Genomic DNA, 62,099 nt, shown 5'->3' on the forward strand with positions numbered 1-62,099 from the left:
TATTTCCAGTCTAGAGGTCACTTTGACTCTAAAAACAAAAGGGTACTTCTCATAGACACTCATCCTATTAATTGTGATGAAGCGAGACCAAGCATTCTCTGACAATTGACCGGAAACCAAATGGTCTACCTACAGACGATGTGCAAAACAGTATACCCCCTCTTCTATGAAGTGTGTGGGGGGGGGGGGGGGGGCATAAAAATATTTTCAATAAATGCCTAAGATAATAATTTCAATAAATACCTGACTAATGTAAAATTACTTGTGTTGTAATATTCAATGATTGCAAAAAAAAAAAATATGTTGTAACAGTTAATGATTGCAAAACTTATGTTGTAACAGTTAATGATTGCAAAAAATAATGAATCAAAATCACTCAAATATATTTCAAATCTATCAAACATTCATGTTTGTTTATATGTGAACATAAGCAATTAAATATATCGTGCCGAATTTACGGTATATTCCAAAGACGGGCCATAGATTCTTTTAACAAAATGAGCATTCTACAAAGCAGAACAATATTTACCCAAACTTTTAAATCCGACTAGAGTGCTGAAGCCCGAATGGCAACAATGTCGAGCCCATTTATTTGTTGACACACCACCTGAATGACTCGAATGCAAGTGTAAGAAAAAGTCCAGATTTTCTTGGTACAAAAAGGGCCATAATTTTAACAAAATGCAGGTTAGTGTTATGGTTCTTGACCTACGTAGTGCCCTAATGATAAACAAGTTTCAAAGCTGTAGCATTTATAGTTTTTGAGAAAAGGTGGACATAAACAAAAATTTAAACAAGAAACACAAATGTTCTAAGTACAAAAAGGGCCATAATTTTAACAAAATGCATACCAGGGTTATGGTTCCTGGCCTACGAAGTCAACTAATGATGATAAGCAAGTGTGCAAAGTTTCAAAGCTGTAGCTTTTGTGGTGTTTGAGAAAAGGTGGACCTAAACAAAAAGTATAAAAAAAGTCCAGAATTCTGACAAAATGCGTATCAGAGTTATGGTTCTTTGCCTACACAGTCGCCTAATGATGGTTAACAAGTGTGCAAAGTTTCAAAGCTGTAGCTCTTACAGTGGACCTAAACAAAAAATTTAACCAATGCCGACACAAACGATCAAGTTACAATACCTTGTAGATTTTTTTCAAAAACCAGACGAGCTAAAAATGGCTGCAATTGAAAAATGACATATCATACAGGAAAGGAAAAGTTGCACATTTTGAACAATATTTCATCAAATCTGGCAAAATTTATGTCCACCAATATTAATCAGGCAAAAATCACAAATTTTCTTCCACAGTTATGAGTGGTGACAGATAATATCCAACAAGAGGGCCAACATGGCCCTATATCGCTCACCTGTTATCATTGCACTTGACAAGAAGGTCCTCAGAAAAAATATCTAAGTCCAAAGGAAAGGAACAACAAAGGGAAGAAATTAAACCAAAAAGAAAAAAAAAATTTTACAAGGTACAGATATGTCAAAATACACCTAAAACTTGGAGGTACCATCCATGTTGTACCACAGAAAAGTTTAAAGTGGTCTCGGTTTTTCCCTACGGCCAATAATAAAAAAGTTACTAAAAACAAGCCATTATAGTAACGTAAAAGGGAAGTAATTAAAAAAAAAAAAAATGATTGTAAGTTAACAAAAGAAGGATCTGCCAAATAAATCTGTTGACATAAATGAAATTTCAGATCAGTATCTTCATTAGTTACGGAGATATACCCATTTTAATTTGAAATAAAGGGAGGTAATTTGACATAAAATCAGTCCATAGTTATCTACCCTCATTGGCTCAGTCCAACTAATGACAATAATGAAATTTCAAATAAGTCCTTTAAGTACTTACTGATATAAATCCATTTTGATTACAATCAGGGGAGGTAATCAGATATAAAATAACTCTGGAACCTACGAATGGATCTGATTTGTCATGGAATCCAAGATTTATTGTTGTTGAAGATATTTTGGAAGTTTGTATCAAATAAAACCATAAATGAAGTCTCTATATGGCTGCAAAAGCCAAAATAGCCAATTTTGGACCTTTAAGGGGCCATAACTCTGGAACCCATCGAGGAATCTGGCCAGTTCAAAAAAGGAACCAAGATCTTGTGGTGATACAAGTTTTGTGCAAGTTTGGTTAAAATCAAATCATAAATGAAGCTGCTATTGTGCAGACAATGTCAAAATAGCTAATTTTGGCCCTTTCAGCGGCCGTAACTCTGGAATCCATTATGGGATCTGGCCGGTTCAAGAAAGGATCCGAGATCTTGTGGTGACACAAGTTTTGTGCAAGTTTGATTAAATTCAAATCATAAATGAAGCTGCTATTGTGCAGACAAGGTCAAAATAGCTAATTCTGGCCCTTTCAGGGGCCATCACTCTGGAACCCATAAAGGAATCTGGCCAGTTCAAGAAAGGAACCAAGATCATATGGTGATACAAGTTGTGTGCAAGTTTGGTTAAAATAAAATCATAAATGAAGCTGCTATTGTGCAGACAAGGACAAAGTAGCTAATTCTGGCCCTTTCAGGGGCCATAACTCTGGAACCCATAATGGAATCTGACCAGTTCAAGAAAGGAACCGAGATCTTATGGTGATACAAGTTGTGTGCCAGTTTGGTAAAAATCAAATTATAAATAAAGCTGCTATTGTGCTGACAAGGTCAAAATAGCTAATTTTGGCCCTTTCAGGGGCCATAACTCTGGAACCTGTAATGGGATCTGGCCAGTTCAAGAAAGGAACGGAGATCTTATGGTGATACAAGTTGTGTGCAAGTTTGGTTAAAATAAAATCATAAATGAAACCACTATCGTGCAGACAAGAAATTGTTGACGCACGAGACGGACTGACCGGACGAAGGGCGATCACAAAAGCTCACCTTGTCACTATGTGACAGGTGTGCTAATAAAACATACTGGTAATGATGCCCTCATGAAAAATGCGGTGATCTGATACATGCACTAAAACCATGGCTCTACAAAACACAATTTTATTTACTTGTTATTGCATAGTTTTATATCTTAGACCAATACTGATACTGTAAATAGTCCATAACAAAATATGAAACTTGTATAAAGCCAAAAGAAGCGTTCTTAGCAATATGCACCTTTGTAACATTCATGCTGTTTTAAATCATTAAATGATATAAAAAGCAGCACTGCTCTCAATTTAGATGGGGCATGAACTTCCATGAATGATACCTACCTAATTTTTACAACTTACCAGGAGGAAGGTACCCTAGTATGTACATTCCGAATATATAGACTTTACATATTTTATACTTTGTAACAACTCGACAACAATTAACAATCTGACAGCGGGGCTTCAGATAACAGCTGAAATAACTAAAGCAACACACATTGAAAACAGCACAAGCATTATTAACATAGACACAGAACAACTCTACGAATAATTAATCCCACTTCTCTCAACTTCCCTCAACTTGTTCCCATACACCAACAAAACTGACTCGTCCACAACACTTGAGTGTTCCACAAAATGTCTGCTCCCTCCTACTGATGCATTTTCTTAATATTTCTTACTATAAGGCTTTGGTGCCTTATTCAAATTCACCAATATTTTACAATTCTGAATATCTTTTAACACTGGACTCTTGACCCCCGGTCTTAATTTTGTTAGTTTTCCCATCCAGTAGCTAAAACATCCAAGCACCTTGGACACGGTGATTTTGCCGACTCGGATGTAAACCTTCTGCATCGTTCACAGATGAAACGATCTGTATCCTTCAAGATGATAACATACTTCTCTGGATGTTTGAACCCATCTGAAAAATTCATGTATTATATTTCAGCTACAGTGATACAAGTTGTGTCTCTAATATATTGTATTGATATTGAATCTTTACCATTGGCTAGAAATTAATAGTGTCAACACAACATGATTTTCCTCCCAACATGTACAAGTTTTTAATAAAATTCGCTTGCTATAGGTCTACAGACAAAGTTCAGGCATGTGCAGACACCTGCATAGAACCAGCAACCTTGCATAAGTCAGCTGAATGCAGTAAAGCTCCAGTTCACAGTGGTGGGAATCTCCCAGCTGCAGAGGCCCCTTTTTGATCGTGATTTTTTAATTTATACGAAACATTTGGGCAGACTTGTATCAAATTAATTTCTCCTCTACACACTGATTTATGTTTTTATTGGTAATTCATCATATACCTATAGTTGGAACAGAGCAATAACCTTGAGAACTATATATGCTTAAACAAACTTCAAAATAAACTCATAAATTTTTTAAATCTTAAAAAGTTTGGAAAATGGATCCATAAACATTCCAACCTTTCATATGGACATTACAGATGCCACTAACTGCCTGAACTTCGTCTGGTATCACAGTAAGGGCCTCATCTGTCAGTGTAGTGCTGGCAGTCTGTAGTATCTCACAGAGAGCTGATTCACTCGATGTATGTTCACTCTGTAGCTCCTGGTCAAATACAGTATAGCATTATATACCACTTAATAATGCATAACTAATCCTCCAGTACATCAGCTCTGTATCATGTGTTCCAGAACTGGATACTTTAAGCGATAAATATGACAATGTAGTTACCTTGTCTACCTGACATGCATCTTATATCAGTTCATGCTTGATCTGTAATCTTGTAAGTAGCTTGTGCCACATTTTCTAGCTTTAATCAAGTTCTAAGCATCAAGAGGTAATGGTTGTTTTTTTTTTTATTATTTAATAGCTGAACCTGTTTTTTTCCATCACAAATTAATCTAGATATAAAAAATGTATTTCAGACAGCAATTACATCAACATAAAAGTCTTACTTGTAATTTGTTATACAGAAGACTGCTTGTATATATCATGACATCAAACTCAATGGAAGGTTCCGACTGGATAATATCTTGCAGGTGTTCTTTGATATCAATAACTGGCTCGAAAGTATGTACTATATTTATGTTATTCCACTCCTCCGGAAGACTAAACCAACCAGTTTTGAATATACTGTCCACATCTAAAATAGAGAAATAACATGCTGTGTCTCCTATTAAATTTAGGGTACTTTTGTATGGAATATTAACAACAGATGTTGACATGGCTTTTCCTGACCTCACTAACAGATGAAATACTACCTAATACCCCAGTCACACATACGGCGCGGATAGCTACGACTAGGACAGAAACGTAGTAATACATATTGATCCGTACCTGAGCCATACCTTAAAGGAGTAATCCGCATCAATCTGTACCACTCAGGTACCGAACGATACGGATTACTACGTTTCTATCCATGGTTAGACATAGCTATCTGCACCGTATGTGTGACTGGGGTATTACCAAAATTACTCACAGTGAATTGACTACAGTTACAATGTCTTTTCATTTTTGTCAAATCGGGTATGAATATACAATTGCTACTAACACTTGGCACATAAACAGTGTTTAGTCTCTAACCCAAGGAATTTTGCAAGTCTTAGAATGAAAATAGATCTAATTCTTCCATAACAAAAACATGCATACCTTTTTTCCGTCTACTAGGAGGATAATGGTAATACAGATCTTCGGCAAGATGAGGTAAAATTGGTGCAAGTGATCTCATTAGAACATCTAGGATATAGTACTGGGTTGTCAAACTGGCCTGACGAGGTAAACTCTCCTTCTCACCACAATAACACCTGCAAATAATTACTGTATCTCAAGAATTATCACGTCAACTGCACATCAATTCTTTGGCTGTGATAAGCCTATCTTAAAAGACAAATGAATCACTTTCAACTCTGCTTTCCAACTACAAATGTCTGATCATAATCTGTTTCTAAAACATAAGGTAGTGTTTGAGATATACAAGTGTTTCTGAGATATAAGGGTTTTTTTTAAAGATCTTTGGATATTTCTCATAAGAGTGTGTTTCTGAGATAATAGTGCGTTTCTGGGGGATAAGTGTTTCTGATATATGAGCGTTTCTGAGATATGATGGTGTTTCTGAGACATGAGGGTGTTTTTGAGAAGTGAGGGTTTCTGCAACATGTGAGTGTTTCTGAGAAGTGAGGGTTTCTGCAACATGTGGGTGTTCCTGAGGTATGAGGGTGTTTCTGAGACACGAGGGTGTTTTTGAGAAGTGAGGGTTTCTGCAACATATGAGTGTTTCTGAGGTATGTGGGTGTTTGTGATGAGGGTTTCTGCAACATGTAAGTGTTTCTGCAACATGAGGGTGTTTCTAAGAAGTGAGGGTTTCTGTAACATTGTGGGTGTTTCTGAGGTATGAGGGTGTTTCTGAGAAGTGAGGGTTTCTGCAACATGTGAGTGTTTCTGAGGTAGGTGGGTGTTTCTGATAAGTGAGGGTTTCTGCAACAAGTGTTTCTGCAACATGAGGGTGTTTCTAAGAAGTGAGGGTTTCTGTAACATTGTGGGTGTTTCTGAGGTATAAGGGTGTTTCTGAGAATTGAGGGTTTCTGCAACATGCGGTTGTTTCTGAGAAGTGAGGGTTTCTGCAACATGTGGGTGTTTCTGAGGTATTTGAGTGTTTATGACATAATTTTTTTCTGTTTTTTTTTCCCTGAAATGTGAGGGTTTCTGTGACGTGTGGGTGTTTCTGAGGTATGTGTTTCTGCAATATTTTGAGAAGTAAGGGTGTTTCTAAGTGTGTACCTGAGATGTAGGGTGTTTCTAAACAAGAGCTGTCGAATGACAGCGCACTCGACTATTCGAAAAATTGATTGAAGAATGGGGTCAAAATATTACCACAGATTTTCAGAAAAAAGAAATAATGGCTTAAACACAAAAATGTTCCTGTACTTGTGAATTTTGATTAGTCTTGCACTAAATGGCAATGTATGACCATGATGGCAAATATGTTATGTTATATGTCAGGCAAAATATGGACTTGTATGAAAAATTTAACCAATTTCTAAGTCTGAAAAGGGCCATAATTCAGTCAAAAAAGTTGACAGAGTTATGTACTCTCGCCTACATATGGAAATCATGTTGATAAACTAGTGTTAAAAGTTTCAAAGCCACAGTTCAAATAGTTTTGACAAAACGCGGACTTGTAAGAAACCCTGAACAAATTTCAAAGTTCAAAAAGGGCCATAATTCAGCCAAAATAGTTGTCAGAGTTATGTACTCTTGCCTACAGATGGAAATCATGATGATAAACAAGTGTTTAAAGTTTAAAAGCCATATGTCAAATAATTTTGACAAAATGTGGACATGTACAAAAACAGAACCAATTTCCAAATCTAAAAAGGGCCATAATTCAGCCAAAATTGATGACAGAGTTATGTACTCTTGTCTAGTGAAAGAGACTATTATAATGAACAAGTTATAAAAGTTCAAAGCCATATGTCAAACACTTTACACAAAATATGAACTGGTACAAAAAATTTAACCAAGATTTCTAAGTCAAAAGGGGCCATAATTCAATCAAAATCCTTGAGGGAGTTATGTACTCTTGCCTATAACTGAACATGGTAATGGTTAACAAGTGTTGAAAGTTTCAAAGCTTTATCTGAAAAGACTTTGTCAAAATGTGGACTGGTACGAAAAACTTAACCAAGATTTCTAAGTCAAAAAAGGGCCATAATTCAGCCAAAATCCTAGATGGAGTTACGTAGTCTTGCCTATAACTGGACATGGTGATAGTTAACAAGTGTTGAAAGTTTCAAAGCTTCATCTCAAAAGACTTTGTCAAAATATGAACTGGTACGAAAAACTTAACCAAGATTTCTAAGTCAAAAGGGGCCATAATTCAGTCAAAATCCTTGATGGAGTTATGTACTCTTGCCTACAACTGGACATGGTGATGGTAAACAAGTGTTGAAAGTTTCAAAGCTTTATCTCAAAAGACTTTGTCAAAATGTGGACTGGTACGAAAAAGTTAACCAAGATTTCTAAGTCAAAAAGGGGCCATAATTCAGCCAAAATCCTAGATGGAGTTATGTACTCTTGCCTATAACTGGACATGGTGATGGTAAACAAGTGTTGAAAGTTTCAAAGCTTTATCTCAAAAGATTTTGTCAAAGTATGAACTGGTATGAAAAACTTAACCAAGATTTCTAAACCAAAAGGGGCCATAATTCAGTCAAAATGCTTGACAGAGTTATGTACTCTTGCCTACAACTGGACATGGTGATGGTAAACAAGTGTTGAAAGTTTCAAAGTTTTATCTCAAAAGACTTTGTCAAAAAGTGGACTGGTACAAAAAACTTAACCAGGCTGTGACGCCGACACCGACGCTGACGCCGTGGTGAGTAGGATAGCTCTACTTGTTCTTCGAATAATCAAGCTAAAAATGAGTATGTTTCTTAGATATAATGATGCTTCAGAGAGAAGAGTGTATTTCTGAGAAATGAGGTGTTTCTGTGGTAACTGATTTGTTTTGTTTACACTTTGTATAAATTATAAACTTGTAATTATAACAATAATCACATAGTTTAGGAAATAATTGTTGTTTGGATCACACACTTGCACATACGATGTGAAAGCTACATACCTGTCTTTCACCATTACTGAATAAAACTTGGAAACATCATCTTTACAGAACTTGTCTACTGTTCGCAGCAGCTTCACATAGTCATAATTTTCATAAAATTCTGCTACCTGTGTAAAAAAATATAATGTTTAAAAGTAATGTCTTTGTCATGTTCAATTTTGAAAAATTATGTATTGTAACTTTTTTAACAAGAGCACCGCAATGCCGAGCAATATACACCCGAAGGTATGACCTTTGACGCCTAGGTGTGACCTTGAAGCGAGCTATCCAAAACATGCATCCTGCACGTCCTCTCAATGTGGTGAACATTTGTGCCAAGTTTCTTTAAAATCCTTTCATCACTTCAAGAGTTACAGAGCAGACACGAAATTGTTAACGAACGGACAGACAGAAAGATGGACACCAGAGTCATAACATAATACGTCCCTTAGGCCTATAAAAATTAACAAATACTTTTGTGTTAATATCAAATTACTTTACTCACAACAGAATAACATGTACAAGCTATTCTTTATACACATTTTCATTTGTCCTACCTGTGTAAAACAAGAAAAGGGTTTCATCCAGTTTGAACTTTCAGCAGCTGAGGTTTTGTATGCTTTGAAGTATTTGTGAGACTGTTTTTGTTCTGCCTGTTAAAGCAGCAGGAGGAATTTGTCTGCTTCATAAAAAAATGAGAGAATTTTACTGGGAATGGTTTTAGTTTTGTCTGGCTGAAATGCCCCTTTCAAATTCTATTTTCTACATATGTAAGAATCAATTCTGCAAAATCAAAACTTAAGATTTAAGACACAATGTAACTATGGACAAAGCAAATCTAAAATACTAGACCGACTTCAAGGATACAACAATAAGAAAACCTACAAAACTGAGCAAATACCTTACTGCCGAGATGGTAGAGCTGATACAACATGTACTTGTCTTGGGGCCACAGTAAGTTGTAGTCTACATGTTCCTGAAGAATTCCTGTGCTGATGTTTCCTAGAAGGAACCTTAACATCTTTCTCAACTGTAAATAAAAGATATTTTTGTAAATAACAAGAGCTGTCACTAATGGTGACAAATGCCCCCGCAGCACCTTGACCTTTGACCTGGTGACCTTGACCTTTTACCTGGTGACCTGTACTCAGTAAGTACTATCAGCATGTGAAGTTTGAAGGTCCTGGGTGAAGTGGCTCGTGAGTAAAGTGCCTTCATGCAAAAGGTTAACATTGGCCCCTGTGACTGTGACCTTTGACCTGGTGACCCCAAAGTCAGTAGGGGTGGTGTACTCATTAAGTACTATCAGCATGTGAAGTTTAAAGGTCCTGGAGTAAGTGGTTCGCGAGTAAAGTGCCTTCATGCAAAAAGTTAACGTTAGCCCCTGTGACCGTGATCTTTGACCTGGTGACCCCAATATCAGTAGGAGTGGTGTACTCATTAAGTACTATCAGCATGCGAAGTTTAAAGGTTCTGGGTGAAGTGGTTCGTGAGTAAAGTGCCTTCATGCAAAAAGTAAACAGTGGCCCCTGTGACCTTGACCTTTGACCTGGTGACCCCAAAGTCAGTAGGGGTGGTGTACTCATTAAGTACTATCAGCAAGTGAAGTTTAAAGGTCCTGGGTGAAGTGGTTCGCGAGTAAAGTGCCTTCATGCAAAAAGTTAACGTTAGCCCCTGTGACCGTGATCTTTGACCTGGTGACCCCAAAGTCAGTAGGGGTGGTGTACTCATTAAGTACTATCAGCATGTGAAGTTTAGGAGTCCTGGGTGAAGTGGTTCACGAGTAAAGCGCCTTCATGCAAAAAGTTAACGTTAGCCCCTGTGACCGTGACCTTTGACCTGGTGATCCCAAAGTCAGTAGTGGTGGTGTCCTCATTAAGTATTATCAGCATGTGAAGTTTAGGGGTCCTTGGTGAAGTGGTTCGCGAGTAAAGTGCCTTTATGTAAAAAGTTAACGTTGGCCCCTGTGACCTTGACCTTTGACCTGGTGACCTCAAAGTCAGTAGGGGTGGTGTACTCAATAAGTACTATCAGCCTGTGAAGTTTGAAGGTCCTGGGTGCAGTGGTCGCGAGTAAAGTGCCTTCCTGCTAAAAGTTAACGTTGGCCCCTGTGACCTTGACCTTTGACCTGGTGACCCCAAAGTCAGTAGTGGTGGTGTACTCAATAAGTACTATCAGCATGTGAAGTTTGAAGGTCCTGGGTGCAGTGGTTCGCGAGTAAAGTGCCTTCATGCAAAAAAGTTAACGTTGGTCCCTGTGACCTTGACCTTTGACCTAGTGACCCCAAAGTCAGTAGGGGTGGTGTACTCAATAAGTACTATCAGCATGTGAAGTTTGAAGGTCCTGGGTGCAGTGGTTCGCGAGTAAAGTGTCTTCATGCAAAAGTTAACGTTGTGACGAACGAACGAACTAACGAATGTAGAATTTGACCTGGTGACCCCAAGGTCAGTAGGGGTGGTGTACTCAATAAGTACTATCAGCTTGTGAAGTTTAAAGGTCCTGGGTGCAGTGGTTTGCGAGTAAAGTGTCTTCATGCAAAAAGTTAACGTTGTGACGAACGAACGTACTAACAAACCAACGAACGGACTGACAGTTGGAAACTAATATGCCCCCCGAAAAATCATGACAGTGCACACATCATGTTTGAATATGACAAATAGTAATTATATCATCTGTAGAATACAAAATGCAATAACAATCATCTATAACTGGCATCAGATTCTGGTGAGGATTCACCCATACTATTCCGGCCAAAACTTGACAATGTCTGGTTACTACTTCAAACCAGATATTCCTGCAGTAACAACCAGTAGAAGATTCTTAAAATCTGTCATAATTCATATTCTGATATGACTAGCAATGCTTATATTATGCTGACATCACATCACATGATATTTACCACCAGACATGCATCGAGAAATAGGGCTAACAAATTTGATAAAATATTTTATTTAATAGCATGTTTAAAACGAAATGTCATATAGCACAACTGTTTTAATATATACACACACACCAAGTTGGTTATTCACCGTGCAAAGTAACTGGCCATCATTTGCACCCCAATGGAACTTCGGCAAGACAAATTACCATTTCTGGTCCTGGCATGTATTAAACAAAGGAGCATGACGACCTACCATTTGGTGCCACATACGTGTAAAGAAACAGATCTATCATATTTGATCTAAATTTCACAATAAAAGAGATATTAGATTTGAAATAACTTACAGCAAGACCGTGTTTGAACACTATTTATACACACCAGCTATTATCCGTATAACCGCCCATTGTAAATAAATAGTTTTAAAACACAGTTTTGCTATAAATTATTTGTTCACTTAACAATTTGCCTTGTAACTGCTTAACACAAAGAAATTGTCCAAGAATTCAGTAAACTACCTCATAGAGATCTCCTAACATTTGATCAAGTTTAGCTTTCCCAATAGTTGAGTGTGTCTGTAAGTTAGAAACAGCTGCCCACCATCTCAATACATCAGCTCCATAAGCTGGCTCTTTCTCTTTGTTCTAGAATATAGAATAGGAAGTGATTAAATAAGTTAGAAACAGCGGCCCACCATCTCAACACATCAGCTCCATATGCTGGCTCTTTCTCTTTGTTCTAGAATAGGAAGTGATTAAATAAGTTAGAAACAGCTGCCCACCATCTCAATACATCAGCTCCATATGCTCGCTCTTTCTCTTTGTTCTAGAATAGGAAGTGATTAAATAAGTTAGAAACAGCTGCCCACCATCTCAATACATCAGCTCCATATGCTCAATCTTTCTCTTTGTTCTAGAATAGGAAGTGATTAAATAAGTTAGAAACAGCTGCCCACCATCTTAATACATCAGCTCCATATGTTTGCTCTTTCTCTTTGTTCTAGATTATAGAACACAAAATGTACAAGAGAAATTGCAACAGCAGCCCACCATCTCAATATACTGGTTCTGCATGCAGGCTTTTATTTCTGTTCTGAAATATAGACAAGAGGACCATGATGGTCCTGAATCGCTCACCTATCTCCACATGACCCAGTGTTCAACTGAGTATGACATCGTTATTTCTTTTATTTGACATAGTGACCTAGTTTTTGAGCACATGTGACCTAGATATCATCAAGATAAAAAATTCTGACCAATTTTCATGAAGATCCATTGAAAAATATGGCCTCTAGAGAGGTCACAAGGTTTTTCTATTATTTGACCTAATGACCTAGTTTTTGAACGCACGTGACCCACTTTTAAACTTGACCTAGATATCATCAAGGTGAACATTCTCACCAATTTTCATGAAGATCTCGTTAAAAATATGGCCTCTAGAGAGGTCACAAGGTTTTTCTATTTTTCGACCTACTGACCTAGTTTTTGACCGCACATGACCCAGTTACGAACCTGACCTAGATATCATCAAGCTGAACATTCTCACCAATTTTCATGAAGATCCATTGAGAAATATGGCCTCTAGAGAGGTCACAAGGTTTTTTCTATTTTTAGACCTACTGACCTAGTTTTTGACCCCACGTGACCCAGTTTCGAACTTGACCTAGATATCATCAAGGTGAACATTCTGACCAATATTCATGAAGATCTCATGGAAAATATGGCCTCTAGAGAGGTCACAAGGTTTTTCTATTTTTAGATCTACTGACCTAGTTTTTAACCCCACGTGACCCAGTTTCGAACCTGACCTAGATATATTGAAGGTAAACATTCTGACCAATTTTCATGAAGATCCATTGAAAATATCGCCTCTAGAGAGGTCACAAGGTTTTCTATTTTTAGACCTACTGACCTAGTTTTTGACCGCACATGACCCAGTTTCGAACTTGACCTAGATATCGTCAAGACAAACATTCTGACCAATTTTCATGAAGATCCATTGAGAAATATGACCACTAGAGAGGTCACAAGGTTTTTCTATTTTTAGATCTACTGACCTAGTTTTTGACCCCACATGACCCAGTTTCGAACTTGACCTAGATATCATCAAGGTGAACATTCTGACCAATATTCATGAAGATCTCATTAAAATTATGGCCTCTAGAGAGGTCACAAGGTTTTTCTATTTTTAGATCTACTGACCTAGTTTTTAACCCCACGTGACCCAGTTTCGAACTTGACCTAGATATCATCAAGATGAACATTCTGACCTATTTTCATGAAGATGCATTGAGAAATATGGCCTCTAGAGAGGTCACAAGGTTTTTCTATTTTTAGACCTAATGACCTAGTTTTTGACCCTACGTGACCCAGTTTCGAACTTGACCTAGATATCATCAAGATAAACATTCTGACCAATATTCATGAAGATCTCATGAAAAATATGGCCTCTAGAGAGGTCACAAGGTTTTTCTATTTTTAGACCTACTGACCTAGTTTTTGACCCCACGTGACCCAGTTTCGAACTTGACCTAGATATCATCAAGGTAAACATTCTGACCAATTTTCATGAAGATCTTGTGAAATATATGGCCTCTAGAGAGGTCACAAGGTTTTTCTATTTTTAGACCTACTGACCTAGTTTTTGATGTCACGTGACCCAGTTTCGAACTTGACCTAGATATCATCAAGATGAACATTCTGACCAACTTTCATAAAGATCCCATGAAAAATGTGTGACCTCTAGAGTGGTCACAAGCAAAAGTTTACGGACGGACGCACGCACGCACGGACGGACGACGGACACCGGGCGATCACAAAAGCTCACCTTGTCACTTTGTGACAGGTGAGCTAAAAAGGAAATGAATAAGACAGCAACAGCAGCCCACCATCTCAATACATCAACTCCTTATATTTGCTCTTTCTCGTTGTTCTATAATTAAGAAAAAAAGTATAAGAAAACTGTGTTTTAACATTATTAATATACGAAAAGAGGTTACCGGTATATGCCGCAGAATAATTTCATGAGTGTGTAGCCCGAGTTAATTTTTCTGGCGTCGTATAACTGATTTTGAGTTTATCAATTTAAGTAAAACACAATTTTGCTAATGCATTATATTGATTCTAATATGCCCTTAATCTAAAACAGTGATTAAATGTAGCACTCTTTCTTAGTCCCAACAGCATTTGACGTCCCTGCATGTTAAAGCAACATGATTTTAGCGTAAGCGTATTTTAACAGAAACAAGCATATTATAATATAGAACACAAAATGATTAAGCAAGTTAGCAGCAGCTGCCAAAAATCTCAAAACATCAGCTCTGTATCCTGGCTCTTTCTCTTTGTTCTAGAATATAGAAAAGATAGAGATTAATTAAGTTAGCAACAGCAGCCACCATCTCAATACATCAGCTCCATATTAAGGCTCTTTCTCTTTGTTCTAGACTACAGAACTGTTAAAAGGAAATGTAAAAAAGTTAACAGCAGCCCATCATCTCAATACATAAGCTCTGTATGTTGGCTCTATTTGGTTGTTATAGAATACAAAATAGGACATGAATAAGTTTAACATAAGCAGTCACCATCCCAATACATCAGCTTCATATGCTTGCTCTTTCTTTTTGTTCTAAAATATACAGTTTGCTTTTAAGAAACAGTAACTGAATAGCAGAACATAAAAATGTTTCAGTAAAAGACCGATTTGAAAAAACAAATATACTTTTCCTTTTCATTTGAAAGACCTCTGTATTATTCAAAATAGAATAGGATAACAAGATATCAGAATGATCTGTTAATTACATGTATTATCAAACTGCATATCATGAGGCCAGCAATAAACATACCTTGCCTCCATGGATAACAACATCTGGATCTACCACATTACCAACAGACTTTGACATCTTTCTACCATCTTCATCCATAGTAAATCCATGAACTACCAAACTCCTACATTAGTGAAGTATTCTGTTACATTATATACTTAAAACAAGACAAAATGTCCTTTTTTAACACCAGAAACCAAAACGAAAAGCAAAGATCATGTTACACTACAAAGAATTTATATTGCGGAGGAAGGAAACAGTCTTCTATGGAATAGATCTATAAGGAAGAAAGTCTTGTAAATATATTACATTTAATTTCATATCGAAGACAGTTTTCTCAACTTTGCACTAACTGACCTAAATGACTGCTTGAAAATTTTACAGTCTGTATCAATACATCTGTAACATAGTGCTGGAGATCAACAATTCGAATCCCCATCTGAAATGCTTGACACTTGAACCACTCAGCCAATCATAAACTTTGAAAAATTACATCTGTAGGAGGTAACCTTACTTGTAGGGAGCTTTATCTTGTACAGCCACTGATGTGAGAAGTGAGGACTGAAACCAACCTCTGAACTGATCAGTTCCTTCCATATACACATCTGCTTGCTTGTCTGGTTCTAAACATTTTAAAACTAGAAGATGCTTTTGTAAAAAAGCGCATGTCTCCCCAAATGCATAGTCGTATAGGCAAGAAGTCAATAAGGGAGAGGAGCGAAGGTCAAGGAGAAACTGATGGTTGGCTGCAATATGGGTCATCTACTTGGCATGTCCATTCATCCCACTAAGTTTCAACATTCTGGGCCTAGTGGTTCTCAAGCTATTGTTCAGGCTCCTGTGACCTTGACCTTTGATGAAGCGACCCCAAAATCATTAGGGGTCATCTACTCTGCATGTCCAATCATCCTATAAAGTTTCAACATTCTGAGTCAAGTGGTTCTCAAATTACAGTACTGTCCTGAAATGATTTTACATGACCATGTGACCTTGACCTTTGATCAAGTGACCCCAAAATCAATAGGGGTCATCTACTCTGCATGTTCAATCAACCTATAAAGTTTCAACATTTTGGGTCAAGACGTTCTCAAGTTATTGATTGGAAATGGTTTTCCATGTTCAGGCCCCTGTGACCTTGACCTTTAACAGATTGACCCCAAAATCAATAGGGGTCATCTACTCTGCATGACCAATCATCGTATGAAGTTTCAACATTCTGGGTCAAGTGGTTCTCCTGTTATTGATCAGAAATGGTTTTCCATGTTCAGGGCCCCTGTGACCTTGACCTTTGCAGAGTGACCCAAAAAACAATAGGGGTCATCTACTCTGCATGTCCAAATCATCCTCTGAAGTATCAACATTCTGGGTCAAGTGGTTCTCAAGTCATTGATTGAAAATGGTTTTCCATGTTCAGGCCCCTGTGACCTTGACCTTTATTAGAGTGACCCCAAAATCAATAGGGGTCATCTACTCTGCATGACCAAATCATCGTATGAAGTTTCAACATTCTGGGTCAAGTGGTTCTCCAATTATTGATCGGAAATGGTTTTCCATGTTTGCGCCCCTGTGACCTTGACCTTTGACGGAGTGACCCGAAAAACAATACAGGTCGTCTACTCCATAAGCCCTGCCATCCTATGAAGTTTGAAGGTTCTAGGTCAAATGGTTCCCCAGTTATTGATAGTAATTGAAGTGTGACATACGGAAGGACAGACGGACGGACATGGCAAAAACAATATGTTGAATCAAAAAGTTGCACTCGAGGAAAACAACTGACTTAGGTCTGTGACCATCATGTTCAGTTAAGCACAGATATATAAAATATTACACCATCAATACATACTTACTAAAGGCCCTGCTACTAAAAAAAGTACAACTGTGTATTTTTAAAGTTTTGACCATTTAGTCAAGTTAATAATTATGTGTTGGATATAGGAGTCATAGCACAAACCATAGAATGGCAATTTATATAAGGATTAAGAAGTCATGCAATAATAACAGATTTCATTAGTTATTTGTGCTGTTAACATTGTTACACATCAAACATCACACGTTTTGAACCAAACGTATTTTGGAATCATTTGCCAAAAATGTATTTAGTCTTACACAAGACAAATTTGTTCCCAACTCATATTTTCAAACTAAGCAAGCCACTCCAGATTTAACAAATTTTCATTTATATAAGCACACTGTATTTACCTCAAGGACCAAGACAGAATCATAAAAGATTAGCCATAATATTACCTGTAATCAAAGTTTACCTAAAACTGCTGCCCAGGAGGAGCCACTGTCAAACCAGATATCTAAAATATCTTGTCCTCTTGTATAGTCTTCACTACTTGATCCAAGTCCATTCTGAATATAAGATCATAATACAATGTTAAAATAAATCTAGTTTCTACAGTACATCTTCTACAGCAGCTGTTTGTAAAACATGTATGACTGAAAGATGGCTTGCCCCATTGTCAGTCTTGGAATTACTATCCCTTTGACCTACTGATTCTGAACAAAATAAGGGTCACCTACTGACCACCAATGATCAACTGATGAAGTTTGTGGACTGTAGACAAAAACATTCTGTAGTTATTGACCTGAAACTGTTTTCACTGTCAAAGTCACAGTGACCTTGACCTCTGACCAACTGTACTGACCACAGGAAATCATCAATAGTTCAAACCATGTTTACATATCATTTTAACAGTGTTATGCACTCTAATGTATTCTAGGCACAAACAAAACCTCATATCATCCTGTATAAGTACACACTTGTTGCAGCAGTTGAGCGGGAAGTAGTTCCTCATCTGACAATAACTATCAACAGAGCTTTATATCATACTGTGTTCTTACTCACTTGTTGCTAGCCTGAGATTGATAATTTGTGCTTTATTGGAGTAAGTCTTACCTAATATATCAAGGCATTAAAAATCTCAGTAAATTTGAGTTTCAGATATTATCATTACCTGGTGAAATCTGACAAAATTTCCATGTTACCACTGAATAGATTAATAATTTTCTATTAAAATTTAACATACTAATTTAACATGTGATCATATTGCACCTGTTTGAAATGAAAACGAGGCAATGCTGGCAAATGTTTGTCAATATTTCTTGTTCACTTTTATGTATCTTTCAATCTGAAAACTATAAAGCAAATTTAAGTTCATGCTGACAAATTTAAGAATCATAACCACTTGCGATGGATTGTACAAACTGGTATTTGTTTATGGACCAGAAATGTTCAGAAACCTTTGTAAGTAGACAATCCTTATTCGTGTTTTCTTTGAGAATTCCATTTTTAGTGATAGACTATTGATTTCTGAAGTTATCATTCTTTATCAACAGTATATTTCCAGTGCAAAAAACAGGTGGTGCTAAGGTTTCACCAGGTTGTCAATTTGCAGAAAAAAAATAGTCAGACTGGATTCCCAGGCCAACTTGTTGCAGTAGTTGTAAAGGAAGTAGTCCTTCATCTGTTCATCTGACAATTACTATCAAGTAAGTCTTTCATCATAATGTATCATTACTCACTTGTTGCAGTAATTGTGAAGGAAGTAGTACCTCATCTGACAATAATTACTATCAAATGAGTCTTATATCATAATGTATTATTACTCACTTGTTGCAGTAGTTGTGAAGGAAGTAGTTCCTCATCTGACAACGACCACCAACAGTCTGACCCATGTTTACCTACCAGCTCTTTAATGTGCTCCACTGTCACTCTGAAAACAGTAAATGCTGCTGATTCAATACTGTTTTTATGCACTATTACTTATAATTATAAGATCAGCAAGTATGAAGTTAAACCTTCATGTTTATCAATAATTATTATACACTCTATATAGCATCAAAAAAAAGGATAAATAAACAGCCTCTTCAGAAAAGGTTTCAATTCTGAAAAACATAAATCCCAAACCCATGTATCTATATCCAGAAATCCACCCAGCATAAAGAACTTTCAAGCTTTACAGTTCAAAGCATTAAATGTTTAAAAGTATGCCATTTTGAATCACCTTGTCCACATGGTATGTATCATATGGTTATTTTTAGGTTATAGTGAGACACTGCTTACTCCAGCATTGGTGATTCAGGCACAAGGTCTTACTCCGGCATCTCATGAGGTCCCTGGCTTTAGAATTTCTAAGTTTGCATTGTTCAAAACTCTCAAATACTCAAGCATTTTGCTCATTGCTTTGCATCCGCAAGTGACCAATGTTTTACTGTATTTATTTTAGCACTGGAGTACCTGTTAATAAGAGGTTTCTCAGTCTGTTTGTGATAGAAGACTGGTATTGGAAGTCCCCACACCCTCTGTCTAGAGATACACCAGTATGTTCTTGAGTCCAGCTGTTGTTCCATACCATGCTGTAGGTTGTTGGGATACACTGTTACTTCATCCAAACATTCCTGAAAGTATAACATGTATATACTGTTACTTCACTCAAACATTCCTGAAAGTGTAACATGTCATACTAAAGTAAACCCTGGGATAGAGCTACTATCACTATGATACTGTTACTTCATTCAAACATTCCTGAAAGATTAACATGTCTATACTGTTTCTTCATTCAAACATTCTTTAAGTGTAAAATATGTATACACCACTAGTTTATTCAAACATTCCTTCAAGTGTAACACGTATACAACACTACTCCATTTAAATATTCCTAACAGTGTAACAGGTTTACACCATTCTTCATTCAAACATTCCTTGAAGTGTTACATGTATACAACATCACTTTGTTCAAACAATTCTTAAAGCAGAACTTGCAACAATCAATGTTCTCAGCTTGTATCACATCTCCATTTATTATCATCTATTTTAAGCAAGACATAACAGGTGTATGATATCTGTAAGTAAATTCCACATACCAGAGCTCTAGACTTTAAAGCTTGTGTATCTATAAACCACTGTCTACTGGTACGTATAATCACCGGCTTTTTAGTCCGCCAGTCATAGGGGTAACTATGAACAAAATCTTCTTTATGTATCACACTTGTTCCCAGTAAATCTAGCACTGAAATAATATAACATACTCGAAATGATACTTACAGACTAGTTTCCTAGAATAGTTGTTTTTAAGAATACATCAGTTACAAAATCTTAGATAAAAGCAGGATTTACTAGAACTTCATCTTGACATTATACCGATACAGAGTGCACTTGAGTCTAGAGATTATTGTCAACATTGTTATAATTATGACTTGTGTGTCAAGTTTTTGATACTGTACAAATATTTCTGTATACATGACATTTTATCCTGTTATTGCACTGATCTAGACCCATTTAAGGGAGATATACGTGTAGGTATTTGCTGATGATCAGAAACAGATCCATAGTATGTTCATCATTTACAACTTCAATACATCTACTGAAGGAAACAGAAATATTAAGTCAATCTGTTTAACAAAACCTTGTTTTATATGCTAGTTAATCTGACAAGTCAAGAAAATTTGTGACAAAATGTGCAATAAAAAATCTTGCCATCTAGCAGTAATTAATTCATTTAGTTAGTTATAAAATTATTTATTCCAATCTACAGCCTTTTATTACATCTTTACAACAATGCAAAAAAAAATGTTTAGAGGCATCAGTCTAGTCCATATAATGCAGATGAGCCATTCAATCCAGTTTTATGCAACAACCAAACAGAGACCCCTACCTGCCTGCTCAGCATCATGACCAACTGCCTTTCCATGTAACTGTGGTCCTATATCCCCAGTGTAACGACAGTCGTCATCTAGTACATTTCTCTGAAAGAATGGAAGAAAAAAACACATGTAATAATTTAGCACACATTTGTGTGTTTTAATTACACCAGCAGTTGAGTCTGTAGGGTTAAATTCCACTTAAACTAATGTGTAAGACCTCAGTTGAGCCTCTTCGGGCAAGTGATGAAGGTCTCAAGACTTCAAATGAGCTGCGCTATGAGAAAATCAACATAGTGCATTTGCGACCAGCATGGATCCAGACCAGCCTGTGATTCTGCATGTTTCCCTAATTGCGATAGGCTTTAAATGCAAACAGCATGGAAACTGACCAGACTGAGCGGATGTGAAGGCTGGTCTGGATCCATTCTGGTTGCAAATGCACTATGTTGGTTTTCTCATGGCACGGCTCAAATCACTTATGTGTTTTCAAAACCCTGCAAGAGATACAAAATCTGTTTCATGTGAATAAGCTAGCCAGCTGGCTTTTGCAAGGTTGGTGGTTCTATTCTGGTGCAACAGTATCAGGAGGGACATCTACGGTCTTTCCCCACCATATACAACTTATTGCCAAAAACTTAAACTGTGTTGGTGTGCCTTGAAAAAAATCACCTCTTAGGCATTATTTAAGTCACACAGAAGTAGAATAAAACAAGAGCGCTGCCAAGCGGGGGAATATACGCCCAAAGGGTTACGTCAGAGGATGGGAGCAAAATTCAAAGAATTGACTGTTGAAGCCCAAAGGACAGGAACAACAAAAAGAAGAAATTCCCCCAAAAAATATTTCAAAGTCCACAAAAAAATTCTTACCAGGTAAAGTTATGTCAAAATACATCTAAAAATTGGATGTACCATCCATGTTGTACCACAGAAAAGCGGTCTCGGTTTTTCCCTATGCCAATAATAAAAAAATTTCAAAATAAGCTATTTATAGTGACAAAAAAGGGAAGTAATTCAAAAAAAAATTTATTGTAAGAGAAAAAAAAAGGGATCTGCCAAATAAAAACAAGAACACTGCAATGCATAGCAATATACACAAAGCAAAGTCATATATCACCTTTGGCCCCTAAGTGTGACCTTGACCTTGACCTTGAAGTGAGTCATCCAAAACATGCGCTCTGCACGTCACCTCAGTGTGGTGAACATTTGTGCCAAGTTTTTTTGATATCCTTCAGGCAGTTCAAGAGTTACAGAGCAGACACAGCAAAGTCATATATGACCTTTCACTCCTGTGACCTTGAACTTGAAGCTAGTCATCCGAAACAAGCACTCTGCAAGTTGTCTCAGTGTGGTGAACATTTGTGTCAAGTTTCTTTGAAATCCTTCAAGCAGGTCAAGAGTTACAGAGCGGACACGAAACACACTCATATGACCTTTGACCCCTAAGTGTGACCTTGACCTTGAAATGAGACATCCAAAACATGCGCTCTGCACATCGTCTCAGTGTGGTGAACATTTGTGTCAAGTTTCTTTGAAATCCTTCAAGGGGTTCAAGAGTTACAGAGCGGACACGAAATTGCTAACGGACAGACGGAAACCGGGACCTTAACATAATACGTCCCTTCGAGCGTATTAAACTTCTGTTATCAAGCAAGAGGACTTCCATATGCTAGAGCTTTATCTTAAAGAAATCATACACAGTATTAATGCTGGTCAAGAGATTTGAAAAATCACAATATATACAAGGAACAGAAAACTGATTACATTACACTGACTACAAATTGTGCCCTAGTTATCCTCTGATGATGCACAACAGAATGGAACTGACAAGCAACATAACACAACACAACTCCGTATTCAAAATGCCTTTTACAGGTAGAGCAATAAAAATATAAAAACAAAGCCTTAACTTATTTATCTAAAATGATATATAGGGATACTAACTATTTGTATTCCAAGTTTTTTGGCTAGTTGAAAGTCATCATGGCCATGTGCTGGAGCAGTATGAACTAATCCAGTGCCTTTATCTGATGTCACATGACTTCCTGGGAGAAATGGAAGCTCCTCATTGGTCAAGGGATGCCTGTATTTTATACCTTTGAGGTTTGTTCCTTAAAGAATTTAAGAAATTACTCAATGTTGGGAAAAACAATCATTTATGCAAATCACACTAAAATTGATTAAAACAATTTTAAACTAGTATATGTTACAGTCCTTTTATGAGGAATCTTGAAATAAATATTCTGAAAGATGTGAAGTATATTCAAATAAACAATCTGAAATATTCTTGTAACTTACTTTATAAACAATGTAGAAATTGAAAAATAAAACAGAACTTGAGCTGCTTTTGAGAAAAGTGCATGTCTCCCACAACTGCCTAATCACCTGAATAGTAGGATATGAGTCAACCATGCACCAAGACCTCAACTGCCTTATCAGACTTTCAGTACTTTGATTATCACTCAACTGCCTTATCAGACTTGTAGTGCTTTGATTATCACTCAACTGCCTTATCAGACTTTCAGTGCTTTGATTACCACTCAACTGCCTTATCAGACTTTCAGTGCTTTGATTATCACTCAACTGCCTTATCAGACTTTCAGTGCTTTGATTACCACTCAACTGCCTTATCAGACTTTCAGTGCTTTGATTATCACTCAACTGCCCAATCAAACTTTCAGTGCTTTGATACCACTCGACTGCTTTATCAGACTTTCAGTGCTTTGATTATCAAGTTTCAAGGGCCACAATTCCGAAGTGCCTGGGTCGATTTGGGCTAGTTATCGAACTTGGACGAGGACTTATTGGCAAACACATTTTGTTTAAGTTTGATGAAGATTGGATGAGAAATGTTCGACTTAGAGTGTGGACAAGATAAACAGACTAACAGACACACACACAGACAGGAGTAAATCAATATGTCTCCCACACCACTGTGTGGTGGGAGACATAACAAGGAATTGCCTTTTAAAAACGCAAAATCATGTCCCCGGGTGTATGACTAAAGATGTTGTTTTTAGAGGATTTAAGTTTAAAGGTGAAGATCATATGGTCAAGGTCATCTATATATAGGTCAGTTGGTAGGTCTTACAACAATGCTTGCTGAGTGTGAGTATGAACTAAATTGGGTCATGTATGTGGGCTGTAGGACCAAAAAAGTGGTTTATTAAAATTTTAAGTTCGAAGGTGAAGGTCACATGAGGGTCAAGGTCATTTATACACTATCCAGTTTGTAGGTCTTGCCACAAGAATTGTTGAATGAGAGTATGAACTCAATTTGGTCATTTATGTGGGCTGTAGGCAATCTGGTTTATACAGACGGAGAACAAATAACAAGAGGGCCTTAGGTCGCTCACCTAAGAAACACACCATAACAGTGTAAAACATGTTTGACCTTGTGATTTCATGGAAACAAATATTCTGACCAATTTTCATTAAGATTGAACCCAAAAATTGGTCTCTTGTGATAAAACAAGCATTTTCTTAGATATGACCTAGTTTTTGACCCTAGATAACCCATTTTCGAACTCGGCCTAGATTTTATCAAGGTAATCATTCTGGCTAAATTTCATGAAGATCAGTTGAAAAATACAGCCTCTATCGCATACACAAGGTTTTTCTTTGATTTGACCTAGTGACCTAGTTTTTGACCCCATATGACCCATTTACGAACTTGGTCTAAATTTCATCAAGGTAATCATTATGACCAAAATTCATGAAGATCAATTGAAAAATACAGCCTCTATCGCATACGCAAGGTTTTTCTTTGATTTGATCTAGTGACCTAGTTTTTGACCCCAGATGACCCATTTTCGAACTCGGCCTAGATTTCATCAAGGTAATCATTCTGACCAATATTCATGAAGATCAATTGAAAAATACAGCCTCTATCGCATACACAAGGTTTTTCTTTGATTTGACCTAGTGACCTAGTTTTTGACCTGAGATGATCCATTTTCGAACTCGGCCTAGATTTCATCAAGGTTATCATTCTGACCAATACTCATGAAGAATAATTGAAAAATACAGCCTCTATCGCATACACAAGGTTTTTCTTTGATTTGACCTAGTGACCTAGTTTTTGACCCGAGATGACCCATTTTCGAACTCGGCTTAGATTTCATCAAGGTTATCATTCTGACCAGTATTCATGAAGATCAATTGAAAAATACAGCCTCTATCGCATACACAAGGTTTTTCTTTGATTTGACTTAGTGACCTAGTTTTTGACCCGAGATGACCCATTTTCGAACTTGGCCTAGATTTCATCAAGGCAATCATTCTGACCAATATTCATGAAGATCAATTGAAAAATACAGCCTCTATCGCATACACAAGGTTTTTCCTTGATTTGACCTAGTGACCTAGTTTTTGACCCGAGATGACCCATTTTCGAACTCGGCCTAGATTTCATCAAGGTTATCATTCTGACGAATATTCATGAAGATTAATTGAAAAATACAGCCTCTATCGCATACGCAAGGTTTTTCTTTGATTTGACCTAGTGACCTAGTTTTTGAAACGAGATGACCCATTTTCGAACTCGGCCTAGATTTCATCAAGGTTATCATTCTGACCAATATTCATGAAGATTAATTGAAAAATACAGCCTCTATCGCATACACAAGCTAAATGTTGACAGACAGACGACAGACGATGGACGCTGGACGCCGGACATCGAGCGATCAGAAAAACTCACCTGAGCATTGCTCAGGTGAGCTAAAAACAGATAAATGGACAGTTCAATCGCTATATACCCTGAGGCATAAAAATCACTGGAGAGTAAACAAATGTATGCTGAGAAAGTACCTAAAATTGTGCCAATACATATCAATGGCTTTCCAACAATGTTGGTCAGTTTTTCTGTAAAACTCTCTTCACACATATATACATCTCTAGACATTTCATCTTCCATCAGAAAATAGCTGCAAAATAAGCAAAAATTTGAAAAGCTTTCAAATATGAATAAATAACAAAATTCATCATTAAAATGTTAAAATAAAGACATCTAATGATGAGCAATACTTTATCGCACAAGGTCTAATATCTTCCTACACAGTGAGAAAATACAGTTTCTATCTCATTTTAAAGTCTGAGTATTTCTTTCATGAAGTGAGTTTTATAAATGTCAGTTTTTATCCAATGCCCAAAGCAGACATAAAAGCATTTGCTAACTGAATGTGTCAATTCTGTTTTTAAACAACAAATCATTGCGCAAAATATTTTTAACTTCAATAGCAAATCTTGCAAGGAAAATTACTGCTGAAGTTTGGACTCTTGGAGCTTTTTAACTTGCTACATGTATATGTTATTATCATATGTCATTTAGTAGCATCATAACCAAATAACATATATTGTTACTGAACATTTAAGTAATTACTTGGACAAGACACCCAAATAGGCTAAAGTTTTTCACCTGTAGAAAACCTTTGGTGGACACTAATTAAGTCGTCCATTAAAAATTATTTTATGTGTTTTTATGTTTCATGTGACGGCCCCAAAATATAGTCATTCATTGTAAGTTGAACAAACATGAGAGTGGTCCAATAAAGGGTGCTACAGATAAAGTCTGATTAAGATCCATCAAGCTGTTCAAGAGAAGAAGTTGTTTGTAAAATTCCTATCTTTAGCTCTGGTGGCCCATACCTGCAGTCAAGTGGAGACTTTGGATCAAACTGAAAAAAAAAGTCTATCTGAGGATGCTACAGGCCAAATTTGGTACAAATTAAACAAGTGGTTATAAGAAGTTGTTTAAAGGTATTTCTATTTTTAGCTTAGGTGGCCACTAAATATGGCCAAGTTGAACCATTTGGAAAAAAAACATGAGAAAGCTCTTTATGAGAAGATATTGTTTAAAGGTTTTTGAAATTATAGCTCTTTGGGTCGCTAAAGGGGTCAAGCTGAACCATTTGAATAAGCTTGAGAGAGATCCATAGAAGTAAATGGGTACTTCTGACATGAAAATGTTCCACCAAGCTGTTCATGCAGTGTGGGGAGGGTGTTTGTGGCAAATAATGTCCCAACAAAACTAAACTTCCATGACTGTAGGTTGAATACTTGTGGGCTCTTGATGCATATTTTTTGATATATCAAGAGCAATAACTCTGGGCTTGAAGAGTGAAATCCCAAACAAAACCCCAGATGCACAAATTCATATGCTGATAAACAATCTTTTGAGGTAACAATTCCAGATCAATTCTGAGACATATGTATGATGCATGTCTAGACAAACATATGGCCAATGGCAAATCTATGTGCTACACCTGAAGAAATTTTTGGAGGGGCACATTATATCAGTTTCAACTTCAGTTCCAAAAAAACCCAGCTAATTATTATTACAAAATTTCTAAACATGGGTAGATGCAGGATTTGGGTACAGATGGGTGCCTTTTCTTCCAGTGAGGACTACCTGTATACCGAATATAATTGAAATTATCTATGCCAGATCATCTTGCCTCTCACTTGTCACAATGTTGACCTTTTTATTTTTGTAATACCCAAATGTATTTTGTAAAACAATGAAATGGAGTTTCCAGAGGATAAGCAATACGCTCAAGTTACCCAGGGCTTCAAGTGATTCAAACACTGAAGATATATGAAAAAACACACAAGGCCTACATGCCTTGCTGGAGCACAGGAACTTTACAATAATTTGAAAATAAAAACAGAACCATATATAATCCGAAAAATGACCCCTCTATTTTTTACACACAGGTCATTGTTCCAAAGATACATGATTCTATTTTATTTTCTGAATATCAAGTTCCTAAGGCTTACGGCAGCCCTGGTGCTTGAACAATTTATGCTCAAGCACATGGTGTTACTATACATACTTGATATCCTCACCATAACATACAGCTTGATTGGCAGGTATGGTCCAGGGTGTAGTTGTCCATATCACAGCATGTAATGTATGTGTATTTTCTGAAAGTATAATGTAATCTTATTTAAAACAAGAGGGATAAGATGGCCCTATATATCGCTCACCAGAGTTGATCTGGCCTACTGACCTAGTTTTTGACCCCACATGACCAAGAGTTGAACTTGACCTAAAGATCATCAAGAAAAACATTCTGACTAAATTTCATAAAGATTTGGTTACAACTATAGCCTCTAGAGTGTTCACAAGCTTTTCCTTTGATTTGACCGTTGACCTAGTTTTTGACCCCACATGACCCAGACTCGAACTTGACCTATAGATTATCAAAAAAAAACATTCTGACTAATTCTCATGAGTTTCAAACTTAAATTGTGGTCTCTAGAGTGTTGGAAAAATTTTCCTTTCATCTGGCCTAGTGACCTAGTTTTTGACCCTACATGACCCAGATTCAAACTTGACCTAGAAACGATTAAGACAAACATTCTGACCCAGTTTCATAAAGAATGAGTCACAAATGTGGCCTCTAAAGTGTTCACAAGCTTTTCCTTTGATCTGACCAGATGACCTAGTTTTTGACCCCACATGACCCAGATTCAAACTTGACCTAGAAATCATCAAGCCAAACTTTCTGACTAAGTTTCATAAATATTGGGTCACAACTGTGGCCTCTAGAGTGTTCACAAGCTTTTCCTTTGATTTGACCAGGTGACCTAGTTTTTAATCCAACATGACCCAGTTTGAAACTTGACCTAGAGATCATCAAGACTAACATTCTGACCAAGTTACAAAAAGATTGGGTAAAAAATGTGGTCTATAAAATGTTCACAAGCTTTTCGTTTGATCTGACCTACTGACCTAATTTTTGACCCCACATGACCCAGTTTCAAACTTGACCTAGAGATCATCAAGACAAACATTCTGACCAAGTTTCATAAAGATTGGGTCAAAAATGTGGTCTCTAGAGTGTTCACAAGCTTTTCCTTTGATCTGACTTACTGACCTAGTTTTTGAACCAACATGACCCAGTTTCAAATTTGACCTAGAGATCATCAAGACTAACATTCTGACCAAGTTTCATAAAGATTGGGTCACAAATGTGGTCTCTAGAGTGTTCACAAGCTTTTCCTTTGATCTGATCTACTGACCTAGTTTTTGATCCAACATGACCCAGTTTCGAATTTGACCTAGAGATCATTAAGACTAACATTCTGACCAAGTTTCATAAAGACTGGTCATAAATGTGGCCTCTAAGAGTGTTCACAAGGCAAATGTTGACGCACGACGCACAACTGACAACGGACGACTGACGCTGACGGACGCCAGACAGTGACCAGACACAATAGCTCACCTTGAGCACTTTGTGCTCTGGTGAGCTAAAAAAAAAAGAAGTTTATAATCATAACATAGTTCATTGTTATGTTGCAATTTACATCAATTTCTAAACAAAATTTCAGTAATACATACTGTGAAATCATTAATATTCTTGGGAGACTAATTTTTGTGGATTTCGTGGTTAAGTCAATCCACGAAATTTAATTCTAACAAACAAGTAAAATTCCCATTTAGTTTATGTTCAAAAGTTAAAATCCACAAATTCATATCTCCACAAATTGCCATGTTAACCAAAACCACAAAATTTCATGCCCACGATTTTACAGTGTGCTGCTATGTACCATATGCTGTTTGGATTTTATATAAAAAACTAATCTGTCACTAGAAATAACTAACAATTTTCCTGCATGACAAGGAGTTATAGTATGAATGATTGTAGACAAGAACTGTACAATCATCACAGCGAACCTTTTGCTTCAGCAGGAAATCAAACTTTTGACCTCCAGATTGGCATTCATCTTCTCTCAATGTCTACCTACAATGTAACTGGGTGGTGCCTTCATAAAACTCTTATAAAATTCTTTGAAAATGATATTTGACTAAATGTATATTATGGCTTTTATAATAACACGGATATATTTAATATAATGAAGATATGGTATAAAGATATCAGGCACACTTTTTCTATGTGGTAGGACAATGTCATTGTATTTATCCATCCTTTCTAGAGCAATGGTATGAAAAACTTAAATTTTGAGAAGAACTACACAATACAGACGGTACACAACTAAGAGAATCTAAAAGACTTCAAAGCAAAAAAATAATCTAAAAACACAGACTTACCTACTAAATTCTGTAAATGACTAGATTTCTTTGTAATTGGGAATTTAACAAAGATTGAGGTGCTCACATGGTCTGCCTTATACTCCAACTCTGATTCTGCTAAAGCTGTTCTGGAATATGAAACATTTGATCAGCACCTATATTCTTCAATTTCCTAAGTATGAAATTTGGAGTATAAAGTCTCCCCTACTTAGTGGGGAAAGTTGTCCAACAGGCAAGAAGAATGATTTAACATGCCTGCCTGCATGTAAGACAGGTGTTTTTTTTAACCTACAGGACAGCATGGATACGAGACCTCATTAATACTCAATTTCTCATTCCCTGCTGTCGCTGGGTTTGGGAAAATCCTGTCCTACACAGACAGGCATGTAGGATACTTTTAATGCTATATTTTCAATTCACTATTTTGGAATGTAAGAACAGATTTACAAGTCAAATTTAGATCATATACAGTTATAAAAGGCTCTGATTAACATCAACATCATCTTGACAAGTTTATCATAAATAAAGTAATGGCAAACAAAAATACTTCAGACTCAGTATTAAAATACAGGCCTAAAAATTTTTTAACATATGTAGTCTTACTTTACACCAGTTTTTATGGTTCTTGTTCACATCAAAGTAGCATTAATTTCTAGAAGTCATGCTGAAGGCAAGCAATTTAAATTCAGTGACCTTAGAGGTACAAGAATGTCATGACAATAATTTCATTATAAATTCCACATTGCAAAGTATGAAAATTGTTTATTAAGTGTAAATTTCATTTCGTTTAAGTTATTGAATCCAAAGTCACAATGAAAACTGAATTTTATTTATCTGTTAATAAACTAAATAGCATAAAAAAGAAAATGCATTTATATATGTAACTTTATTTTACCTTGATGAAGGAGACCAATATACCGGCATCACATCTTGGTAGATGTAGCCCTGTAAGTACAACATGTATGTGAACTGACATGTTTACAGGAGTACTTTCAAAATGAAATATTTCTACAATTTAAGAAGCCAGATGATTTTTCAAACATATAATACATAGGCTGCTACCTATGATTTACCTACTGACACTGACTACAGGCAAATATGTAATACACAGCTCACTACCTATGTTTACCTACTGACACTGACTACAGGCAAATATGTAATACACAGCTCACTACCTATGTTTACCTACTGACACTGACTACAGGCAAATACATAATACACAGCTTACTACCTATGTTTACCTACTTACACTGACTACAGGCAAATACTTAATACACAGCTCACTACCTATGTTTACCTACTTACACTGATTACAGGCAAATACGTAATACACAGCTTACTACCTATGTTTACCTACTTACACTGATTACAGGCAAATACTTAATACACAGCTCACTACCTATGTTTACCTACTGACACTGACTACAGGCAAATACTTAATACACAGCTCACTACCTATGTTTACCTACTGACACTGACTACTGGCAAATACGTAATACACAGCTCACTACCTATGTTTACCTACTTACACTGACTACAGGCAAATACTTAATACACAGCTCACTACCTATGTTTACCTACTGACACTGACTACTGGCAAATACGTAATACACAGCTCACTACCTATGTTTACCTACTTACACTGACTACAGGCAAATACGTACTACACAGCCCACTACCTATGTTTACCTACTTACACTGACTACAGGCAAATACGTAATACAGCCCACTACCTATGTTTACCTACTTACACTGACTACTGGCAAATACATAATACACAGCCCACTACCTATGTTTACCTACTTACACTGACTACGGGCAAATACATAATACACAGCCCACTACCTATGTTTACCTACTGACACTGACTACGGGCAAATACATAATACACAGCTCACTACCTATGTTTACCTACTGACACTGACTACGGGCAAATACATAATACACAGCTCACTACCTATGTTTACCTACTGACACTGACTACAGGCAAATACATAATACACAGCTCACTACCTATGTTTACCTACTGACACTGACTACAGGCAAATACATAATACACAGCTCACTACCTATGTTTACCTACTGACACTGACTACAGGCAAATATATAATACACAGCTCACTACCTATGTTTACCTACTGACACTGACTACAGGCAAATATGTAATACACAGCTCACTACCTATTTTTACCTACTGACACTGACTACAGGCAATTATATAATACACAGCTCACTATCTATGTTTACCTACTGACACTGACTACAGCCAAATATATAATACACAGCTCACTACCTATGTTTACCTACTGACACTGACTACAGGCAAATATGTAATACACAGCTCACTACCTATGTTTACCTACTGACACTGACTACAGGCAATTATATAATACACAGCTCACTATCTATGTTTACCTACTGACACTGACTACAGGCAAATATGTAATACACAGCTCACTACCTATGTTTACCTACTGACACTGACTACAGGCAAATATGTAATACACAGCTCACTACCTATGTTCCTATGATTTCCTACTGACACTAACTAGAGGCAAATATGTAATACACAGCTCACTACCTATGTTTTCCTACTGACACTGACTACAAGCAAATACATAATACACAGCTCATTACCTATGTTTACCTAATGACACTAACTACAGGCAAATAAGTAATACACAGCCCACTACCTTTGTTTACCTACTGACACTGACTACAGGCAAATATATAATACACAGCTCACTACCTATGTTTAACTACTGACACTAACTACAGGCAAATATGTAATACACAACTAATCACCTATGTTTACTTACACTGACTACAGGCAAATATATAATACACAGCTCATTATCTATGTTTACATTCAAACAATGACTACAGGCAAATATGTAATACACAGTTCATTACCTATGTTTAACTAATGACACTGGCTACAAGCAAATATGTAATACACAGTCAACAACCTATGGTTTATCTTCTCACACTGAATACACGCAAATACAGTCGAGTCCACTTAATACGAACTCGCTTGATATGAATTTTCGGATAAAACAAACAAAGTCAGGATTCCCCGGCCGAGTCCTTCTATTTCCTTTGTAAAATTATTTCAGTAATAGCGAACTCGCTTCATACGAATAATCGGTAGATACGAACACATTTTGAAAGTCCCAATTAGCTTTAATGTTATAATTTTCCATCTTTTAATACGAATTAATTTTAAAATTCGGCGGCCATTTCGCCCTTGTTACGATTGACTTTTTAATAGTTCGAACTGTACAGTGCTGATATTTAATCGAAGTAAAAATAATAGTATTGTCAACATTGTAACGGGTGGTAATTAGAAAATTCAGTAGTTCCCAATTATTCAAAAATAAAAACTCGGTCCTTTGTGTATCATGTCAATATAAAACAATTCAATTAATTGACAGGTCAAGATTTAAAGGGTTGTAAATAATTTTAAACACATTACTGACCATCTATTGTTGATACTGGTAGGTCGTGTCTTACAAAAGATTACATAGTACAAGCTTCATAATAGAAATAATGTTGGCAGTGGATATAATTTGGCGCTCTGGACCTCGACCGCACATTGCAATTTAAATGCACACAGTTTTACATGTTTAAGTATGACTTTTGTTGAGTAATTTCAATGTTATCTGAATAAATTAACTTAGTAAGTTCAAAACTGTTAACTACTTCCATATATCGGAATCTTTTCAATGATGATATCGGTGATACTGCACAACTTGCTCAGACAAATTTTCCGGTAAGTCATATATTCATTAATACGACTTTCATTAGATACGAACACATTTCCCAAGTCCGGATGAGTTCATATAAAGCGAGTTTGACTGTATATATTATACATAGTCTGCTACCTATAGTCATCTACTGATACTGACTTTGTACAGGCAAATATAAAAGAACCCTCTAAACCTATTACTGATTTTTACATGAAAATGAAAACAGTAACAGTTAACATTAAGTGAATTCAACTGTGAAAGAATACATTGAGCATGTTACCTTTTCATACATGTGAAGAAAGACTTCTAGCTGTTTAGCCTCATACTGCGGATTGTATGTGTAATAGGGGTTATCCCAATCTCCCATCACACCCCAGCGCTTGAAACTTTCCATCTGAGACCTAACAGCTCCATCTGCAAACTGCCTTGCTGAAAAATTGAAAAAAACGTAACTTAAAATCTAACCAACAAATCTGAGAATGATGCTGAAATTGTTGCTGTAAGGTTGCGGATCTATACTGAGATTCAGTAATTTGTCATATGCAATTCTCCACATGCATTTTTGGCTTTCTAAACTCAGCTGGTATGGAGCTACAAGACTGATCGGATAATGTCATATTCACATAAAGGAATATGTTATCTTAATGTTGTTCTTTACAGTTTAAATTAACTTATTTTAGCTTCACTGTGATGAAAGCTTCAAGCTTATTTGAACCACTCTCAAGAGCACTTCCTGGAAAAACCAGTAATGGTGTCATTTAAGGTGATGGTAATGACCCCAATTTGGCTCAAATCAATGACTCTTCTAGCACGAATATGGTTCAGCAGCTGAGGCCTTAACCACTAGATCACTGCTCCCTTTTAGAGCTATTCTGTGGAATATTGATTGGATTACAAATACCTAGATCTCTGATCTGAAGTGGAGTAAGTTTGAGATGTCCTTTATTCTTCATTGCCTTCAGTTCAATAGGAAGTCCATGGCAGTCCCAACCAGGTACATAGTGGACACGACTCCCTCTCAGTACATGGTAACGGCACACAATATCCTTTAATATCTGAAATTGTGAGGTGTATGTCTTATAATATTTTGTCATACTAAACCTAAGCACAAGTAAAGCAAGTTTTGATGACTTTCTACCATTGGACTTTAAGCAACATTATATAGTTATAGCATATCAGCATACATGTATCTTGGTGAAATAAATAAGGCATAAAAAACCTGTTTGTTTCTGGTAACATGCCCAAAAAAATTAGGGTAGGTAGGTTGGCAACTTCTTTTTTTTTATTAAGTCATAATAAGTGGGACTTTTCGGAAATTATTTTTGTGTAAAAAATTAATAGAAATAAGGGGGTAATGCCTTTAGACAGGGCTCGACACTAACAGTGTCCCGGGATCCCGAGGATCCAAAATTCTAGCAAGGGACACCCATTATTCAAAGCTAGGTGTTCCTCCAGGATACCTGTTTTCAACAATGACAATGTAACAGCAACATTAAATACCGAGTTACATTCAAAGATTTCTTAATTCTAACAGAATTTTCAACCAAAAAAATATGAAACCAATGTTGTTTTCATCTCAAAATAACTGCTAAATCCTATATCAGTTGATACAAAATAAAGCATTTAGACTGTTGCAGAATTTAATTCGAAACAAGAGCTGTCAGTTGACAGCACACTCGACTATTCTCAGTGCTTGATAGTATAATATAAGCTATGAGTATTACTTTAACATTACAATAAGCATATTCTAAGTCAAAAAGGAGCCATAATTCAGTAAAAATGCTTGATAGAGTTGCCTCCTCCTTTTTACAGACTGGGGTCATGATGGTAAACAAGTATGCAAAATATGAAAGCAATATCTCAATGGACTTTGAAATATTTGGGGTGGTAGGCAAACTTTAACATTTATTCTAAGTCGAAAAGGGGCCATAATTCAGTCAAAATGCTTGATAGAGTTGCCTCCTCCTTTTTACAGACTGGGGTCATGATGGTAAACAAGTATGCAAAATATGAAAGAAATATCTCAATGGACTTTGAAAATACTTGGGGTGGTATGCAAACTTTAACATTTATTCTAAGTCGAAAAGGGGCCATAATTCAGTCAAAATGCTTGATAGAGTTGCCTCATCCTTTTTACAGACTGGGGTCATAATGGTAAACAAGTATGCAAAATATAAAAGCAATATCTCAATGGACTTTGAAAATATTTGTGGTGGTACGCAAACTTTAACATTTATTCTAAGTCGAAAAGGGGCCATAATTCAGTCAAAATGCTTGATAGAGTTGCCTCCTCCTGTTTACAGATTGGGGTCATGATTGTAAACAAGTATGCAAAATATGAAAGCAATATCTCAATGGACTTTGAAAATATTTGGGGTGATACGAAAACTTTAACATTTGTGTGGCGCTAACGCTCACGCTGACGCCGGGTTGAGTAGGATAGCTCCCCTATTCTTCTAATAGTCAAGCTAAAAATGAATATGATTTAAGATTTAGTAGTTTTGGTTGAGTACATTTTCATCTTTTTAAACCTGAGGGATCCCTTGTATTGGTGAGGGATACAAAATTCTACAGGTAGGGGCCCCTCTGGGACACCATTGAAAAAAGTTAGTGTCAAGGCCTGTTAGAGCAGCAGTAAGTTGATTTCTAACATCACTGACAATGTTTTAAGCATAAAAACAGGCATGGGATTCAGTAAAATACCAAAAGCCTGAAAATCAACATTCTCAAGCCTGAAATCTCCTTTTTCAATATAGTTACATAGGGAAATTCTGGCAGTCTAAAGCCTGAAATCAGGACCAGTCCTGAAAAATCCCAGGCCTGTAAAAAGTGCAGTTTTGTAACTATTTGCTAAAAAGTTGAAATAAATTCTCCAAGGCCATAAAAACATTTAGAGTTGGGCCAAAAATTTAGGGTAGGTTGGGATAACAGAAACGAACAATTTTTTTTTACGTCTAACTTCCTGGTGCTATAAATACTTTCCTGGTGTTAAAAGTACTCTACTGGTGTTATAAATACTTTCTTGGTGTTACAAATACCATCTTGGTGTTATACATACCTTATTTATAGCATGGCCAACATGAGTCTTTCCATTGGCATATGGGGGACCATCATGTAATATAAATTCTTCTCCTGTGTTATTCTCCCTCTGCCATTTATACAAGTCTTGAAACCCACATATCTGAAACAAATACATAATTTTTTGTTTGTTTTTGTTACATTTAACATCACCAACATAAAAATAAGTCGTATGGCAACTTTTCAGTTTCTAAAAGTGGGAGGAAAAAACTAGATTCCTCTCCAGCGATTATTTCATCATGCGCATGCAACTTGGTTTAACCATGCCCCTTTCTTCCATGAGCCAGCTGGATAGCTTCCTTACATGAAAGAATCTTACATCAAAATCAAGCATTTGTTGTCAAAACCATTATAAAGACGACAATAATTATAAAACATGTGCGGTAATATCAAAATTATCTTCAAACTCATGAACATTGCATTATCATTTTGGTGCTACAGTGATACAACTGACAAAAATATTATGTATATAAAATGACCTTTACTTGGTATATTCTGAAAGGTAACCGTGTTTTGCACTATTTTGCAATTTTTAAACAACTTTTAAACAACAGCTACAGATATTTTGCATCAATTCAGACCTGACATTTTATTTCTAACACAATGACCAAATGCGATTAGGACTATATATATGTATACATATCGTTTCCGAAATCGGTTGAAAATATATCAGTTAAATGACCTTAGTATAATGTATTGTAATACAAAACTGCTGTAGGAATACTGTGGGGTTTTCACTATTTTTATGGGAGAGCCATAAGAATAGCCTGCGAGGCTATTCCTACAGGACCGTAAGAATAACCACTTCCTAAAATTATGAATAAGTGTCAAAGACGTTCGACTACCAAACATAAAATGGAGAGACCAACTTATGAGGAAGAGCCAAATTTACCATACATGATTGGCCAATCCCATTGAATAGGCTGTGGCTAATTTCATATTAGTCACACTTAACAACATTTTGCAACAAACTGCTGTTTCTATTGAAACTGAATAAAAACCAGTAACAGACTAATAAAATGAACATGCATTTTAAATATTCTTTAAATAATTTGCTGAACTTCAACCTACATTTTGAATATCTTTTTCACGCAATGAGGAATCTCGCATAGAAATGGGAAACTGTGTCTGCGGTAAGTTCAGTGTACTACTGTATTTCTTGCTTTTCTTTGACCCGGACTTTTTACCACTAAAGAAATATCGGCGACAAGATTCTGAGAATCTCGGTGACATCCCCTTCAAAACAATCAGAAACCTCATATCTGGTTGATTTGTGTTGCAAATTTATTACATTTTAAAAATTAGCAACAAATCTTGCAGTTTTGTAGACAACACAGAAATTACTCCATGGGCGCAGACATATTGGGTGTAGTATAAACTTTAGCTCCTATGTCAAATATCGTTATCGGACTCCTCTTTTCTTACATTACAAACTTAGGAAACACTTATTTAAAATAAAACCGTATCTGAATGAATATTTTTTGCAAAACGTTATTTTCTGTAACTGTTTATTGAACAAGTTTTCTTGAAAAGCATCAATATCAAAATTTTAGACATTTTGAGTTATCCGTGTACTTTGATTTTTCAATGTCAAATTAGGTCCCTTGGAAAACTCTCTTTAAAGGAGTATTCAATTCCCAATGGAGAAACCGATAAACAAAAATGAAAAGTCTGGAAAATAGAGATATAGCTTAAATTTACACCATATAAGCTCAATATAAAGTTATGTTCTATTGTTTGATGACCAGGTAAGCATTATTTACCTCAACATTTAGGAGGCCTTAACCCACAGTTTACAAAAATTGTCACTGATTGTTGGAACTTCTAAGTCTTCAGTTTTTTAACACTGGTCACTTATCTCAGATATATTACAGGATTACTGGTTTGACACTTACTAGATTATCTATTCATTTTGTCAGATTTATCATGCTTATTTTATTGCCATCAGGGGCATAGGGACGATTTTAGCATTGGGGCAGCGGAGGGGTGGGTTTTGTGAGGGAGATACCTCCTCCCATCAACGGGGTGCAGGGAGGCCCTGGGAAAATTTTGCTTATAGCTAGAGTAAATGGTGCAATCTGGCGACTTCTTGGACTGTTCAGTAGCTGTTTTTTAGTATGAATGGATTCCGTAATAAAAACACTTAACACATAATAACACATTACATATAAGCATCCTGATAGATCCCAAATGCACAGGAGACCTAACATAATCGTATATTTTAAAATAAATATTCACCTCATAATAGTGAATCCATGGAAATACGCAGAACCATTGAGGGTTAACGAAGTTAAGGGTTCTTTTTACCGAATGGTCGCTTTGGAAATGCGAAATTGCGAGGCTGATTGGGCTTTTCCATTTTTATGTAGAAGCTGTAATACTTGATTAATGTTATTAATATGTTACTAGATCTGAAAAATCTACGAGGATTTTTCTACATTTGATGCGTTGAATTTAATCATTATGATTGGTTTCTTTGATATTTCAAACAATATGTTTAAGTGTCAAAAATATTTAATTGAAAATACATCTAAAGACGCTGATTTGCTTTTGTGTTTTACTTTGTCAGCAGAATTTGAGACACAACATTAATTGCAAGTGTCTATAATCTTTTCGGTTGTAAGCAATTAAATACGATTAACTTTCATTAATTAATGTATCGCCTATAATCCGAGTCTGCGGGGCGTGAAAATACAGCGACATTGGTCGTTGCGGATTATCGATTTTGTACAATACCCTGTCACCTAGGTGATCTAGCAAGGTGTCAGCAATATGACAAGATTCTGTGTACATATCAGTCGCCTATGCACTTCATGATAAATTGATAATTGGCAAGGGAAGACCGCTGTATTTATTCTCAATTATATTTTCAGGGATCATCCTACAAGGTGATTTGAGCGATATCGTCGCTTTAAAGTCGACCACTTCGCCTAATTATTGCCACCGGGCGAAATCCGAATCGCCGAGTTTTTCAGCGAGTTATTATCTGTTTACTTAAAGTTGTAAAACTTGATGCATATTCTAGATTAAATTATCGATAAATCCAGTCAATCCCGCCTACTCGCCTGTCAAACTTCAGCCAGTCGTAGTGTTAATATCCCAGTGTCAATCAAGCCGCCGCCATTTTGAAAATTTTCAATCGGCGTGTAAAAAGCCGATAAACTTAATGAGAGCATGATCTTATGCAACAATTGTATATTATTCTTTCATTTTATTAAAGATTACTTCAAAAATTATTTCAATTACCATGATTACGGTCAATTTCAGTAAATGAATTATTCGGGTACTGTGGATAAAAAATGATTTCGCGGACGTCAGAACTGCCGTACAAAATATTGTAAAAAGATTGCCATTATCTACGAGTTTGGTATTATTTCCGAAAAAATCAATAGATAAATTAATTAAATGTATAAATCTGAACAAGTTGATGCAAAAATCAGGCATTATAAAAGCACGAGAATCGAAACATGAATGGAAATTTTCACAGCGTTTTGATCGTGCACCTGTTAAATTTACGAGTTTCGGACATGTAAATTTCGGATAAAAATTTAAAGGTGACTTTTTCATAGCTAAGTGTATACTTTATTTAGAAATTCATGAAAATGATAATGCAAGAATCAATTTCCTTAAATAATTACTGTTTATAAGTTACAGCTACACCCATAGAAAGTGGATATATATAGGCAGGAAACTGAATGCTATGCCGATTCTTCTCCTTAAATTCCTCAACTTCTCCCTAAATTCTGTGGAGGGAGAAGTCACGTCTCCCTAAAATTTTGACCTAGGATGATCCCTGATTTTCTAGCCTTTTTTAAAAATTTACGAGTTCGACAATTCGCTGCTCCTCGAAATGCCGCCCCAGCTCCTACGCCTTTGGCCATAATTGGCAACCTCTTAGGCTCAACAGAACTTTGCAAAAGATTGCACCCGCCTGCTTAGCTCAGTAGGGAGAGTGTTGGTCTACGGATTGTGGGGTCGTGAGTTTGGTAACCGGGTGGGGCGTATGTTCCCCGTGACGATTTGATGAAAGACATTGTGTCTAAAATCATTTATCCTTCACCCCTGATAATTCATGTGGGAAAGTTGGCATTTACTTGCAGAGAACAGGTTTGTACTGGTACAGGATCCAGGAACACTGGTTAGGTTAACTGCCTGCCGTTACATGACTGAAATACTGTTGAAAAATGATGTTAATAAACCCAATACAAACAAGCAAATGCAGAAGATTTCTTGTTTTTTTAAGATACAGCCTTGAAATTTGGATGACCATGTGACCATGAATATGACATACTGACCTACCTTCTTAATATTTTAGCATCAGTATGACATTTGAAACATGTAGCTCATATTACTCAGGTGAGCGATCCAGGGTCATCATATTCCTCTTGTTGTATTTTGTTATTGTTAAGTTATTTCCTAACTCTGCCTTGTAAACCTATAAAATGGCAACAAAACACACCTGAATCTGACAATATACATGTTTTTGAGCTATCAGAAGAAAGATCATTTCTTCATAAATAAATGAATAATTTATTGAATTAATAGAAACATTAATGAAGTATTGTAATTATGAATTAGAATTATAACATTATATATATTTATTTCAGATTGTAAATCAGGATGTCATCCCTATCAGATGATATGGATGATGTATCAGTGTGCTCTCCCCCACTGTTTACACCACCCCCTGTTGCTCCACTTCCACCACTCCCTCCGTTTTCAAGATCTGCAGTCAACTCCAACAGCAATGGTTTACAGACAGAAGTTGCATTTTCAAGTTTTAACAACGATCCCGAAAGTGATGGCCAACGTGCATACAGATATGCTTGTAGTGCCATTCCGTAAGTGATACAGAAATAGAAGTATAATTTGTATACAGTAAACCTAAGTCATAAATACAAGTAATGTACTGGTAGTCTTCTTTGATCTACAAATAGGTACTGATGCAATATATATTATTAAATAATACTCTTTTTGTATTGAAATACATGTCTTATAAAATTCCATGACTTTTTGAATATTTAATTAGGAGTTTTTATGTCGTTATGAAGCTTTGATTTTGTTATAATTTCTCAACTGTTCTGTACTGTAAAATCTAAAGTTTTATGAAGGATTTATTTTCACATTATTTTGCAAACCATGCGGATTCCAGAAAATACTGATATCAATAATAATGTTAAAAAGCTTGCCATATATCACATGTATTCTACCCAGGTAATCGTTTTCAGTTATAAATATAGTGAATGTTTAGTTTCACAAAGTTATCAGATTTTTCTATAGGTCATGATGTAGTTTGAAGATTATACACAATTTTAGTACAGGTATTTTATGAACTCAAATATTGGTTTATGTTTTTTTGCAGGGACAGTCTAGAAAGCTATGTTTGTGTTTCATATCAAAGAAAGGTAGAACCTATTATACAGTCAGGTCCTCAGTAAGTTATACTTTATTATATACCAGTTATTAATTCAATTTGATATATAGTCACTTTTAGAAATTATCAAATGTTACAAAAGTTAAATTCTGAAATGACAATATTAGGCCATAGGTGGCAGATGTTTCATTACTTAATAAATACACTATACATAAATTTGGTTTATCCTAAAAACCTTGAAAAATCTTGTGTTTATAAATAAAATGCATAAAGAGGTGGCAGATGTTTCATTACTTAATAAATACACTATACATAAATTTGGTTTATCCTAAAAACCTTGAAAAATCTTGTGTTTATAAATAAAATGCATAAAGAGGTCCTTTTCAGGCGGATAGGGGTAATACAACCAGACAAAATAATTGCAGGCTTCAGTTTGACTTTGTTGATGAGAAATAAAGCAATTTAACATCCCTCATGCCCTGTAGCAGCAACTTGAGTGGAATTATATTATACAGATGCATTTATAAATTGATTCTATTATCCGAAAGGATCTGAAAGTAACTCTGTGTCAAAGTATTGGTAGACTTTTTACAACTACCACATGGTAAAAGACTACTGTTTTGATTGTAAATAAGTCTTTTATTCCTTGGATTTTTTATATGTATGAAAAGGGAAGTAAGTGATATAGGTAAAATAAGCAATGGTCTGTGAGACAGACTACCTCTAGCGCATGAATTGTGGTAAGATTTGTTTCAAGGCTGCTGGCCTATATCCCCATAGAACTACTTTAGAAAAAGCAAAAGCAATATTATAAAGCCATGTAGGAAAGACAAATAAATGTAGATTAAAAATGTGTAATATGTGTCTATTTTACAGATGTGGTTTGGTTGCAGCGGCAATGGCAGATTCTATATTACATAAAGATGTAACTGTTGAACAATTATCTGAGGCCAGTCAAAGTCAGGGATTCTCTAAACAAGGAGAAATATTTTCCTGTAAGTTCCCATCCAGGTTCTTCGTTAATAAATATGTTTATAATTCAAACAACTGTGAATAGTGTATCAGATTTTGTAAATTTTGTCATTCCATATACAAAATTGATTTTTATTTGATTAGACAAAAAACTTACACCATGATAAATTAATTCTCTATCTTCCCCGCCTGCCTCTGATTTCTCATGTTGTAAGAAAAATTTAGATGATAATGTTGCAATCAATTTATGATATCCTTATTCAGAAGTTGTGAGCATTAAGTTACTTGCAGAAGCGTGTTTTTAACTGGTGTGAAATCTATGACCTAGGAATCAAAGATAGTTGGCAGAGAGAGGTAATTTAATATTAAAAGAAAATTTTATTCACTCATATCACTAATTGTGATTGTAGATAATAGACAAACAAATACTCAATTTGTATTAATATGTTGTAAACATAAATCCTTATTTCAGCATTGTATTTAGAAAAGATAACCTCACAGGCTTATGGTTGTAAGACCAGTGTTTTGGACATCAGGGATGTAGGTGGCAAGTGGGAGTTCCTCAACTGTCTGGCCAGGGGCGATGTTCTTCTTGTTCCATATGATCCTGATAAAAATTTTGTGCCAGTTTTGAAAAAGGGCCATAAGGCTCATTGGGCTCTAGTCACAGGTACGAACATAATATAGTCATTGTGTAGATATAGAAAACAATGGGAGTTCAGGTTGTCTTGTTTCCATGCAATTTTATCCTTTATTCAACATCTTTTAGGTACACTTTATTCATGAGCAGATCTCTCAGAAATAAGCACACTGACCTAAACATTTTATTTCACCATATTATGGATAATATGTTTATTTACAACTGTGAATAGTTTCATTGAAATTTACTTTGTACAAAAGATTTTATTAGCGAAAATGTTATTCCCATAGACTCCCATTATGAAAACTTGTATGAAGTCCAAATTTTTCAAATCAGTGTAGCAAAATATCAAGCAGATGTCCCTATCTATTTAATATGTTGAATTTTCTTAGTATATTCTCGCTTATTGAACAGTCAAGGTTTAATCAGATTTTGTATTGTAGAATTTTTTTTTTATCTGAACATGCAGAACTACCTTAAAACATTTTTGGATACAGTACTGATTGAAATCTCCTGCTCACAGGATAACTGTTGAGACAGGCAATAGGCTGTGCTGAACCAGGTATTCACTCTTTCATCTACAACCAGTGATGGTTTAATAGTTTTTTTACATAGTCTATTCTACAAATAAGAGGAATGGAAATAAACAAATTACTCTTTTTTTAGCTCATTTGATTTTTGGAAAATAGATGATGTGTTATTGTCATCACTTGATCTGCGTTGGCATTGCCTGATTTAGGTCAGCTTTTCTCCTAAACTATCAAAGATATTGCTTTAAAACTTGCAACCATGTTCACCATCAAAAGCTGACTCTGTACAGCAAGAAAAATAACTCCATCCTGCTTTTTGCAAGAATTATGGCCCCTTTTGGACTTATCAGATATATATCAGATTTCTTGGTTAAGTTTTGCGTTAAGGTCAACTTTTCCTATTAATGGTCAAAGCTATTGCTTTAAAACTTGGAGCAGTTATTCGCCATTAAAATCTGACTTTTCACAGCAAGTACGGTAACTCTATATTGCTTTTTGCAAGAATTTTGGCCCCTTTTGGACTTAGAAAATATCAGATTTCTTGGTTAAGTTTTGTGTTTAGGTCAGCTTTTCTCCTAAACTATCAAAGCTGTTGCTTTAAAACTTGCAACACCTGTTTACTATCAAAAGCTGACTCTGTACAGCAGGAAACATAACTCCATCCTGCTTTTTGCAAGAATTATGGCCCTTTTTGGACTTAGAAAATATTATACAGAGACAAAAAAATCAGATGAGCATCTGCACCAGCAAGGCGGTGGTCTTGTTTAAATATCTTTTATTTAGTCTTACTCCTTAATGTTTTAGAGACAGTTTTTAATTAGATATGATTGTAATGTTTAATCTTACTGTGTTTCAGGTTTCTTTGCAGCAATAAATGATGAAACAGTGCTAAAAAAGTTCCAGGAAGAAAGTATAAAGAAAGACTCAGAATTTTCCAATCTATACCATTGTAATTCAGCCCCTGTACCTGCCACAACACACAGGGTACTTCCAGCTGAGCCAAATGTCACTCCACGGGCGTTGTCAGCAAATGTTCCAACTAGACCTCAGGGTGCGATATCTAACAGAGCAATATCAGCACGGACTCTTCCAGCAGAACCAGGACATCCTCCAGCTGTAGAAAGTACAAAATTAACCCATGATGTTGGAAATTTATCACATGATAAAGTATCTAAAGCAGGTACATGTAGGAATCCCCTTGAGGCCGCTTCATATATTTTAGTGTATGCGAAACAAGGAAAAAGCAAACATACTGGTATTTGGAATGCGAAAACTCTAGTTGAAAGTTGTTGTAATTTGATAGAGATTGCTCCAGATAGGTTAGAGGATGGTGAAAGCTACACATTTCCAGAGAAAGGAATAGAGGAAGAACTTTGTGGGAAAGTTGTGGTGATACACGTTAAGAAGTGAATTATTTCATTTAGTTCGTTAAGGTTGATAACACCAGGACCTTCTTGCTCTAAATTTTTCCACTGGGTAATCTGCCCAGTGAATAACTTGGTTCTTTATTTTTGCATCATATATTAAAGAAAATTCAGGTTACAACAGAATACTGTAGGCGTCATTTATTAGCGCCCCAAAAATTTAGCGCAAACGCAATTTTTGGTAAAATATCTAATTATTGCATGGACGTGAATTAGCGCTCTCGCGAGACCGCTAATTTCTACTTTTAGCGCTGTCCGAGATGAGGCTCTCGGAGATTTCCGGAGATTCACGAAGATTTTCGGAAATAAACTTAACCGTCGGCAATTTTTCTTTAATGTGTATCTGCTGTAATTATACGTCATACAAGATTATAAAAATATTGACCTAAACTTAAAATGAGTAGATTTAAACCTATCCATGCTGCCTGGCTTGTCGATGCACACAGAAATGTGAAAAAGAATCAGTCATGACAGGGTGGCGCCTTACAGGTTTATTGGACACAATCGAAAAAATCCGTTAGCTAAAAACTTTAAAACATGTACCAAGTATGACTTTAAGATAGTGTGTCGTGATGATACTTGTATTTTTTCAATGATACTTTCAACGGTGATGTAGCTTTATGTTTACGTACACTATATAAAGTATAATATAACCTACATAACTGTATTGTGTTCTTGTATTAATTATAATAACCTGCTTGTTTTATTTTCTGTATACTAGTTATAATTGCTGAAATCAAACGAGATTGTCACACATTTTAATCATTGAATCCCCTTTGTCCTAAAGCATTGTGTCTTAACGCAGACGTTCACACCTTTCCGTAAACAAGCGACTGCAACAACGGACATGCCCGAAGGTGATACGGAAATCAATAACAACTTGATCAAATGAGAAAAAAACACAAACTACAAGCTTAAATATTTTATTTTGCATGCTCATATATTTAAAATAATAATATGAACAATAAACAGGAATATCATACGAACCTTAAAATATTAGCAAGCAGTGTAACTAGTGCAAACTCTCAAGAGTATTTATTTGCAAAACTTCGAAGAAAACATCATCAAATGAAAATGTACATGAAAATGCTTGGACAAATTAATGCGCGGACATGAATTAGCGCACGTGCGATAGCGCTAAAAGCGCTGTTATTAGTACACCGCTAAAATAAGTAAGCCTACAGTACTGTATGCTGACTATCCAGTGTTTGTCCATTTCTTTCAGATTCAGTTATGTGTAGTTGTAGCTTAAACAGCTTAACTTGCAGATGAAATTTAGAGCAATTAGGTCCTGATGTCTTTTATAAACAGCATTACATAATTATCCAGATTCACAGTATGACAGAATAAATTAGGGCTCAAGGTCATAAAACTAAGTTTGAAGACCAGTCTTATAACACCAGCAACTGATTGGTTGTTTCTGAACACAAAATTTGAAATTGACAAATGGCAAGACTGAATTGGTGTGACTGGTCTCAATCCTCAGTTTTTAACCTTGGACATTGGTCTAAATGCAACATGAACTTGTACAAGGTCTTATGAGATGTTGTTAGACTAATAAAATCAAATCTATGTTGCTTGATTATTACATGAATTTTCAAAGTAATTGTGTTTCTGGATTTGAAATCAGTCAAGTGCTTTAGATATTTAACAACGTATTTTTAGTTGATTCTGTTATGTTAAGCAGGATTGTTATTGTATAAGTGATGTATATTTATGTATTGCAAATTGACAGGACTGAGGTTTTTAGCTCGACTATTGAAAGAATAGGTATAGCTATTGGACTTACCCATGTGTCTGCGTCTGCATCGGCATTGGCATCAGTGTCCCCATTTGGTTAAGTTTTTGTATGTAAACTAGTATCTCAGAAATACTTGTTTTAATGGATTGAAACTTCACACACTTATTCCCCGTGATAAATTGACTTGCATTGCATAGGTTCCATAACTCTATTTTGCTTTTTTACAAAATTATGCCCCTTTCTCGACTTAGAAATTTTTGGTTAAGGTTTTGTATGTAAGCTGGTATCTCAGAACCCACTTATGGGAACTTCACACACTTGTTCACTGTCATGATCTGACATGCAGTGCACAGGTTTCATAACTCTACTTTGCAATTTTACTAAATTATGGCCCTTTCTTTGGTTAAGGTTTTGTATGTATCGAAACTACACACACTTGTTCACTGTCATGATCTGACCTGCTGTGCACAGGTTCCATAACTCTACTTTGCATTTTTACAAAGTTATGCCCCTTTTCGATTAAGCAGGTTTAGTTTTTGTGTGTAAGCTGATATCTCAGTACCCACTAATGGGAATAGATTAAAAGTTCACACACTTGTCCACTGTCATGAGCTGATATGCACTGTACAGGTTCAACAACCCTGTTTTGCATTTTTAGCTCACCTGTCACAAAGTGACAAGGTGAGCTATTGTGACCGCTTGGATCCTTGGGTGGTCCCCTTTCAAAGTTGTTCAAAGTATTGAATTCCATGCAGAAATCTGATTGCCATGGCAACCGAAAGAAAAAACTTTAAAAATCTTCTTGTCCAAAACCACAGGGCCTAGGGCTTTGATATCTGGTGTGTAGCATCATCTAGTGATCCTCTACCAAAATTGTTCAAATTATCCCCCTAGAGTCAAATATGGCCCCGCCCCGGGGGTTACATGGTTTATATAGGCTTTTATAGGGAAAACTTTGAAAATCTTCTTGTACAAAACCACATGGCCTAGGGCTTTGATATTTGGTATGTAGCATCATCTAGTGGTTCTCTACCAATATTATTCAAATTATCCCCCTAGGGTCAGATATGGCCCGGCCGCGGGGTCCCAAGTTTTACATAGACTTATATAAGAAAAAAAGTTTAAAAATCTTCTTGTCTGAAACCACAACACTTAGACCTTTGATATTTGGTTTGTAGCATTGTCTTATGGTCCTCAACCAAAATTGTTCAAATTGTACCCCTTGGGTGAAAAGAGACCCTGCCCTGGGGGTCCCAAGTTTTATATAGACTTATCTAGAAAAAAGCTTTAAAAATCTTCTTGTCTGAAACCATACATCCTAGGCTTTTGATATTTGGTATGATGCATTGTCTAGTAGTACTCTACCAAAATTGGTCAAATTATGCCCCTGTGGTTAAAAGAGGCCCCGCCCTGGGGTCACTTAGTTATTATGTGAGTTATGTAGGAAAAATACTTAAAAAATCATCTGATCCTATTTCCAAGACTGTTTGATTATAATTACCTGATGACCCCAAGTAATATGATGTCACTTGACTGTGACCTTGACTTACTGACCTACTTTCTTGTTTTTTAAGATACAGTCTTGAAATTTTGATGACATACACAGTTATGCACACAAATCATAAAACTGAATTTCATTGACCATGAATGTGACCTACTGACTTTCTAAATATTTTATCATCATTTTGACATCTGAAACATGTAGCTCATGTTACTCAGGTGAGCAATCCAGGGTCATCATGACCCTCTTGTTACAAAATTATGCCCCTTTTTCGACTTTTTTATTCATTCAATTGCCAAGGCTGTTGAATACCAGTAGTCGAGCGTTTAAGTTATACTTGGGTATTTTTTCGAGACATAGATCCAAGAATTATCTTTACATAATTACTCAGCTAGTTAAAGGAAACAGAAAGAGACTGATTAACGAATTAAATCTTGTCATGTTAGTCACTGAAATTATTCCTATATTTGAAGTCACAAAAATGTGAAAAATTGTCCAGTCAATAATCTGAATATGAAACTCTAATTAAATAGAATTCCTTGTAAAAAGAAATGTGAAGTGACATTTCATAGCAGTTTTCATGAGCTTTCCTAGCCTGTCATATGTAGGGAAGCACATTAGAAATAACTGATCTACTTTGATTAAGCAAGTCAATAAAATATAAGAAACATTAATACCTCAATAGTGAAAGCATTTTCATTTTTTATTCACAATTCTAACACGATCCGCAGCAATTGCTATATAAACATATAGCGAAATCGCCTATACATGAATCTACGATAAAATATGGATGGCTGTTACATTTCACTCCCCTATGATTGTGACATAAGAGAATCAACTTCAGTTCCAGTACATACGAATTATTTCAGGGCCAAACGGTTGAAAACAGCATTTCAGAAGACATAAATATGATAAAAAGTCATACTGACTTATGTTAGAACCGTAAAACACGTTTTGATCTCTACGAGCGAATTCAATTAGCTCAGTTATGATTCAGCGGTGACGTCATAAATGTATGACATAAAGTATGACGTCATATTGATGTGACGTCATATAAATGTTAAGCTTGTAACTCGTAACACAGTGTCAACTCGCCTAATTTGATGATTTTGTTCATAATTAGTTTGCGAGTTGTTAGATTACTAATTTATAAATACTTCTCAAAATTCTGATAAAAAAGAAACAAATATCTCTACGTTCCATTGGCTATGCAACACTTTCTAACCATAGGGGGTAAATTGTAACAGCATATGACCCGAATGACGTATTACGCTGAAAATGTAGTACTGTAAAATGCGAATTATTTGCGTTGTTAGAATCGAAATAATAAATATGTTCCAATAATTTTATCAATTAATAAAACATGGGCCGTCGTTTGGATGCGAATAATTAAATCACTCGTGCTACGCACTCGTGATTTAATTATTACGCATCCAAACTCCTGCCCATATTTTATTAACTGATAAAATATAGGAACAGATTTATTATTTCTTAAATCTACCTGTGTATCCCTTTAATTTAGAAAAAAATGTCAAGAAGAAAAGGTCCATTGAGTCGGAAGAACAGAATTTCATGCTTAGGGAATTATTTAACAGTAATTGCTATTTTGTGCATGAAGAAAGCAGTATTTCAAAAACTGTTCTTGTTTTCTGCTCTTTTGATTATATTTTTTTTTCCAGTTGTATATGAAATTGGCATTATGAGGTTGGTAGAATTAGATAGAATTTTACAGGTTATTTGTACCGTTACATTTTGTACCTACTGGATGTTGTATAGAACTCTTTTTTTCACAGTTTATTTCAGGAAGAGAATGTTGAATTCACTTAATTCTTTTTTTGTAAGTCAAGTCAGTGTTGGGCCTAAGAGGTAAACTTGTGGGTAAGGTCGCTGGCCTCAAATCACCGGCCCTTCACTGCTGTGGGTTTGAAACTGTTAGGGGTTATAAAATTCTTCATGGGAGGAAGCTGTGTGATGGGCTTATGGAAGGTGGAATGTTCTACCGAGTTTGCTGCATTTGCCTGAAATAATGCATGGAGAGGTACCTTTGGTCCTTCTTCACCGTTATAAATGGTAGAGTTGCCATATGACCTACATTGTAGTGTTGTGACACAAAACCAAACAAAAGAAAATGAACAGCAGTGTGTTGGAAAATTGGGTGTTCTTTATAACAAATTCTGTACAGGAAAATTTACCCCTTTTGTTTGTGGAATTTACTGTTAATGTGTAATTTTATGTAATAAACAGAAATTCAGCTTTCATTTATCTAAAGACTGTGTTTGACTCACAAATAAAATTAATGGTGCTTGGTAAACATTATTCATTAATGATTATAGTTATAATTGTCCCAGATTATTTGAATTAATGTGATTTTATTTGTTCTGTAATTACTGTTCAATGTTACTCGATTTAACTTGATTTTATTTGTCCTGTGGTGGTGTATTTTTATGCCCCCGTAGGGAGGCATATTAGTTTTCAACTGTCCGTCCGTTCGTTCGTTAGTTCATTAGTTAGTTCGTTCGTTCGTTCGTCACAACGTTAACTTTTTGCATGAAGGCACTTTACTCGCGAACCATTGCACGCAGGACCTTCAAACTTCACATGCTGATAGTACTTACTGAGTACACGACCCCTACTGCTTTTGGGGTCACCAGGTCAAAGGTCAAGGTGCTGCGGGGGGCATTTGTCACCATTAGTGACAGCTCTTGTTTGTGTTATAAAAGGCACATGTACTTTTGTGTAGAACATGTTCAGTGTGCTTTAATGGAAATCAAACTGTCTGCTTTAATGGAGATCAAACTGTCTGCAACATATTTGCTGTTTTTCAGTAGTTACCTTCATTATTTACCTTCATTTTATCATTTGAGTCATGTATTTACTGTTATTTTAGAAACGGACACTACTAGTTCTTGTTATATATTAACATACTATATATCAGCACAATATATATTAACTTACAAAATATAAAACATACATTCTCTGTCACAACAGGATTATCATCTACATATATTTCAAATTCAGGTAACTCTGCATGTTTGAAAAAACACAGGTGATGGTCTAACATCATGTAAAGTAGGACAAAACATGAATGGCAACAATTGTATATAATTGGTAAAAAAAACTGGTAAAATGTCAATTTACAACTGAGAGAAGTTTGATTAAAATCTATGGTAACCGTTGTAGTATATTTTTTTTTGCATGAGAAAATGCCATCAATTTTGTGATTTTCCCACATGCTCTAATTATGATTTTCTTAAGACCAGTGCAGTAAAAAATCAATTACACAACCCTACTGGTTGAATGTTCTTAGCATATCTTTATGATTTGAAAAATTGTGGTTTTGTCAAATTCTATAATATCCAGACCAGCCTGCGCATCCGCGCAGTCTGGTCAGGATCCATGCTGTGCGCTAACGGTTTCTCTAATTGCAATAGACTTTGAAAGCGAACAGTCTGGATCCTGACCAGACTGGGAAGATGCGCAGGCTGGTCTGGATCCATGCTGGTTGCAAAGCCACTATGTTGGTTTTCTCTTGGTGCAGCTCATATATAAAATTTTGATGTGAACATGCAGAACTACCTTGATTTATTTTGATGTTAGAGATTAAGATTTCAAGATCCTAAATCTAGTGATAATTGTCTGCTTAAAATGTTTAAGAAACTTTGTGAAATGCTGTGTTTAAAACTTCTGGTTTAGGTTTTGAACTTTTAACAGCTGAATTTTATAATAATTTAGACCCCTCAGAGAAATCCTCCATGAAACCCTTATAGAAATCCAGCCAGACTCCTTTTTACTGTATTCACTTAAATATATATTTTTATGTGATAACGGTTGTAAAAAGTTATTACCACTAAGCACTTTTTGTTTTTTAAAGCTGCTGACAATCATTGCAGACTATTCTTGTTATACAGATTCACTTTCCAGTGATAATGATAGAAGGAAGGCTGTGGATATTGTACAAGGACATCAAATCTTTGATTATAGTAGAGATTGATAATTCCACTTAACATATAAATGTCACATTATGGGACTTAATTAGTTGATTATTTCTTATGCCAGGCAGTCAGCAAAAGACTTAGGCTGGAAGTGAGAAGTCTCCGGTTACCGGATTAACTTCACATTTTTCTCAACCTGTGGCATAGGGAATTTTTTAAATGTAACAAAAAGCCTCTGTTTAAATTTTCTATGTTCCAAGGTTGAAACACCAAGTTTGGAAAGCAGTCTGAGAAATTTACCTTTTCATTGGTTAATTTAAAGATTGAGCAAAGCATCAACCAATCAGGTGTTGAGATTTTCAGACTTTTCAACAAATTCAGTTTTACAGCCTCACACAGAGTAATACAATGCAGTATTTAACTGTAGTAATTCCTTTAATAGAATTCACTAGTGTTTTATATAGAGGATATTTGTTTGTTTCATTGTAAGATTGAAATATCTTTCACAAGTGAACACCAGATGCAATATTTTCACGAGTGACATAGCCATAAGTGAAAATGTAAGATATAGTGTTCACAAGTGAAAGGTATTTTGATCTTGCATGTAAAACAAAAAAATAAAAATCATATTTTGACTAAATTTACCAATTTTATAGTTTCTATACCAGTAAAAATATATTTGATAATTCACTGAAAAACATGTAACAAAATATGTATGCCCTATTTATGATTTTGATATGATTATTGAAATGTGTTATAAGAAATAAAGTCTAAGCTTTACTAGATCTATATAAGAAATGTATAGTAAATTGCACACCTGATACATGTATCTGTAGCTGATATGTCGAGCCGCGCCATGAGAAAACCAGCATAGTGGGTTTGTGACCAGCATGGATCCAGACTGTTCGCTTTCAAAGCCTATTGCAATTAGAGAAACCTTTAGCAAACAGCATGGATCCTGACCAGACTGCGTGGATGCGCAGGCTGGTCTGGATCCATGCTGGTCGCAAACCCACCATGTTGGTTTTCTCATGGCACGGCTCTGTTTATAGCCTAGCAGTATTGTTGTTGCTTCAAATATTTCCCTTCTCTTAAATAGTGCAATAATCATTTTAACATGATTATCAACTGACCTTGACCACTGATGATTAATTTAGTATTCTAGCATGTTTAATTACCTAGTTTTATACTTTCTGTCTACATAATGTTTTGTATTTGTTTTCTTAACTTTTGCCCACAAGTCCTCTTTGATCATGCAAGATTTTTTGTTATTATCCGTTTCTCTTTTTGGATCTTATAATTTGAGTAATGTACCAAACTCAAGTTCACTAAATAATTTTTGCCATAGACTTCTTTTTTTGTATTTTTGTAAACAGCACTGAAATTTCTTTGTCCAGTCACCAGTATTCATTTAATCCACACATTAGAAAGGATAAAACACGTTTTCCTATCTTATGTTTTACTTAAGATTTATATTCAAGTTTAAGTATTTTGCATAAAATAAACACATATTTGTAAGTTTTTAAAGAGAAACAAATTTTGAAACTTTTGACATTCTATTAACAGTAGTTTTAAAGGAAAAGAAAAAATGATGAAAAAATTCAAACTAAGTTTGTAAACTAACAACACTTTTACGAAAAAGTGTAAAACTTTTAAATTTGTGTTATTTTGCAGCACTATGTATTACATATTAACAGTACATGTATATAAATTCCAGAAAAATATATCACAATCTCTAAGATCAGTACTCTTTGTGAAAAATTTTGAAATACATGCAAGTCTGTGAAAAAACTGTATTATGAACTTCAGTATGGCTCATTATTGTGCAGTCAGTACTATTGTCTTTTAGTCTGTAAACAGATCCCTTTCAGCATAGAAGTCAGATCCTTCAGTCTATCAAGGTCTTTGACAAATGTTTTAAAAAATGTGTCACCAGTTTATTTGAAGCAAATTTTTCCGGAATGTTTAATATGCAAGGATATTGACAGGTCTTCGGTATTACATCATATTCAGATTCGAAAAGGACTTTAGTTTTGCTATTGAGTAGTTGTTTCAACAGCCTTTCTAAAAATTTATAATGACATAATTGAAGAAAATTTATGGACAAAAATGTGAAACTATATTTTTACCAAATGTCTGCTGCTAATACTCCTCAAATATAATCAAAACAAATATTCCAAGATATTGAGAGAGAAGGTGTAACTGTGATTGAATTTATTTCAAAATCAACAAGAGAACAAGCCCAGTTGCAATTTTCAAAGGCAGTGATCTCTAGACTGGCTGAAAATGATCTTTCTTTAAAATTGAAGTTTGATCATATTATGAACATTCAAACATGAGTTTTTGTTTCTAAACTATCTGAAAAAAGTCAAACCAAGAAAAAAAACATGCCGGAGTCAAGAATTGAACCTGGGTGGCCTTGGCAATAAAAACTTTCCAGTGTTCTTAACCAACCCACCAGTAGGAATATGTAACTAACGTTTTATAATTAAGGCAGTTTACCTCTAGTACCTCATGTTTTTTAAATGGAAAAATACACATAATAATTAATTCTCATGTGTTTCCGTAACATTTAATCTGTCAGTAAGTAAGTTTTTAAAGCATTCCTGTAATTTCCTATCTTAATTTTTTTTTTTTTTTGTAGTACGATCTGGACGTCAGTGCCTTTAAAGCAGATAATCATTTTCACTTTTATCTTGTATTGTCTTCCTACCTCTCTATATAGAATAAAATAGAAATATAGTATCTTTTTGTAATAGATTATTTTTACACAGATATTTATCATTATTTATAGCAATGCTTTTTCTACTTTCTATGATATTTTATTACAAAAAATTCCTAAAATTGAAAGATTGTTTAGTGATAATTGTATCTAATGTTATTAAACATTTGTATGCTTGTATGTAATCCCTCTTTAAACTCGAAAGAACACTTTGGTGCAAAAACAAATGCATTGCAACAAATATGAGTTAATAGCAACCAGTACTAGAACAGTTCAACCTAGGTGTAAACACTTGTACAGCGCAACCTAGGTGCAAACACTAGTGCAGTGCAACCTAGGTGTAAACACTAGTGCAGCGCAACCTAGGTGCAAACACTAGTGCAGCGCAACCTAGGTGCAAACACTAGTGCAGTGCAACCTAAATGCAATTACTAGTGCTGTGAAACCTAGGTGCAAACACTAGTGCAGGGCAGCCTAGGTGCAAACACTAGTGCAGTGCAACCTAAATGCAATTACTAGTGCTGTGAAACCTAGGTGCAAACACTAGTGCAGTGCAACCTTAATGCAATTACTAGTGCTGTGAAACCTAGGTGCAAACACTAGTGCAGTGCAACCTAAATGCAATTACTAGTGCAGTGCAACCTAGGTGCAAACACTAGTGCAGCGCAACCTAGGTGCAAACACTAGTGCAGTGCAACCTAAATGCAATTACTAGTGCTGTGAAACCTAGGTGTAAACACTAGTGCAGCGCAACCTAGGTGCAAACACTAGTGCAGCGCAACCTAAATGCAATTACTAGTGCTGTGAAACCTAGGTGCAAACACTAGTGCAGTGCAACCTAGGTGCAAACACTAGTGCAGTGCAACCTAAATGCAATTACTAGTGCTGTGAAACCTAGGTGCAAACACTAGTGCAGTGCAACCTAAATGCAATTACTAGTGCTGTGAAACCTAGGTGCAAACACTAGTGCAGTGCAACCAAAGTTTATTTTAGGAAGGAGGTTGTTTTGAAAAAGCTTATTTGGAAATGTTTGGAATGTTTCCACTTAATTTTTCCTCAGCATTTGTTTATCATTGTGTTTTCCAGGAATGTTATTGTTTTCTCTATACTACATGTGTACATGTTAATGTGTTACAGTGATTACAACAGAAAGCAAAATAAAAGCTTACAATCTACTCGAGTTTATTCATTCATCTCCATTTGTTGGACTTTTTTCATTCCTTGATTTGAACATAGGTGAAGAATTCTTTCATGTGAGAAAGCCATTCATTTGGCTTTGACAGGTTGATGGTTCTACACAGGAGGTGCCTGCTTGTACCTGAAATAATGCCTGGAGGGGCACCTTGGGGTCTTCCTCTACCACCCAAGCCAGAAAAATAGTCATCTGACCTAAAATTGGCACGACAGAAAACACAAAAAATTGTCTCTATTGTTACCATTACAATTTGACCTAGCGACCTAGTTTAGATGTCAGATAACCCAGTTTTAATTTAACCAAACTTTCATAGAGACAAAATTTTAATATTCTGGCAAGTTTTATGAAGATTAAGTAGAAAATATGGCCTCTAGAGTGTTAACAAGGTTTTTCTATGCTTTAAGATCTCTGGTAACCCAGTTTTGATTTGACCTATATTTCATCTTGTTACACGTTCTAACAAAGACTTAATCTCTATCTGTTCTGGGGGCTTTATCTCACTCTATCCCTCTGGCTAGATCGCTCTGTATCTGTACTAGTGTGGCTGCGTTTCTATATGTAAAGCGCCTTTGAACGTTTTATCTTGAAAAGGGCAACATAAATCTGGTATAATAATAATAATAGACAAGAGCTGTCAGTGGACAGCACGCTCGACTATTCTCAGTGCTTGATAGTATAAAATAAGCAATGAGTAAAACTTTAACATTACAATAAGCATATTCTAAGTCGAAAAGGGGCTATAATTCTGTCAAAATGCTTGATAAATGTGCCTCCTCCTTTTTACAGACTGGGGTCATGATGGTAAACAAGTATGTAAAATATGAAAGCAATATCTCAATGGACTTTGAAAATATCTGGGGTGGTATGCAAACTTTAACATTTATTCAAAGTCGAAAAGGGGCCATAATTCAGTCAAAATGCTTGATAGAGTTGCCTCCTCTTTTTTACAGACTGGGGTCATGATGGTAAACAAGTACGCAAAATATAAAAGCAATATCTCGATGGACTTTGCAAATATTTAGGGTGGTACGCAAACTTTAACATTTATTCTAAGTCGAAAAGGGGCCATAATTCAGTAAAAATGCTTGATAGAGTTGCCTCCTCCTTTTTACAGACTGGGGTCATGATGGTAAACAAGTATGCAAAATATGAAAGCAATATCTCAATGGACTTTGAAAATATTTGGGGTGGTATGCAAACTTTAACATTTATTTTAAGTTGAAAAGGGGCCATAATTCAGTCAAAATGCTAGATAGAGTTGCCTCCTCCTTTTTACAGACTGGGGTCATGATGGTTAACAAGTATGCAAAATATGAAAGCAATATCTCAATGGACTTTGAAAATATTTGGGGTGGTACGCAAACTTTAACATTTGTGTGACGCTCACGACGACGCCGGGGCGAGTAGGACAACTCTGTTTATTTATAGCCTAGCAGTATTGTTGTTGCTTCAAACATTTCCCTTCTCTTAAATAGTGCAATAATCATTTTAACATGATTATCAACTGACCATGACCACTGATGATTAATTTAGTATTCTAGCATGTTTAATTACCTAGTTTTATACTTTCTATCTACATATTAGCAATTCGAGGGTTCAACGCAATAAGGGCGTATCTACATATAATTATTATATGTAGATACGCCCTTATTGCGTTGAACCCTCGAATTAGGAGTGACCTGTCGCTTTTATTTTTAGATTTGTATTTTCCAGACTGTTCCATTTATTAAATAAGGGATTGAAAGATATTTGACGTTTTTAAAACTATAAATACATTTCAAATAATGTACAGACTAAAACTGCATCGGCAGCTCAGTTGGGACGTTAGTGATTTAACTTTTGCGATTAAGAGGCTGTGGGTTCGAATCCCACACTGTGCGATTTGTTTCATGATTGAATTTGTTTTAGTTACATTTTCATGTTGTTTTTTTTTATTACAATTTATTTCATCATTTCAATTTCATTTTTTATTTCATTCGTACAATTTCAATATATTCAATACATTTCAAACACACGCGTCCAATGGAGCATCTTCACACTTGCTGTTGGTGTAACTGTTAGTTTCCTCCGAATCAGTGTCATCAGCTAATTGAGTGACCAAATTGTTAAGAGCTTTGTCAACCATGCTGAATAATTCACAATCAAGAAGATATTTGAAAAACCTATATTATATTCGAAAATAGCAAAAGGATACAAGTAATGCGATTCAAATACATGTTTAACATTATCATCATTTTAAAACGTATGTTAGCAAAATATAAAATGAAAACAAATATATAAGATGAAAAAAATAAAATTGATCTCCGTCGGAATTCGAACTCACGTAAGTTAGATTCTATAGCCATCACGCTTACCACTGCACCAATGCGTCTTATTGTCGAAAAGGACAGTCATTTAAATATCTATTATAAAAGTAAGTTATGAAAAAGTAGGGTACCCCTTTACTGAAGTGGTTTATTCCAGTAACCTTTCAAATCTATTAATAAAAGCGACAGGTCACTCCTAAATGCTAGTAATGTTTTGTATTTGTTTTCTTAACTTTTACCCACGAGTCCTCTTTGATCATGCAAGATTTTTTGTTATCATCCGTTTCTCTTTTTGGATGTTATAATTTGAGTAATGTGCCAAACTCAAGTTCACTAAATAATTTTTGCCATAGACTTCTTTTTTTGTATTTTTGTAAACAGCACTGAAATTTCGTTGCCGGGGCGAGTAGGACAACTCCCCTATTCTTCGAATAGTCGAGCTAAAAATGTGGCCTCTAGAGTGTTAACAATGTTTTTTTCTGATTTGACCTAGTGACCTAGTTTAAGAACTGGCAATCCAGTTATAAACTTGACCTAGATTTCATAGAGAAAAATATTCTGACAACGTTTTATGAAAATGAGGCAGAATGTGTGGTCTCCACAGCGTTAAGGTTTCGATGGAGGCCTTGAGAAACAAAAATCAAACAACACCAAATCATAGAAAGAAAGAGTTGTTTGACATGAAAATTGAACAGCATGTAAAACATGTATATTACTTTACGAAACAAGTGTCGGTATACTGATATAAACATTGAATTCCGGAAAAGGGCTGCCTAAAGGGGCTCCACTTCCGGCCAGTTAAACGCCTTTAAAAACTCACCATTTTCAAAGAACTGTTACACATGTTTGTTTTGATGCATTTGCAATAGCGTGCGAGTGGTGGAATTTCACGTAACAAGGTGGAAAATAGTTTTCAGCAATTGTTTATCTTTTTTTCTTTACAAATGGCATTCATTTTCAAAGGGAGACAACTTTTTCTCAAAGATTACTTAAAATAATCGGAAAAAGTTGTTTCCATTTGAAAATGAATGCCATTTGTACTTAAAATAATCGAAAACAGTTGTCTCCCTTTGAAAATGAATGCCATTTGTACTTAAAATAATCGAAAACAGTTGTCTCCCTTTGAAAATGAATGCCATTTGTAAAGAAATAAAGATAAACAATTGCTGAAAACTGTGTTCCACCTTGTTATGCGAAATTTCACCACTCGCACGCTATTGCAAATGCATCAAAACGAACATGTGTAACAGTTCTTTGAAAATGGTGAGTTTATAAAGGCGTTTAACTGTCCGGAAGTGGAGCCCCTTTTGGCAGCCTTTTTCCGGAATTCAATGTTTATATCAGTATACTGACACTTGTTTCGTAAAGTAATATACATGTTTTACATGCTGTTCAATTTTCATGTCAAACAACTCTTTCTTTCTATGATTTGGTGTTGTTTGATTTTTGTTTCTCAAGGCCTCCATCGAAACCTTAAGTTTTTCCTAATAATTGATCTAGCGTAGTTTTTGACCCCAGATGACCAGTTATAAATTTGTACGAGATTTAATCCAGGCCATCATTCTGTCAAAGTTACATTAAAATTTGGCCAAAATTGTGACCTCTGGTGTTCGTAGTCATACTGTTGGCGATAGATACCGGACACAGGGTGATCACAAGCACTTCTTGCTCAGGCGAGTTAATGGGTCCCTGTGATATTTATCTTTTAAGTTAAGGGTCTTGGTCTTGCGCATGACACTTCATCTTTTAATGGTGAATATTTATCCTGTTACTTGAATATTCACACATGCATAACAAAGACCAGGCTAAAACAATAGCACCACCTTGCGGGTGCAGATGCTCATCTGATTTTTTGTCTCTGTGTAATAGAAATATTGTCCTACCCATGATTTTCTATGTCCAAAAGGGGCCATAATTCTTGCAAAAAGCAAGATGGAGTAATGTTTCTTGCTGTACTGAGTCAGCTTTCGATGGTGAACAAGTGTTGCAAGTTTTAAAGCAATAGCTTTGATACTTTTGGAGATGAGCTGACCTAAACATAAAACTTAACCAAAAAATCTAATTTTCTTAGTCCAAAAGGGGCCATAATTCTTGCAAAAAGCAGGATGGAGTTATGTTTCTTGCTGTACAGAATCAATAACAATAACTCATTTTTCTTTTCAAAAAATCGGACGAGCTAAAAATTGTTCGAAGTGAGACCTCAAGTCTTGGTCTTACATACGAGACGTAATTTTATTGTGACCATTTATGCCTACTTACTTGAATATCCATCTTTGCATAGCAGTTATGGACCAGACATGAACTAGAATGTGTCTGTAGGACACAGGGTGTGCCCCCACTTGCATATTTGTCACAAATAAGGGACAATAATTCGAATGTTTGCAGTCTAAAGGGGGTATAGCCTCAACAAACATTTTACATAAAGGATTCATTATTTTAGGCCATATACGTTTTGAGCTATGAGCATCACACACACAAAAATCCACCTTTTTTGCTATTTCAAGGGCCATAAGCAATAAATGCCAAGATTCTCAAGAAGAATGTCAAGTGTGCAAGGTCATATCATGATCAAGACTCATGTAAGGTTTCATGACTTTACATCAAATACTTTTTCAGCTAGGCACGTCATTAGGTGGAAATGTGCATTTTTGACTATTTCAGGGGCCATAACTTTAAAAAATAGGGGTGGAGCCAGACGAAAAATAACAGGTGCTCAAGTTTATATCATGATAAAGACTCAAGCAAGTTTTCATCAATTTATATGAAATACTTTTTGATCTAGGTGTGTCACAAAGTGAAAATGTGCATTTTTGACTATTTCAGGGGCCATAACTCTGGAAATAAGGGGCAGAGCTAGTCGAAAAATAGGAGAGGCACAAGTTTATATCATGATAAAGAGTCAATCAAGGTTTAATCAATTTATATTAAACACTTTTTGAGCTAGGCACGTCACAATGTGAAAATGGGCATTTTTAACTATTTCAGGGGCCATAACTCTGGAAATAGGGGGCGCAGCTAGACGAAAAATAGGTGCACAAGTTCATATCACCATAAAGACTCATGCAAGGTTTAATCAATTTATATGAAATGCTTTTTGAGCT

General features: G+C 35.6%; 2 protein-coding genes across 2 annotated transcripts; one reads left to right on the forward strand and one right to left on the reverse strand.

Moving 5' to 3' along the window:
- Window positions 1-362: 362 nt before the first annotated feature.
- On the reverse strand, window positions 363-38,035 carry LOC123563920 (isoleucine--tRNA ligase, mitochondrial-like). Its single transcript, XM_053518922.1, has 23 exons — window positions 37,733-38,035; window positions 36,642-36,764; window positions 34,485-34,638; window positions 33,864-34,012; window positions 30,730-30,779; window positions 29,853-29,962; window positions 27,631-27,721; window positions 25,607-25,722; window positions 22,742-22,908; window positions 20,812-20,902; window positions 20,021-20,166; window positions 19,395-19,555; window positions 18,768-18,870; window positions 17,413-17,506; window positions 15,666-15,774; window positions 15,173-15,275; window positions 11,850-11,975; window positions 9,355-9,483; window positions 8,475-8,581; window positions 5,504-5,658; window positions 4,810-4,997; window positions 4,315-4,459; window positions 363-3,797 (listed from the first exon to the last, which is right to left on the reverse strand). Exons 1-23 carry the CDS (start codon window positions 37,919-37,921, stop codon window positions 3,649-3,651), a joined length of 2,955 nt encoding a protein of 984 aa, XP_053374897.1. The 5' UTR covers window positions 37,922-38,035; the 3' UTR covers window positions 363-3,648.
- Window positions 38,036-38,261: 226 nt separating this feature from the next.
- LOC123528631 (UPF0692 protein C19orf54 homolog) lies at window positions 38,262-56,672 on the forward strand. The gene is made up of 6 exons (XM_045308501.2): window positions 38,262-38,409; window positions 41,269-41,502; window positions 42,024-42,095; window positions 42,912-43,030; window positions 43,480-43,677; window positions 45,034-56,672. Exons 2-6 carry the CDS (start codon window positions 41,282-41,284, stop codon window positions 45,585-45,587), a joined length of 1,164 nt encoding a protein of 387 aa, XP_045164436.2. The 5' UTR covers window positions 38,262-38,409; window positions 41,269-41,281; the 3' UTR covers window positions 45,588-56,672.
- The last annotated feature ends 5,427 nt before the right edge of the window (window positions 56,673-62,099 follow it).

Source organism: Mercenaria mercenaria, chromosome 1 (genome assembly GCF_021730395.1).
Source record: "Mercenaria mercenaria strain notata chromosome 1, MADL_Memer_1, whole genome shotgun sequence".
NCBI lineage: Eukaryota > Metazoa > Mollusca > Bivalvia > Venerida > Veneridae > Mercenaria > Mercenaria mercenaria.

Excerpts from the sequence above, each read along its gene's own strand:
- LOC123563920 (XM_053518922.1), bottom strand. The coding sequence starts at position 37,921 with ATGAGGTTTCTGATTGTTTTGAAGGGGATGTCACCGAGATTCTCAGAA. Across the intron at positions 22,909-25,606 it reads ATGTATTGGCACAATTTTAG|GAACAAACCTCAAAGGTATA; the intron begins GTACTTTCTCAG and ends AAATTCTTTAAG. Across the intron at positions 9,484-11,849 it reads TGTTAGGAGATCTCTATGAG|TTGAGAAAGATGTTAAGGTT; the intron begins GTAGTTTACTGA and ends TTTTATTTACAG.
- LOC123528631 (XM_045308501.2), top strand. The coding sequence starts at position 41,282 with ATGTCATCCCTATCAGATGATATGGATGATGTATCAGTGTGCTCTCCC. Across the intron at positions 43,031-43,479 it reads ACAAGGAGAAATATTTTCCT|CATTGTATTTAGAAAAGATA; the intron begins GTAAGTTCCCAT and ends TCCTTATTTCAG. Across the intron at positions 43,678-45,033 it reads TCATTGGGCTCTAGTCACAG|GTTTCTTTGCAGCAATAAAT; the intron begins GTACGAACATAA and ends ACTGTGTTTCAG.